Source organism: Mesocricetus auratus, unplaced genomic scaffold (assembly GCF_017639785.1).
Source record: "Mesocricetus auratus isolate SY011 unplaced genomic scaffold, BCM_Maur_2.0 Super-Scaffold_100004, whole genome shotgun sequence".
Taxonomy (NCBI): Eukaryota; Metazoa; Chordata; class Mammalia; order Rodentia; family Cricetidae; genus Mesocricetus; species Mesocricetus auratus.
In genome coordinates, this window is record NW_024429189.1 from 62,596,617 (window position 1) to 62,668,705 (window position 72,089).

Sequence of the window (72,089 nt, forward strand, 5' to 3'; positions counted from 1 at the left end):
TATGAACAATAGGCTTGTTGCACTATCCACAGAGCACCAATTTGTTCCTGTGGTGATGCAGTTTGTTGATTTAACATCAGCTGATTATGCAACTTGAGTCAAAGTCTCCTTTTTGTCGCATTAGGACAAGTTGCATCTCTCTAGAAAAATACACTGGCCTAGTCGTGATTCCAGAAACAGGAACCATCAAGTCTGATATTTCAAGTGACCATATCCTGTTCAATTACTTAAAAGAGGCTTTTGCCCCTCATCACAGTCCATACCATGTCCAAATGTTTTAAATGGGTCCTTTTTTCTCTGTTGGCTTCACGATGAAAACTCATCGGTCCGGAAGGTTGATGCAGCAGGTCTGTTGAGAAACTGGAAATCTCGAACCGACTGTTTTCTTTCTTTCTTGGGCTCTAGATTCGATGACATCAAGGGTCAGGAACACTGATTTAGGAGATCTCACTCAAACTAGCTTAGGTAGGCTCCCATGGTCTCAGGTCCAGTTTTTCTCTGCTCCATGCCGAAGCTTTTATTCTTTTCCTACAAGAAAACACAAACATGCCCTCGACCCCAAATTAGGGTCTTCTCCACTGTTTAGTGCATGGATGTCTCCATTTGACCTGAGCAATGGTTGCTCAAGTTCCATCATGCCAGAATCTGTCTGAAGCTCACTGGCATTCACATTATAAAATTTTTGAATGAGGAGTGTATTATTTGATGAGTCATGTGGGGACTGGGGACATTATTCCCCTTTTTTTATTTTCTAAAAAAAATTTCTTTTTTGAACTGTTGAAGCTGGACCATAATAGTAGAAGGATTTGTCTACCCTCCTTGGTTGACTATCTAGGTAAATTGGGATTACTACTTAGATTATTTGTAGATGTCCATTAAAAAGGACATATCCATTAAATATTTCCCAAAAACTTCTGAAAATCACTCAAAGATTGTAAACTATAATGTGTCCAAATAACTTGTGAAAATTATTTGAAGTCTGTGAGCAGTCTTTCCCAATCTAACCTGTAGAGTTCTCACTAGCTGACAAGGCCTCATTTGCATCTTAAATTTTTCTGTAAAACATTAACAGACTGGCTGGATGTTCCTTTTGTCTATATTTAAAGCAATCTAGGTAGCTTCTTAACTATTTTTGAAGGGATTTAAGTATCCTTTTAATCATATAAGCAGTTCACACTCATGCATTCACAATCACACTTCATACATACTGGTGTGGCCACACCATACATTCAGAACATACATGCATTTTTCAGTCATCCTTTTTCCCTAGGTCATGATTAGTCTGTTGCAATGAAGCTTCCTTAATTGAAATCTATATAAAAGAACAACTCCAGCCAATCCTTGAACTAAAGGGGTTAAAAAGTATTGTATGTTCTTTATCATTCCTCCATTTGAGCTACAGTCATGGGGTACAGCTGTACCTACTCCTTGTAACTCTGTAGATGCAAGGTGGATAGGCCAGGATTTTGGCCAAAGTTTTTAGAGATGACTCACAAAATAGAACTTAAATGTAAACAAAAATTTCCATTCTATATACCTTTTTCTTTTTCTTTTTCTTTACTTAATACCAGTACATTTTTACTGTTACAAATTTTTTGTTTCACCCATTTTTTTTAAAATCAGGGTTTCTCTGTATTGTTTGAGGCTGTCAGTCCAGCCTGGCCTCGAACTCACAGAGATACGCCTGCCTCTGCCTCCCCAAGTGCTGGGATTAAAGGCGTGTGCCACCACCGCCCAGCTTGTTACCAATTTTTTTTTCTGTATTATTTGGAGGCTGTCTTGGAACTTGCTCTGTAAACCAGGCTGGCCTTGAACTCAAGAGATCTGCCTGCCTGTGTCTCCCGAGTACTGGGATTAAAGGCGTGTGCTGCCAACGCCCGGCTATTCACCCATTTTTAATCTATTCTTCAACCCAGGATATTCCCTCATGCAAAAAGCCTTAAGATTTACACAATCCACCCTCCAATTGAGGGCAATCTCTGGGTTCCCCTTTTTCCCCCGACCTTAGTGTCAGGCTAAGGCCTAGAGATTTAATCCAATCCCCCCTCCAACTGAGGGCAATCTCTCAGGGTCCCCTTACTTTCCTGACCTTTGTCAGGCGAAGGCCTGGAGATTTAATCCAATCCACCCCCCATCTGAGGGCAATCTCTCAGGGTCCCCTTACTTTCCTGACCTTTTTCAGGCGAAGGCCTGGAGATTTAGTCCGGTACCCCTAGCTTGGTACCCCTTTTTAACACATCCACATAGCCTTACTGGCTAGCCTTTTAGATCTCTCAGTTCCCCTTTACTTTCCTGACCTCAGTGGATCAGGCAAAAGACTGGAGATTTTTTATTTTATTTCTTATTTTACCCTTTTTTTTTTTTTCGAGACTGGGTTTCTCTCTATCCTTTTGGAGGCTGTCCTGGAACTTGCTCTATAGACCAGGATGGGCCTCATTCCTTCCTATCTCTGCCTCCCGAGTGTTGGAATTAAAGGCGTATGCCACTAACACCCGGCTCTCTGAATATTATAGCAAACATTTTCTAACAATGTACACCAGACAACTCTCCCTCCCCTATGAACACCTTATCTCTCCTATAATAGGAATCTCAAGAGGTCAGCTAGGGGTGCACGCTCAAATTCTACATAGGGAGACATAGCTGGCTGGCTAATCCTAGGATAGACTCCTAAATATAGTTTGCTTTAATTGGAAAATTGTGGATTTGGTGGAAAAGACCTTGTGATTCTCAGGTTTAGCATTTGGAGTTCCCCAAGAGATTGGACTATCCCTCCAAATTCTGAAGCTAGATTCTTGATGCCAGAACTTCCCAGAGGCTGAGCTGCCCCAGGGTGTGTGCACTTTGGAATGTTAATCCATGCCTTTGGTTCTATAGTAAAATGGCTGTGCTTGAAAAAGGGGGATAGCTAGCATTTTTAAAAGCTTTTTGTGACATCTGCCTGTCTTGTTTCTGGTTCTGGTTCTCACGATCTCCATCTGGGAATGTAGGGGACCTGATGAGGCTTGATATCCCTATGTGCAGGGCAAAGTGAGATGTTGCATGACCCTCTGGTTAATTCTAGAAAATTTGAGAGTTCAAACAGCCACAAGTTCTTTTTCTGACCTGCCTGAGATCCTGGGGGTTCATTAGTGAAGACTGGGAACTGAAAAACGTGAAGAGTCACACCAGGGGCCAAGCTGAGGATTTGGAGAGACACAGCGTGAGATGTTAGAAATTCTGGGCGCTAAGGAGAACTCAGTAATGCCCAGGCTCTGCTGGGTTCCTGGAATTTGGGTTGTATGGGAGACTATCGGCAGGGTGGGGGAGGGGGGTGCTCCTATTTGTTAAGAAATTTTCTTTGGTCAAACTGGTGAACATCTGAATGACTCTCTGGAAAGAAAATGGGGCCCTACTTATTTGATTCCACCTGATCCAACTTGATGCATCTGAACTGACAATTAGCATCCTGAAACTGGTTTGGAACTATGTCGTTTTAGACAACTCCAGACTAGCCAGCTGATATGATGCATCTTCTTTTTACACTCTGGCCAGAACTTCAGATAAGAACTTCAGTCAAGTATCTCCTGCCAAACAGAGACTGGATACAATGTTGTAGCTAATCTACTAGACTTTCACTACTCAAAAATTTTCTTCCTATAGGATCCCATGAGATCATCATTGTCCCATTTCAGCAGGAAGTATTTCTAAGAATACTACACCCCCTTTCCCTACTATTGACACTAAGGGATAATTTACACCTGTTCAGGGTTAGTTTTCAATTGTTTAAGGTTGGGATTGGAAGGAGGTGTTCAGACTTGGGCATCTCTTTCAGATAAGTCTAGGTTTTAGATGGGATAGATATACTTAGGATGGTATATAGGTTTGTTATTATAACTTCTTGTGATTTACCTCAATAATTATTAGCTATAGACAACTTACAGTGTTATAGTTTCTCTTGTATGATGTAACTTTTGTACAATCAAGTTGTATTCCTTTCTTGGATAATTTGTATATTGCAATTTGTCATACTTTTAAGGTCTTCTTTCTATTCATGAAGTTTGATGCATAAATATCCTTATCATCTTCTATGTATGTATGTTCATATATAATCTTCTTTATATATGTTTAAGACATTTTGTACAATGACACAATTTAGTTTGTTTCAATTCTAAATCTTTTCTTTAGACTAAAAGGGGAATAGTAGGGAGAAATCTAGGTATGTTATCCTGACCACGCCCATTACGGGCATGGCTACGAGTGTGTACAGGTGTGTGGAATAAAGGGCTGAGGAGATACTCACTAGCTCTCTTTCAGAGACCTGGTTGGGTCTCAAAAGGCTGCAGAGACTAACCTGGGTTTTCATTGTCTTCTGTAATTTCTCACAATAAATAACAAACAATATCCTTATCCTGTGTACTATTACCTTTTCTCCAGCAGGGTTCCATTGCCTTCCCTTTCACCTGTGATGCAGGCAGGTGGACACTGGATTCAGCAGCAGGAGTTACTAAGGTGGCCTTGGAATTAAAATTCAGTGATTTCCATCAGGCTCTGACAGATGGAAAAGTTTCATCTATTTTGTGTGTGTGTGGATGTGTCTGTGTTTTCTGATGTATCTAGAAGTTTTGCTACAAACATGGAGCTGAGGCAGAGATGGGTCAGGCTCAGCTGAATGTATGAATGGTAGCATGTTTTGTTTCTGACTGGTCTCTTTTGAGTGTGTGAGCTTCCATCACTGCCATGGCCACTTTGATGACTGGGGCTCAGAATTTATCTCTGAGTTTTCTGACTACTGGGTCCAGTTTAGTAGGGATTGAAATGTCATTTGGGTGTGGATAATATGAAAGCTGTTTTGTGATGTTCTGCTTTACTGAAAAGCTGGCTCTGGAATTGGGTTATGGTGCTTCCCTTGTCATTCCCGGACATGGTTTTAACGTCTCTCTGTTTGGGGTCAGGAAAGCTACCTGATACTGTGACAGGGAGAAAGGAACAAAGCAAAACAGCTAAAAAAAAAAAAAAAAAACAGATTGGTTTCATTTAATTGCCTAAGACTTTTGCTAAGGTATAAACCTCATTTCATTGTAAGTTTATTTGGTGTGGTTAAAAATAGGAAAAAATCTGTGAAAAAAGTTGACTTAAAACATAAGACATGGGATTGATAGCTAAAATTTGTGCATATGTAATCTTAAAGGAACCACGTAGCATGACACCATCTTGGGATATAAGCAACAAATGACTTAACTACCATCTTTAGTAAGCTACATGGCTGGCAACTATCTATGACTGGGCTGGATGAATGTCATGTGACTTCACTGCCATCTTGCTTAAAGGTGATCACATGATGTGGGACAACCAAGGAGGCAACAATAGGTTTCTAAGATATGTGGGATTAGGATGGATTTTTGGGTGATAATTCCTGTCCTGAAAACAAGGTTTATGAAGACAGCATTTAAAAACAATGCTTGTTTAATAAGGTATGAAAACTGTACCACCATGCACTCATATAAAGGAATGCATCTCATGCTGGCAGCCAGACTTTACAGTGTAAAAGGCACCCAGGTGGTTATTGGTTTTAAAGGCGTGAAGGGGTCATGAGGAACAGCTGAGACTTGGCACTGTGTGGCAGGGCTAGAGTTCCTAAAGAAAGCCCCATTGCAATGGGGACCCAAGCAGTTTTGGAGACGCTAGTGCCATGTGATAGCCACCAGAAACCACAGCTGCAATGAAATTAAGCTGGTTAGGGCTTAGAAGACAGGCTGTATATGCTGCCGAGGGTAGGACCAGAGAGGTGATCCAAGCTCCTTGGGAAGGCTCTTAGAATTGCAAATGAATCTCAAATATTGAATTGTTTGCACTGTTGGAATTTGGCTTTGCTTTGTGCAGATTGTTGTTGTGTCCTGTATCTTCTCTCTTGAAAAGAGAAAGTACTCTCTTCTCTCTAGATGTTGAAGAAGTAGACAGTTGAGAGATTTTTAACTTCTTTAAGAGGAATCTTTGGAGTTTAAATTTTGGAAATTTAAATGAAAAGGGATTTTTTAAAGCAATAGCTTTTAAATATATTTAAATTTATAAGGCTTTGGGACATTTTAAGTTATAAGGCATTTTATGTTGTGATGTATTTGTTAATATTTAATTTTTAAAAATACACAAATAAAAGGCTAAAGAGTTAGGAGCACAGCTATGAGCATCAAACACAAATACCAGAAACTGAGATGATTCTATCTTTTGATGTATCAAGACAATAACCTAAGCAGTATGGCAAAGGGTCTCTCCTTGCCAAGGGTCTATTCAGACTAACAGACTGATTGAAGAATGAATATCTAACCTCCTTGTCCCTGCTAGACTTGTTAAAATTTTTCTATTTTGATAAACTGAGTCATATAAGAAACTGTGATATTGTGTAATGGTGCTTTATGTAAGGACCAGAGAAGTAAAGTTGCCAGTCTCCTTATCGATTATTTTCATGATTTAAAATTTTATTTTGATGCTAAGAGGAGCTTCAGTCCAGAAATTACTTTTTTTTTCTAAGACAGGTTTTCTCTATAGCTTTGTAGACCAGACTGGCCTCGAACTCACAGAGATCAGCCTGCCTCTGCCTCATGAGTGCTGGGATTAAAGGTGTGCACCACCACTTCCCAGCTCAGAAACTGTTATTTTTTAAGGTCCAAACTTAACAGATATAAAACTGTAAATACTAAGTTTATAAAATCTACTAACTTATTGTAAACTGTTAAAGATAACTAAGACATGTAAGGTAATGATCAGTCACCTTATAAAAGGTCAAATTCTTTAATGTGTTCAAAACTGTACTTGTAGTCATGCTAAGTACTAATGCAACTAATTTCAGAACTAAGCCTTATTTAGCCTCCTGTATGTGTTTTCTTTTTTCTGTCCTCTCTTTTTTTCTTTTTCTTTAAATTAGAAACAGGCTTGCTTCACTTGTCAATCCCAGCACCCTCTCCCTCCCCTCCTCCCACCTCAAGCTCCCTCAACCCCCCACCCAATGCCCACTCTTCTCCCCAGGGAGGGTGAGGCCCTCTATGGAGGATATCCAAAGTCTGTCATATCATCCTGTGCAGGGCCTAGGCTCTCCCCCATGTGTCCAGGCTGAGAGAGCATCCCTCCAAGGAAATGAGCTCACAAAGTCCATTTATATGCCAGGGACAAATACTGATCTATTGTATGAGACCCCATAGATTGCCAAGACTTCAGTGATACCTAAATTTAGGGAACTTGGATCAGTGTCTTGCTGGCCTCTCAGCCATCAGTCTGGGGACCATGAGCTCCCACTTGTTCAGGTCAGCATTTTCTTTGGGTTTCACCAGCCTGGTCCTAACCCCTTTGTTCATCACACCTTAATCTCTGTCACTGTGTTCCAGAAGTTCAGTTCAGTGATTAGTTGTGGGTGTCTGCCTCTGCTTCCATCAGCCACTGGATGAAGGCTCTAGAATGGCATCTAAGATAATTGTCAATCTCATTATGAGGGAGGGCATTTAAGGTAGCCTCTGCACTATTGCTTAGATTGGCAGTTGGTGTCAACATTGTAGATCTCTGGAAATCTGACTAACGTCAGATCTCTCCTCAAACCTATAATGACTCCCTCTATCATGATATCTCTCATCCTGTTCTCCTCTATTCTTCCCCTTACTCAAACTTCCTGCTCCCCCATGTCCTCCTCTCCCCTCCTCTTCTTCCACTTGTCTTTCCCTCAGCAACCTCTCCCCTCCCCACATGCTCCCAATTCACTCAGGAGATCCTATCACATTGTTCTTCAGGGTACCATGCATGTCTCTCTTAGGGTTCTCCCTGTTTCCCAGACTCTCTGGCAGTGGGATTGTATGCTGGCATTCTCCTGATCCATGTCTAAAATCCATATATGAGTGAGTACATACCATGTTTGTTTTTTGTGACTGGGTTACCTCACACAGGATGGTTTCTTTTAGTGTCATCCATTTGCCTGCAAATTTCAAGATTCCATTTTTTCCCCACTGAGTAGTACTCCATTGTGTGAATGTACCACCTTTTGTCTATTTACTCTTCAGTAGACAGGAATCTAGGTTGCTTCCAAGTTCTCACTATTACAAATAATGCTGCTATAAACATAGTTCAAAAGATTTCCTTGCTGGATGAATGCTCATCCTTTAGGTATATGCCTAAGAGTGGAATTGCTGGATCTTGTTGTAGATTGATTCCCATTTTCCTGAGGAATCTCCATACTGATTTCCAAAGTGGGTGTATGAGTTGGCACTCCCACCAGTAGTGTAGGAATGTTCCCCTTTCTCCATATCCTCTGCAGCATAAACCCTCATTGGTGTTTTTTATTTTAGCCATTCTGCCAGGAGTAAGATGATATCTCAGAGTTGTTTTGATTTGCATTTCCCTAATGGTTAAGGATTCTGAGCACTTTCTTAAGTGTCTCTTGGCCATTGTAGACTCCTCTTTTGAGAATTCTCTATTTAGTTCTGTAGCCCACTTTTTAATTGGACCCTTTAGTGTTTTGGAGACTTGCTTCTTGAGTTCTTTGTAAATTTTGGAGATCAGCCCTCTGTCACATGTGGGGTTAGTGAATATCTTTTCCCATTCTGTGGTCTTCCTTTTCATCTTGTTGACTGTGTCTTTTGCCTTACAGAAGCTTCTCAGTTTCAGGAGGTCCCATTTATTAACTGTCAATCTCATTGTCTGTTTTACTGGTGTTATGTTCTGGAAGTAGTCTCCTGTACCAATTCATTCAAGGGTACCTCTATTTTCTCTAATAAGAGTTTCATTGTGGCTTGATTTATGTTAAGGTCTTTGATCCATTTGGACTTAAGTTTTGTGCAACATGGAACTATCTGCAGTCTTCTACATGCCAATATCCAGTTAAAGATACTTTCTTTTTTTCCATTGTATAATTTTAGCTTCTTTGTCAAAGATCAGTTGTTTATATGTGTATGGGTTAATATCAGGGTTTTCATTTCCATTCCATTGGTCTACCTATCTATTTTTGTGCCAATACCAAGCTGTTTTCAGGACTATAGCTCTATAATGGAGCTTGAAGTCAGGGATGGTGATGCCTCTGAAGTTCCTTTGTTGTACAGGGTTGTTTTACAATCCTGGGTCTTTTTGTATAAAGTTTATTATTGTTCTCTCAAGATCTGTGAATAATTGTGTTGGTGTTTTGGTGGGAATTGCATTGAATCTGTAGATTGCTTTTAGCAAGATTGCCATTTTTACTATGTTGATCCTACCTATCCAAGAGCATGGGATCCTTCCATTTTCTGGTATCTTCTTTAATTTCTTTCTTTAAAGATTCAAATTTCTTTCTATACAGGTCTTTCACTTGTTTGGTTAGCATTACCCCAAGAGATTTTGTGTTGTTTGTGGCTATTGTAAAGGGTGAAGTTTCTCTGATTTCTTTCTCAGCCCATTTATTGCATGTATATAGCAGGGCTACTGATTTTTTTGAGTTAATCTTGTATTCTGCCACTTTCCTGAAAGTATTTATCAGCTGTAGGCGTTCCCGTGTAGAGTTTTTGGGTCACTTATATATACTATCATATCATCTGCAAACAGTGAAAATTTGACTTCTTCCTTTCCAGTTTGTGTTCCTTTAATCTCCTTTTGTTGTCTTGTTGCTCTAGCTAGAACTTCAAGTACAATATTGAAGAGATATGGAGACAATTGACAGCCTTGTCTTATTCCTGATTTTAGAGGAATTGCATTGAATTTCTCTCCACTTAGTTTGATGTTGGCTGTTGGTTTAGACAAAGTAAGGCCAGTCTCCCAAGTTTCTTCTCTACAGGAAAATCTTAGAAAAACCTCTGAGATTTGGGCCTGACTGCCAAAAAGACTGGAACTGCCCTGGAACCTCTGCCCCCAGTGAAGCCATTAGCACCATAGGAGCCTGGGTTGACCATCTAGGTGATGGATAGATCTGTCATTTTAGTTGATAGTCCATTTGGATTATACTCCCTGCTATAATTTATTCTCAGATTTCCAAAGGCATTTATGGCTCTACCAATGGCAACTTTGTCAGCTTGGCCACACCAAGCAACCAGCTCCTTCCACCAAGACTGCAGCCACCTTGTTAATTCATTTCATATGTGCAAATCAAACCATACTTTTTGTAGAGCTACTGGGCCTTCTGCTGAGAAAGGCATACAGGCTTGCCTTGCTAACAGGTTTCATATTAAAGAACAAATGGGTTTCAGCTTTAATTTTTACTGATCCTTTGTTTAAAGGAACTTGAAATGGCTGTTCTCGGTGATAACTGTTCATGCTTCTGATGAATGATTAGATAAAAAGAAAAAAGTTTAAGGTCTGTGCATGTTCTGAGGGTCTAGAAAGTGTTCTAATATGGATAAAGATCTGAGGATGTGAAAGCTTAAGTGAGTTTTGAGGGTGTAAGAAAATGATTTATGATATTTGAAAAATGGGAAATGTTTTTGATTTCTTCCCTCTTTCTTTGCTATTTCTGAGATTTCTTTTTTCTTTCTTTCTTGAGACAGGGTTTCTCTGTTTAGCTTTGGAGCCTGTTCTGGCACTTGCTTTGTAGACTGGGCAGGCCTTGAACTCACAGAGATCTGCCTGTCTCTGCTTCCCAAGTGCTGGGATTAAAGGTATGTTCCACCACTGCCTGGCCTACTTTTGAAATTTCTTGCAGACACCTCTTAGCTGCTTGTTCTACAATGTGGGTTTTATAGCACAGGTTACAAACAGTAGTAGTGCTAATATATTGAAAATCTTTATCTATTTTTCTAAACTACAAAACTTCATGTAAATTTCAGAGAATCAAGGAGTCATACGACTTGGAACCATTTCTCACAGGTCAGTTGGACTCCAGATAAGTACAGCCTAAGTTTCCCCACTTGTTTATTTCTGAGGATGAGGTTGCTCTCTCTCCCCCCCAGTCTTGGAACTCCTTCCCTCCCTCAACTACCAGGACTATAGGCCTGAAAGTTCAAAATGTAAGGTTTTCCTTTAAGTTCCTAAACTTTAACTTCTGTCCTTAGTCTATGTCTGTCTTAGCAGATTCTGACTTGGCTGATAGACACCATCCAGGAATCAGCTGCAGACTACAAACTGCTCCAGATGACTGTGTGAGCTTTGGACTTGCTGAAAGCTGATGTGAACCAGTCCACCAGATGTGAATGCCCCGTCTCTTCAACTGGGTCAGCTAACCAGATGTTTCTGATGAATGTCTCATTGCCTGAATCCTCTCCCAGGCTTTGACTAGCATTCTAGCATTCCAGCCTTCCTGGCCTATGACAGCAGTGTCCTGGTTTCTGAGGAAGTAGGTACAGAAGAGAATACATTGCCCATTGTCCTCAACAGGCTGGACTTTTAGGTCAAAAGGAAACTCCCTGGCATAGGGGATTGATTCTGTAACGATAAATGGCACACTTACTGAAAGTAAAACTAAGTATTTATTGTAGAAATTACTCACAAGATACCAAACAAGTAACCCAGATGAGACCAGTAGTTTTCCGCTGCCGAACTGGAAGCCGAAATCCGGTAAAAGAGACCAAGACTTCCATTCTTTGGTCTTTTATGCCTTCCCCCGTAACACCCCCTAGCCATGCCCAAAAGTGGGCCTGGCTAGTGACGTAGTTCACCGCCTACGTACGTATAGGTCTTTACGTCTGTCCGTATACATCTTTAGTCATGCCTAAAGTGGGTGTGGTTAGTGGTGTGGTAAACTGCTCTTTTATTACCTCATCTGTATGTGCCTCTAGTAAGTCACATGGTTAATGGCGGCATACAGGCTTCCTCCTACAGGGGATAAAATTGCTATATATAGTGCTAACTGACATACCAGGAAAGGTACCTGCTAAAACCAAATAGTTCCAGATCTATCAGCAGATAGATTTATAAGCTGAAGTAATTCTACCATATGATAGGGCACTGAACTTTATGTAGAATGAGAAGATATATGGCTTTAAGAGAAAACTGTTGTTTCTATATAAACCACTGGGGAAACATTAGAGTTAGTGCGAATGTACTCAAGAAACATTGCAAAACAGGGTACCTGATATGAAATAAATGACTGATACCCTTTCTCATTTTGGGGCTCCTCCTAGACAGTAACTGATGTCAGTCATCACAGGGCCTTTGACCCTTCTGTTTCAGCTAATTGTTGTTGGCCCTTGAATCATTAATGCCTTAATTAGATACATAAATTCCCATCTGGGCACCATTACGTTGATGGTTATTAGTTCCCAATATAACCAGATGCCAATTATAGGGTCAAGGATTTGACTTGGGATACAACTCAAAGGGGGGATATGAGACCAAAACAGGAATATTAGACTTTGCAAATTAATGGAAGACCAAAACAGGAAAAAATGCTTTGTAGGTAAAGGAACTGTTTGCAGTTAAGACAGTTAAGAACAAGTTCATGCTCATCCTATGCAGGTTAAGGTTTCTGCTTATAGTTAAAGAATATGTTTCTGTTTGTCTTGTGTTAAGTTCATGCAAGTTAAAGTTTCTTTTTGTAATTAAGAATAAGTTCCTATTTCTTAGATCTGATGTAAACTGCAAGACGTATTTTTCAACCTACACTGAACTTGCAACCCCATTTACATGATGTATATCCTTACTCTTCTTCCTTTCCTTTCATTGTATTTTCCTAACAATGTATAACAGCCAACTTTTTCTCCCCTGTGAATACCTCATCTCTCCTATTAGAGAACCTCAAGAGGCCAGTAGGGTGGTTGTCTCAAGTCCTGACTTAGAGTAAGACAGTCAGTCGGCCAGTCCTGAGTGCACCCAAAAATACAGCTTCCTTTAATTGGATTTGGTATTTTTCCCCCTCACAATTTTCAGGTTAACTCACCACAGAGTGCAGTAATCAGAAGTTGGTCTTGATTGCCTTTCATCAAAACCAGCTCCACATTTCCCATAGTTCCTTAAGCTTCTCTTCGTCTTAAGGTTGCAACATAATGTGCAAGACGTTATAGTTTAAAAATCAAGAAAGAAGTACTCTTGCAAGTGATAAGTGCAAGGCTTTTGTATTCTTCCTTAATTTTTCTTTTGATGCATGTAATTCTGGTTTTACATTAACTATAAGAACACTTGTTTTGTGGGATTATGGAAATTTCAGTTTGCCTTTGACTGTTTATACCTGATTTTGCATTTTCTTTCTATTGCAATGGTGGAAATGCAGCACAATAGCAATCTAAATGTTACCTCTTTGTCTACCAGATCCTCCTGAGGATTTACTGATGGGTGAGAAAGGGCAGGCAGGAAGAGGGGTTCTGTGCCACTCACACTGCCTTTATCTTGTGCATACCAGTTGTCTCAGACTGCTGTCACAAAATACCAGACTCAGATGCTTAACCAGACTTAACCTGGTCTGGAGTTAAGTCTGTGATCACGGTATAAGCCTGCTTTCTTTCTGGTGAGGGCCCTCTTTGCACCTCCAACATGGCTGCCTATGCACTTCCTTGTGAGAAGAGAGACTAGGACTAGAAGAGCTCCTCCCCCTTGCCTCCGTCCCTCTCGCTCTCTCCCTCTCTCTGTCCATCAGTTTATAAATCCCCAGTCTTCAATTTCAATTTCTGTATTCCCTCATGACCACAGTTAATTTCTTTCCCCAAGTAGGATTTTACTGTGTATCTATGCTGGCCTCAAACTCCCTATATCCCTCAGGCTTCTTTAAGGTTGTGGAGATTCCTGGATCAGCCTCTTGGGTTATATCACCACTCCTAGCCCTAAGTTAAACTTAATTGTCTCCTAAAACATTGTCTTCAGACTGAGCCATTCTGGGGATTATGACTTCAGTGTATGAATTTTGAGGGTACGTGTTTAGTTTCATAGCATATTGTGGCACTATTTCCCTCATAAGTCGTTAGCCATTACTAGAAAGTAAGGTGATTAGATAAAGGATGTGATATGGTTTCTTTATTAATCCCCCCCACATGGATTGGGTGTGTCTGTTTTGTGGTTAGTGGAGAACTCTCTGGTCGGTTAGTGCTTCCCATCCTCTTTCAGCTTCTTCAGTCTTAGATACAGCGGGTTTGTCCTGTGTGTCTAATATACTACTGAATTTCCTTAGGGGTCCTTAAATCCTCTGCTTGTGGGCCATTGAGGACATCATATGTGAAGGTGTGTCGGTGAACCACAGATACATATATTGTGCCTATCTCCTCTGCTCTCTCATTATCTCCTTGAAATTTTCTGATGAAATATAAATTCAAACATATTATTTAAAAGTTTAATAAAGGGATAGTAGAACATGAAATCAGACATGGGGACTTTTAGAGGCCCTGTTGCAAGAAAAAAAATTAAATATTAGTTTTTTTCTGTCAGACACTATAAAACTTTTGTTTAGGAAAGGAATTCAAATCTTTTTATCTAACCCACCTTGTAAGACTTTTGCACAAATATTTTTTGTGTCCCTCACCTTGCAAACCTTTGTGCAAATGTTTTACTCCTCTCTAACATACCACTAACCACTTTGTGAAGCTTTTGTGTGTGCAAAACCCTCAACTACACCCCCTTGCATTTCAGGAACTTAAAGTTCTGGAGTGGCTGACATCTTCCCCATTTCCTTCATTTCTTTAGTGCCAGTTCTTGCCAGTTCTAGACCAGCCTGGTCTATAAGAGCTAGTTCTAGGATAGCCCCCAAAGTCACAGAGAAACCCTACCTTGAAACAAACAAACAAAGTAACTAATCAATTGCAAAAGGTTGTGAAGTCCATCCCCAGTCAGTGGGGGCAGGGGGGGCAGAATTAAAATAAAGCCACTAATACTTCTTACCTTAGCTCTTCTGCTTTAGGAGTGGCACACTTCTAATCACAAGAGCATCTTTGGCTTGTCAAGCCCCTTTAATTGGAATATTGCTCTCTTTTTCATAACCCCAAACTTACTTCTAACACCACAAAGCCAGTCCTGCTCAGTCAAACTCAACGAAGCCAAGTTTTAGGTTCTGTGGCTTGCTTTGTCACCTTTGGATACCAGTTATATTTGGCAGAAAAATAACAGATTCATAGACCCAACTCTTCTTTGTCAATCACACAAACTAATTAAAAATTTCTTGGGGCCGGTGAAATGGGTCCGTAGTAAAAAGGTTTGCTGTGCAAATCTGACCGACTGCGTTCTGTCACCAGAACCAGGACTTTTGTAGAGAACTGGCAAGTTTGAAGTGAGCAGTTCAGTCTGGTGTGATGGCCTCACAAGGTGCTCCTGATGTCAGCACATTTTAAAAACTGCTTCACACCAGCCTGTGGCTTTTGATCTCCAGATGGTAGAGGGATTTCTGCATTTCTAGACAGAAATGCTACCTGCTTGGCAGGAAGAATGAGAAGAGACATATGCTCAAAACACCAGCTGTTCCAGGAGAGCTTGACTTGAGGTTCCTTTTTAACTTTGGAAGTTTCAACCAGCAGTATCTGTTTGCTTCTCATTGGTTGGTGATTCTGTTTCTTGGTCTTAGTTCACTCATGAGAGCCTAGGGGGTTTGGTAGTTTCATCAGAGGTAAACACAGTTTGTGTGATTGACAAAGAAGAGTTGGGTCTATGAAGCATAGGACACAAGTTGGACCTATCTGTTAAAACTATCCTCCAAACCAGGCAGCATAATGTTCATAAGTCTGTGGATCAGAAATTCAGACAGGGCACAGTGGCTCTGATGTGTGACGACACAGTCTAGGTCCTCAGATTTCAGGGACTAACTTAAGCAGTTGGAAGACCGATGTCACTTAAGTTCCCATCTTGGATAGAATAACTCAAAGATGGTCTCATTGAGGACTGTCACCTGGATAGAGTGTGCCCTGTCCGTGTGGCTTGGGCTGCTCTCAGCATGGGAGCTGGGCTCTAAGAGAAAATATTCAATAACACATAACCCAAAGCTCCATGGTCTTTTCTGACATGGCCTGTGAGTTCATCACATGCGTTTTCATGGATAGGCACGTCATTAAGACTAGACAGGCTTCAAGGGAAGGGGCTTTCCCCCTTCGATGAGCAGGTGGCAAGGTAGACGGCGTGTTTTAGAAAGATACCTTGAGTAGTGCTGTGCAGCCACTTGCCACAGTTGGCTATGTAGTTCAAGGATCAACTAGAGGCATTTATAAAGGTGCAGTTTTCTTTCTTTTCTGATCTCGTGAGAAGCAGAGCTGGGATGAGGTTTTAAACATCTTTCTTTGTCATTGTCATTTTGTTTTTGCTTTTTAACCAGTCAAGGATCTAACTATTCATTAGATTCTTTCCCCTGTTTGTACGACAATAATAAGGCAATAATCATTGTTTTGATGTGCGCCATCCTATAGAATTTAGTACTTTGTTAGATTCTTGTTATCACTACCACACACACACACACAAAAAAAAAAGGATTTAGAAATATCCTAATACACCTCAAATTCTCCCATGCTTCTCTTCTACTTAGGCCACTGTCCTACTTCTAACCTTTGGCAACCTCCTGCTTCTAGAAAAAGATTGCTTTGTATAGCAATGTTCAAAATATGCCAGCCATATGCCAGGGGGATACTCAAGGTGAGACCAATCGAAAAAACTGAAAGTGACAGAATTGATTTTCCTCATTGTTATTTCATCTGTCTGTATTTATTATTTATTTTTGTTTAAGTGCATATTTGTATTCTAGCATGCACATACAATTTATAAAGTATAAAGTGGGAGGGCTGTTCAAAAATGGGTTACTGGTAAAGATAAATAATCACAAAATTCTTGTAGGTTGCAGACTTAGATTAGCACCCAAAGCAATTTCCTCTGGGGTGAAAGTGGCAGTGTTGTTTAAACTCAGCCTTTCCCTCAGCAGATGGAGTAATGTGAAGGGTGAGGAGGAACAGGGAAAAATGCAGTTTTCGGGGTTGAAATTCTGATTACCAAAGGAGATTGTAAAGATTCTGAAATGACTTTCTTAAAATTTTACCTGCCCAGATAGCTTATGTGCTCCATGGAAACTGGGGCCATTTCTCAAATTCATCCCTGGCACAGTGACAGAGTCTGTGGACATAGGTATGGACAGGGCAATTGGTGTCTTGATTCTGCTGTGGTTTCTGGAGCAAGATATAAATAGCAATCAAATAAACAAATAGCTTTAAAAATGTAGACAGCTGTAAGTTCTATGCAGAAGTAGAAATGGTCATGAGACAAATGGTTGTGATATGACTGGTTGTCTGGGAGGTTTTTATGAGAAGGCCATGTTTGAACTGAAGCCTGAATGGTGTCACAGGCACAGTCACTTGACAATCAGACAGATTTGGGAATTTGGTAGCAGATGGGAGTAATGAAAGGTTTTTTTTTGTTTGTCTGTTTTATTGATTATTTTTGAAAGATTATGTGAGCCTTAGAGTGTTTAGAAATTTTAGTAGGAAGTGATTTTTAGTGGCACCTTCGTTGGAGACTGGAGCATGACTTGTGCCTGAGAAGGTACCAGTTTGAACTATTACATGGGTTTGAACTATTGCATGAGTCATAGTCATCCCAGGGGGCAGTGAGGCAAGTTAATCAGTTCCCTGATAGTCTTCCTAGTTTTCTCTTCATGTGAGAGCTCTGGCTCCTGGGATGGTAGCTTGGGGCCTGTAGGAAAGCCATGCAAAAAGAAAACTAAAAATTCAAATGATTCCTAAGCCCTCCCCCCAATCAGTTTCACAAAGGAGAAAGAAGCAGGTAGAGAAAATCTGCACCCCATGACAAGGATCTGACACCTGGGAATGAAGAAGGGGAAGGAGGGAAGATTGTACTGGAAGACTCCCAGACTTCAGTGCAGCTCCAGAAAGACCTATGAAGCACAAGAGGGAGACACAGATGATTACCTATTAAAGGAGTTACATTCTCAGGGAAAGTTGTCCAGCTTTGGAGGCCCCATTGTGCCTAGGTAACACATGCCCTTGGTTGTAATGCTGCAGCAGCTCACAAAGGCACTGCCAGTTCAACATAGCAGGCTCCTCCGGAAGCAAAGGAAGAACAGTGTGTTTTTTTCTATCCAATACTCATTTGCCTTGACCAGTACCCCATATGCTATCCTACTTTCAGGCCTATGCCCTCTTCAAATTAACTTAATGAGCTATTTAGAAAATGAGCACAGTGCAGTTTTGTTTCTGTTATATGCAAGGAATATCAATCACCTAGATAATATTGAGGCCATTAGCTTATTACTTAACTAAGATGTATGTTTTTGTTTTTTATGTGTGTGTGTGTTGAGTCTACAGGTGGAGAATTTGATATTTGACTTTGAGCTCAGATATGCAAATGCGGACTGACTGATGTGAATGGCTCGCAGACTTTTGGTGGGAACTCAGGGCCAAAGATGGTATAAAACATTACTGGTGATGTGGAAACACAGGGATGAAGGCACTTGGGATCACATGCATGTTTTGCAGAATCATGTACAAAAGAACTTACCTTTACATACCTAGGGGTTAGGTAAGCAGATTGGGAATAAAATTAGGGCTGAGGATAGTGTTCATCTCTTGTGGTGGGACTGAGCTTGTGATCAGGAATGATGGATGGCATGGGCTTCATTCACCTCTTCCTAGAAGCCAACTCCCATCCTGAAATGAAGTGAGTGTGCTGCCCTACATGGGATCCAGGAAATCCTGCAAATACCCCTTAAAGTTGCTGCCTACTTGAGTTACACCTCCAGTTTCTGATGACTCTAGTTTGACTTGCTGTTTATCCCTCCTCACCCCTAAATCAATAACTAAGTTATTATTTATTCTTTTCTCTTTCTCTAGATGCCATTAGTGATTCTTTAAAGCAAGATACTTGACCCAGTGGTGACCACGAGTCTCCAACCAGTTTTCTGACCTTGTTTAGGAAATGTATGGATTTTTCGAATTGTGCGATAAGTCACCAGGTAGCACTGGGAGAAAAAAGAGAAGAGTAGGAAATAAATTGAGTTGAAACTGTTGCAAAACAAATGCCATGTTAACTTAGAAAGTCAATACATAGAAGAAGTTGTCTGATTCTTCGGTAATTAAACTTTAAAGAGAGGCTTGTCTGGTTCCAAGTAAACAAACATAATGATCTTTTGGAGTTTTAGTTTGAATGTATCATTAAGTCCTGAGCTGGAAAATTTGGTTTCCATTTCATTCATTTTCTTGGGTTGGGAAAAATGAGAATGATATAGGGAAAAAGAAATTATTATTTGGAGTAATAAGGGAGGGGTATTTGCCACTTTCTCCATACTTAAACCTTGAACTCCCAGTATTCCCATCTGCTTTTATATTAACTATGATTTGTTATCTACCCCTCTCAGTGACTTCATTTTGAGATGACACTAGGAAGAAAAACGAACCACAGAATTTGAGCTGTGCAACTACAGTGACTCCAGTGTTTATTTCATTTAGCAGATGGTGAGGCAGAGCCTGAAGATGGAGCAGTAAGAACAGAGCCACAAAGGCTCAGTCACGACTTGTGTCAGTAATGATCTCTCCGACTCTGTAAGCAGCTTTGAAGCCAGTATTCTGCCCCAGGAACTGGGCTTTGTAGACTTTCTCAAAGGCTAACCCTGTCTTTTAGACACTTAGGCAATGTGGCTGGTTCTTGTTGGGCTTTTGAGTGAGGCGCAGGTTAAGCTTCTATGCATGTTACTAGCTGCCTTGCAGTCCAGGCTCTCTGCACCTCCTAGCACTGCTCTAGTTAGGGCTAAGCAGAGTAACCTGGTAATTTAATGTTTGTCCCTACTTTGGGAATATTCCTCTGGATGTTCTCACTTGGTCATTCTTGGATGGTGATACTCTTAGGTCAATTAACATCTGCAAGGTTCCATCTGGATTTTTGGCTTTAAAATAATAACATTTTTCTTGTATCTAACACCAACGATAAGGTCTACATGGCATATATACAGGGAAGGACAAAATCAGATTAACTAAGTCTGACACAGTAAAGATCTAAGCAACTGAAATTATATATATGTGTGTGTGTGTGTGTGTGTGTGTGTGTGTGTGTGGCAACAGCTCAATGAGGAGCAGAGAGGGACATCAGGCTAGTACTGGGTGGCCACTGCCCTTTGCCTTGTAAGAAAGAGAAGGACTGTCACCCTAATAATATCACAGCCCTCAGAGTTTAAAATCTCTCTCACATACATAACTTCTCAAATCTGTTCCACTATCATTCACATGGTGAACGCATAAATCCCTGCACTTAACCCATAAAAAGGATCAAATTAAATAGTGACTATTTAAAAGTTAAAAGTATGGGGCTGGGAAGACAGCTTAGTAGATAAAAGTGTACAAGTGTGTGGATCTGAGTTTGAATCCTGGGCACCTATGTAAAAAATTTGACATGATAATGTGTATCTATAACCTCAGCATTGAAGAGCAGAGATAAATGGATCCTGGAGCTTTCTGACTATTCTTTCTAGCAGAAATGGCAAGCTCCCAGAATAGTGAGATTCCCTGTCTTTCAAAAAGGCAGAGAACATAGAAGGATCCTGAAACTATCCTCTGATCTCTGTACTTGCAAATGGGCAAACGTACCACACCCACACCCACCCACCCACACACACACACCACACACATATGCACGCACATATGCATGCACACACACACACACACAGAGCTTGAAAATGCTATTAGCATGTTAGATGTTTACTTTTTAGTAGCTCTGTTTAGATTAAAATGGAGGATTCTGGGGTAATTTTAGTTCCTTTTCACAGCTATTTAGAAAGTTAGGTGTAACAGTAGTTTATAGAGAAGAAAACACACGCTCAAACAAAAAAGGAAGTCAGCACTAGTGCATAACATCCTTCTTGGAAAAACAATATAAATTATGGCATGTAGCATTATTCCTGGTGTATTTTAGGTCTTCTACACCCTGTGAATCTATGCAGTGGCTGGAGGGAAAGAATTGTGGTGTGGCTGGGCTTTGAGAAGGAGTTACCCCCTGAGTTCAAGTACAGAGATATACTTATCCCCCTTTTTTCCCATGAGAGTAGAGAAGAGGTTGCTGTGAGGTATCCTAGATCTCTGGATGTCTTCAGCAATGGGATCTAATCATTCAGTTTTATGGACACATAACAACCATTGTAGTATTGTTTGTGGCCCTCTAAGTCCTTCCTGACCAACTTTTTTTTTTTTTTTTTTTTTTTGAGACAGGGTTTCTCTGTATTGTTTTGGAGGCTGTCCTGGAACTTGCTCTGTAGACCAGGCTGGCCTCGAACTCACAGAGATCCACCTGCCTCTGCCTCCAGAGTGATGGGATTAAAGGTTTGTGCCACCACTGCCTGGCCCAACTTTTTTTAATTTAAATTAGAAACAAGCTTGCTGCCCATGTCAATCCCAGCTCCCTCTCCCTCCCCTCCTCCCCTGACCCCCACCAACATCCCCACACCTTCCAAACTCCCACCCTATTCCCTTCCCCCTCCCCAGGGGATCTCTAGAGTCTGTCATATTATCCCAGGCAGGGCCTAGGCCCTCTACCATGTGTCCAGGCTGAGAGATCATCTCTCCATGTGGAATGGGCTCCCCAATATCCTTGTATGCCAGGGATAAATACTGATCTGCTACCTGAGGCCTCATAGATTGCTGAGTCCTCCTCACTGACACCCACTTTCAGGGGGTCTGGATCAGTCCCATGCTAGTCTTTTAGCCATCAGTCTGGTGTCCATGTGCTCCCCCTTGTTCAGGTCAGTTGTTTTATGAGTTTCACCAATGGGGTCTTAACCCCTTTGTTCATCACTCCTCCTTCTCTGCAACTGGGTTCCAGGAATTCAGGTCAGTGTTTAGCTATGGGTGTCTGCCTCTGCTTCTATCAGCCACTGGATGAAGGCTCTTGGATGGCATATAAGGTAGTCTTCAATCTCATTGTTGGGGAAGGACTTTTAAGGTAATTTCTCCACCATCACTTAGTTTGCCAGTTGGTGTCATTCTTGTAGATCTCTGGAAATCTCCCTGGTGTCAGCTCTCTCCTCAAACCAATAATGACTGGATCTATTATGGTATCTCATCCTACTCTCCTGTATTGTTATCCATACCTGGCACTGGGCTTTTGTTTACTAACCCATAGCTTCAAGGAGGATCTTTTACCCTCCTTTCAGGGTATCTTTTAGATTGTAGGCTTCAACATGGTTTTTTTCCATATCTTTTGTCTTGCTTAGTCCTCTTCTATTTGTCTCTTTATCTTCCCACTCCCTCCCCACTTAAAGCTTTCTACCCCACATGTTCCCCTCCCTTCTTTCATATTACCCAAGATCTACTATCCACCTAGACTTCTGTCCTCAACAGGAACTTTTGGGTAGACTTGAGGAAAGGGACAATTTTGTGCCCACTGTGGTCACACCAAACTCCAGTGGGTAGTCTCAATCAAGTGATCATGCATGAAGGTGGGGCAATAATGAGTTCACTGGACCCAAGGTAAATGATAAATGGGTGTTTTATTGGGGGAACAATGTACACAGATAACAATAAAGGACCACGGGGCATTTCTGCTCCAGAAGACGTGGTCTCTGCCCTTTTGATCCAAGAGAGAGAGAGAGAGAGAGAGAGAGAGAGAGCTAATGAGCCTGCCCCAGCTTCCCCACCTTCAGGTCACATGCACAGTTGAAGCCATGCCCAAAGGGGTGTGGCCACATACACAAATTCACTGGAAAGGAGATGCTACTACACATTCAAAGGACCATGATTAAATCAAGCAGCTCATGCAACAAAGCCAGAAGTCCTAGATGCTGTGAGAGGGACAGGTAGGGAATAGGGCAGCTACTTGAGGTGGGAAGAGATGAGAGAGGGGTGGAAGGAGAGAGGAACCAGGATGTGTTATATATATGTATGAACTTGTCAAAGAACTAACAGAAAGAAGAAAAGAAATGTCTGGGGATGTTCAGCATGAATTCTCATAAATACAGCTCAAAGATTTCCTGAAATTATGGGCAATAGGAACCTTCAGGGGAAATAACTTTAGGTTATTTGTTCCTTTCTTTTTAAAACTTTTTAATGATTTTTAAAAAGTTTATGTGCTTTAGTGTTTTGCCTGAATGTGTGTTTGTATGAGGGTGTTGGATCCCTGGAACTTGAGCTACAGACAGGTGTGATTTACCATTCGGGTGCTAGGAATTGGGCCCAGGTCCTCTGGAAGAGCAGCCAGTATTCTTAAGGGCTAAGCCATCCCTCTGCTCCCATTTGACCCTTTTGTAGTAATACTTTTGTCCCAGGGTCTGCTTCTCCAACCTTTGTTCCTTTTTTTATTACACTTTTTAATTACATATTTAAATTAGAAACAAGCTTGCTTCCCATGTCAGTCCCAGCTCCCTCTCCTTCCCCTCCAAGCCCACTACCCCTGCCAGCCCCCCCAATGCCCCAACAAGTCCCCACTCCATTCCCCAGGGAGGATAAGGCCCTCCATGGAGGGTCTCTAGAGTCTGTCATTTCGTTCTGGGGAGGGCCCAGGCTCCCCCCAACGTGTCCAGATTGAGAAAAAAATTCCTTTTTGTGGGATGGGTCCCCAAAGACCATTTGTGTGCTAGGGATAAATACTGATCTACTACCCCAAAACCATATAGATTACCTGAGTCTCCTCACTGACACCCACATTCAGGGGGTCTGGATCAGTCCCATGTTGGCCTCTCAACCATCAGTCTGTGGTCCAAGATCTCAATCTACTCAGGAGATCTTGCCTCATTCCACCTTCTCTGGGCTACGATGTATGTGTCTCTTAGGGTACTTCTGTCTCCCTGCCTCTTTGGCAGTGGGATTGTAGACTGGCACTCCCCTGATTCATGTCTAAAATCCATATATGAGTGAGTACATATGATGTTTGTCTTTTTGTGAATGGGTTACCTCACTCAGGATGGTTTCTTCTAGTGCCATCCATTTGCCTGCAAATTTCAAGATGCCATTGATTTTTTCTGCTGAATAGTACTCCACTGTGTAAATGTACCACATTTTCTCTATGCACTCTTCAGTTGAGGGGCATCTAGGTTGCTTCCAGGTTCTGGTTATTACAAATAGTGCTGCTATAAACATAGTGGAACAGATGTCCTTGTTTTATGAATGTGCATCTTTTGGCTATATGCCTAACAGTGGAACTGCTGGACCTTGTGGTAAACTGATTCCCATTTTCCTGAGGAATCTCCATACTGACTTCCATAGTTCCTGTACGAGCAGTGGAGGAGTGTTCCCCTATCTTCACATCCTCTCCAGCATAAACTGTCAGTGATGTTTTTTATTTTAACCATTCTACCAGGAGTGAGATGGTATCTTAGAGTTATTTTGATTTGGATTTCTCTAATTGCAAGGGATGTTGAACACTTTCTTAAGTGCCTCTCAGCCATTTTAGTCTCCCCTATTGAGAATTCTCTATTTAGTCTGTACCCTCCTTTTAATTGGATCCTTTAGTACTTTGGAGACTTGCTTCCTGAGCTCTTTGCAGAGTTTGGAGATTAGCCCTCTGTCAGATGTGGGATTAGTGAATATCTTTTCTCATTCTGTGGGCTGCATTTTTGTCTTGTTGAGTGTCTCCTTTGCTTTGTAGAAGCTTCTTAGCTTCAGGAGGTCCCATTTGTTAATTGTCAATCTCAGTGTCTGTTTTACTGGTGTTATGCTCAGGAAGATGTCTCCTGTACCAATTTGTTCAAGGGTACCTCCCACTTTCTCTTCTACCAGGTTCAATGTGACTGGGTTTATGTTGAGGTCTTTAAACCATTTAATCCATTTGGATCTATCTGCAGTCTTCTACATGCCAACATCCAGTTATGCCAGCACCATTTTTGGAATATACATTCTTTTTTTTCATTGTATAATTTTAGCTTCTTTGTCAAAAACCAAGTGTGTGTGAGTTAATATCAGGGTTTTCTATTAGATTCCATTGGTCTACCTGTCTATTTTTGTGCCAATACCAAACTGTTTTCAGGACTATAGGTTTATAATGGAGCTTGAAGTCAGGGGTAGTGATGCCTCTAGACGTTGCCTTGTTGAACAGGGTGGTTTTGGCTATCCTGGTTATTTTGATTTTCCATAAGGTTAATTGTGCTTTCAAGATCTGTGAAGAATTGTGCTTGGATTTCAATGGGGATAGCATTGAATATGTAGATTGCTTTTGTCAAGATTGCCATTTTTACTATGTTGATCCTAGCTATCCAAGAGCATGGGAAATGGCTCCATTTTCTGGTGTCTTCTTTAATTTCTTTCTTTAAAGACTCAAAGTTCTTGTGATGCAGGTTTTTCACTTGTTTGGTTAGGATCACCCCAAGGTATTTTGTGTTGTTTGTGGCAATTGTAAAGGGTGATGTTTCTCTGATTTTTTGTTCAGCCCTTTTATCATCTGTATATAGCAGAGGTACTGATTTTCTTGAGTTGATCTTGTATCCTGCCAGTTTGCTGAACGTATTTATCAGCTGTAGGAGTTCCCTGGTAGAGCTTTTTGGGTCAGTTATATAAACTATCATATAATCTGCAAATAGTGAAAGTTTGACCTCTTCCTCTCCAATTTGTATTCCCTTGATCTCATTTTGTTGTCTTATTGCTCTGGCTAGAATTTCAAGTACAATATTGAAGAGGTATGGAGAGAGTGGGCAGCCTTGTCTTGTTCCTGATTTTAGAGAAATTGCTGTTTCTCTCCATTTAGTTTGATGTTGGCTGTTGATTTACTGTATATAGTTTTTATTATGTTTAAGTATGTTCCTGTTATTCCTGATCTCTCCAAGACCTTTATCATGAAGGGGTGCTAGATTTTGTCAAAGGCCTATTCAGCATCTAGTGAGATGATCATGTGATTTTAGTTTCTCAGCTTGTTTATATGGTGGATTACACTGATGGATTTTTCTATGTTGAACCATCCCTGCATCCCTCAGTTGAAACCTACTTGATCATGGTGGATGAGTTTACTGATGTATTCTTGGATCTGCTTTGCCAGTTTTTGTTGAGTATTTTTGCATCAATGTTCATGAGGGATAATGGTCTGAAGTTCTCTTTCTCAGTTTTGTCTTTATGTGGCTTGGATATAAAGGTTATTGAAGCCTCGTAGAAAGAGTTTAGCAAAGACCCTTCTGCTTCTATTACATTGAATACTTTGAGGAGAATTGGTATAAGCTGACCTTTGAATTTCTGGTAGAATTCTGCACTGAGGCCATCTGCCCCTGGGCTTTTTTTGGTTGGGAGACTTTTGATGACTGTTTCTATTTCCATAGGGGTTATACGTTTATTTAAATTGCTTATCTGTTCTTGATTTAATTTTGGCAGTGATATCTATCCAGAAAATTGTCCATTTCCTTTACATTTTTGAATTTTCTAGAGTATAGGTTTTCAAAGTATGACCTGATGATTCTCTGGATTTCCTCAGTGTCCGTTGTTATGTCCCCCTTTTCATTTCTGATTTTGTTAATTTGCATATTCACATTCTGCTGTTTGGTGAGTTTGGATTAAGGTTTGTCTATCTTGTTGATTTTCTCAAAGAACCAACTCTTAGTTACATCGATTCTTTGTATCGTTTTCCTAGTTTCTAGTTTTGATTATTTCCTGGCATCTACTCCTCCTGGGTGAGTTTGCTTCTTTGTGTTTTAGAGCTTTCATTTGTGCTAATACTTCTCTGGTGTAACTATTCTCCAGTTTCTTCATGTGGGCACTTAGTGCTATGAACTTTCCTCTTAGCACTGCTCTCAAAGTGTCCCATAAAGTTAGGTATGTTGTGTCTTCATTCTCACTAAATTGGGTCATAACTTCTATTAGTTCCTTTGTTTCTTTGTTAAGTTTCTCTCTGGTAGTCCTGTCTCGTGGTGACAGTGGGGTGTTGAAGTCTCCCCCTGTAAATGTGTGAGGTTTTATGTGTCGTTTGAGTTTTAGCAATGTCTCTTTTATGAATGTGGATGCCTTTGTTTTGGGGGCATAGATGTTCATAACTGAGACTTCATCTTGGTGGATTTCTCCTGTGATAAATATGAAATGACCTTTTTCATCTCTTTTGATTGATTTCAGATTAAAATATAGTTTGTTAGATATTAGGATTGTTACCCCTGCTTGTTTCTTGGGTTCATTTGATTGGAAAATCTTTTACCAACCCTTAACTTAAAATAACACGTGTCTTTGAAGCTGAGTTGTGTTTCTTGTATGTAGAAGAAGGATGGATTCTGTCTTTGAATCCATTCTGTTAGCCTGTGCCTTTTTATGGGTGAGTTAAGACCATTAATATTGAGGGATATTAGTGACCTTTGACTGCTCATTCTTATTTGTTTTGGAATCGTTGATTGTCATGGAATTTTGTGTGGATTTCCACCCCTTTTCTCTTTTGGCTGTTGGTAAAGTGAGATTATCTATTGCCTATGTTTGTCTGGTTGTAGCTAACTACCTTGGATTGGAATTTTCCTTCTAGAACTTTCTGTAGGGCTGGGTTAGTGGATATGAATTGTTTAAATCTGGTTTTGTCATAGAATATATTGTTTTCTCCGTCTATATTGATTGAAAGCTTTGCTGGGTATAGCAGCCTGGGCTGGCATCCATTGTCTCTTAGTGACCTTCTGGCTTTCAGAGTTTCCATGGAGAAGTCAGGTGTAATTCTTATAGGTTTGCCTTTATATGTTATTTGCCCTTTTGCCTTAGCTGCTCTAAGTAGTCTTTCTTTATTCTGTATGCTTGGGTCTTGATTATTATGTGGTGAGGGAACTTTTTTTTTGTGTTCCACTCTATTTGATGTTCTGTAAGCTTCTTGTACCTTCATTGGCATGTCTTTCTTTAGGTTGGGAAAGTTTTCTTCCATGATTTTGTTGAATATGTTTTCTGCCCCTTTGAGTTGGGTTTCTTCACCTTCTTCTTTACCTATTATTCTTAGGTTTGGTCTTTTCACGGTGTCCCATATTTCCTGGATGTCTTGTGTTAGGGATTTGTTGGACTTAAGATTTTCTTTGGTCGATGAATCTATTTCTCCTAGTGTGTCTTCAATACCTGAGATTCTCTCTTCCATGTCTTGTATTCTGTTGGTTATGCTTGCATCTGTAGTATCTGGCCATTTTCCCAGTTTTTCTATTTCCAGTATTCCTTCAGATGGTGGTTTTTTTTTTATTGTCTACATGTCAGCTCTCAAACCCTGTCCTGTTTGAATTGTTTCTTGTAATTTTTGCTTCGTGTTTTCCTCCCTTTCTTGCATTTGTTGGATTTTTTTGGCTTGCCTTTTCTTCCATTTCTTAAAGAGATTTTCTTATATCCTCTTTGAGGGCCTCTATAATTTTCATGAAGGTGCTTTTAAGGTCATTCCCTTCTGATTCATCTGTACAGGGGTGTTCAGGTCTTGCTGGTGTAGAATCTCCAGACTCTGGTGGTGTCATATTTATTTTTAGGTTGCTGAGTGTATTCTTATATTGCCTCTTTCACATCACTTCTTCCAGTGGGTATAGAAAGAGCGTCTTTCTCTCCTGGTGCGTAGGCAACTAGGGTTCCCTTTTGGTGTGTGCAAGTAAATCCAATACTCTCTGGCCTCTGGTCTCTGTTCTCTGTCCTCTGTCCTGAGTGCAGGCAGTAGTGGACCCACTCTCTCTGCAGGCTTCTGGTCACTTAGTCATCTGTCCTGGGGGGGTGAGTCCACCTGGCTGTGCTCCCCAGATCTCGTGGGATCCAAGAGAGGGCAAGTGGTAGGAATTCGGGTTTAAGATGGGGACCCAGAGCTCACCTCTGCCCTCTGCCCTGAGTGTGGATTTAAGTGGCACAACCTTTGTTCTTATGGTATCATATTTCTCTTTCCTGCCCCATCTTCTAATTCTTTAAGGAGGGCTTATAAATTCACTAACCTTGTGAACTTGCTTTTCATCATTGTTATCACTGGACATAAAGAAATCTATCAATTTTACTATTTCCTGTTGCCTGAGTAATAACCCAGGCTGTGTCTTGGACATTTACTTCAAAGGACAATATAGTGATATCATTGTGATCACATCTATCCTGATCACTCCAAAACCAGCAGTGTTTGGTTAAGTTTTAGTAGACCAAATCCTATTAACATATTTTTCCTGAAACCAGTTATTATTAGGAGAGACCTAGGGATCTATTTCTTATTTATGGGTCTAAAGTTTCAGTTTGTTTCTGGGAAATGATTCAAGATTTTTCAATGATATCTTTCCTTATAAACCTTTAAGAATGCATTCCTAGCTACTTAACAATGATGCAAAGCATATTAATTGTCAGTATTTTCCACATTTTCTTATTTGGGAAGAAGGAGGCAGGAAAGCTTTTATACCTCATAGTCCTGAACTTTCATCTCTGGACATTCTTTCAACCCACACTTGGTGAGTCTGAGCACCTTCTGTATGCAAACTGTCAAGTCAAGGGCTAAGAGTTCAAGAGAAGATTGTCTTGGAACTTGGCATGTCTAATAGGTGAATGCTGGCTCTCTTATTCTCTTCAGAAAGTGCCCTGAATTTCTATGGATGGTACTATGATTCTCAAAGGACTGGTGTTAAAATTCAATGGTTTCATCAATGCCTTTATGTGCTGTGTCCTGACAGAATAGTGTTGGATGTCTCACCATGTAGTTACTAAATCCAGAGGCCTGCTATGAGCAATCCAAACTACTTATACAATGTGGTGAGTATTATTAGACAGGTGTATGCACTGACCATTGAAAACACAGAACAAAGGGTTTGATAATAGAGAAAGTAATACTGGAGCTTGGCTTTAAAAGGCGAGAGAGTTCTCCAGGTAAAGGAGTTCAGAGAATAAGCCTTCTTAATCTCTTCCCCATACCATAGAAACCTTCCCTTGATCTAGTCACATACTAGTCAGAGTCATTTTCATTACTGGTGTACACTGCTTTTGTCAGGAATCACATTTCTACTTAAAGGACTTATCCCACGAACTGAAGTTAGAGCAGAGGGGAAAAAACTGACAAACCCGCCAAGCCAATCTGATGCACGACTTTCTCAGAGTCATGATTACTGTTGAGAGAAAGGTGGTTAAAATGTTGATTACAGTGGGAGAAAGCAGGCTGAGAAGTGGAGGCACTTGTCAGCCAGTAGTGCCAGCTGGCTTCCAAATGAGTGTGTTACACCTCTGCTATGGCTTCCAAATGAGTGTGTTACACCTCTGCTATGGCTGCAGTGTTTTCAGGTAAGTGTGTTTGTCCTTTCACGGATGTCTATTTACTGCTTGCTAAGCATGTCAGTGATTTGAAAGGGTGAAATATGTATTTGACAGTGCTTATTTCTCCTTATGTGTAAATGAAGCATGTTTAAGACATGCATGACATGTGTAGGTTTATTTCATGCGTGTATATAAGGCTTACATTGCGATTTAATAGTGAAGAGACAACTTAGGCTACAGCTTTATGTGACCTGTCTACTGCTGAAGTGAGACTTGCATATTTTAGGTCACAGCTGGACTTCTTAATATAGTTTAACATATTATGTAATATATAATGGTAATGTGTAATATTTGCTATGTGGTCTGTGGTATTTGATTGCTGGTATCTCATTTCATTAAATTATGCATTTTATTTTACAATGCCATTATAAAAACATTTTTCTTTCTTTTCAATTCAGTATTGTATTGTTGATCTGGGAATCCACAGAGTTTGAGGTTACATGCTTGACTATGTTTAACACTGTCTAATTTTAATTTTACAAAGGACTAGAAATGAGTTTCACTTCCTATTTTTATGCCTTGCCCCAATTTACAACAATCTAAATGCGGCCTTGTGTTTGGTCCCTGTGTCTATACATAACGTTGTTATGAACTTCATATTCTGTCACTTTCTGAATATATTTAAGTGAATTAGTGGAATAAAGACAAAACATTTAAAAACGAGTAACAAAAACAAATTTAGGGTAGATTAATCAATTTCTGTTAAATGCAGATAATCATATATCTATCTTAGAGGAATCATGTACAAATTGAGACAATTTTTATAATATACTTAGTACATGGTACATCATGGATGATCAATACATTTCAACTGTTTTGATGTTTAGTATATTACTGTTGTCCCATTTTCTGGCATCAACAGTTAGATCATGAATCATAAAACATTACAAAACAGAAGTGCTGAATATAGTACTGGTGATCATTGAGGATGGTTATGAAAAAGAGGTAGTTGGTCTTATTCTATGAACATCTCTGAGTTCGGGAACATACCATTTCTAAATTCATTGGCTTGAATCCTTGTAGTTGCTGTGTTATATTATTGTTGGCTTGAGTTTGTAAAGCTAACCCTTACATGGCTCTTAAATTAATTATAAGTCAGTCAGTCACATTGACAGTGACATCAGCCCTTAACTTTAAGGACAGCTAGATGTCAGTAAACTGTCTTAGGGACATGCTGAACCTAAACTTTTAAATTATGATATATATATATATATGTATATATACATATATATTTATTTTACAGATTCTTATTTCTTAACATCACCATAACAACCTGCTTGAGGGGGACCAGCAGCTTTACATGAACAATGAAAAGGGCTGGGGTCATGACCTAGTGAGTAAAGGCATTTTTGCTGAGCCTGACAACCTGAGTTCAATTCAGAGGACCCTCATGTGGAAGGACAGAACTGACTTCCTCAGTTGTAGGTTATACTGTCCTATGACCTCCATATAAATGCTATGGTATGCATGACAACATCACACACACACACGTATACTACATGCATGCACATGCACACACACACATACACACACATGCATGCACATGATAAATAAAATATAATAAAACATGATTGCAGTTATTGGAATAATTTGTGTATTTGTGGAACATTTTTCCTACTGGAAAACATGTGTAGCAAATGCTCACAGAATTGATATCAAAGAGGTTAAAACATAAAACAACACAATATCAATATACAACGTAAGATCTATCAGTTTTACCTTCCATAGTGTTTTCTATGTGATCACATGGTCAGAGAAGCTCTATTTTATAGTGAGCAGTGGTTAATGCAGAAGTTCCCAACTGGTCAAAGTCCTGAGAATGAGTGACTGTGAGTGCTCAGCCGTTGCAGAGACATCTATATCAACTGCTTCCCTAAGGCTCAGGAAACACTGCAGAAGAGGAGGAAGGAAGAATTTAAGAGGCAGAGGATGGAGAGGAAAGCTGTGAAATGATGACTAATGGACAGGATCTGGCTGATGTACTCATAAACTCACAGCAACTATGACTGCCTACACAGAACAAAGCCAGCCAAAAGCCAAGCATAGATGGGAGATGGGCTCATGAGTTCCTAGCTGAGGAGGGATTGGCAGTTGATGGTTGTTAGGAAAGGTAAATTTACTTTCCCTTAGGCATGTGGTAGGTTGTCCATGAGTGGACACACCCTCATCCTTGTGCATATGGGAAGAACTAATTGTACCTAGTAGGATGTTTTTAAAAAGACAGATAAAAGGGCATTAAGTTGGGAGGGGGAATTTGAGAGAGAGACTGGGAGAATTGGAATGGAGAAGAGGAGTGGATATGATCAACATACAATGCATGTATGTTTGACATTCTTCAAGAATAAATAAAAATGTCAAAGTAAATAAGTACATGAAAGAAAAAAAGAGAAAATTTCCCTAAAATTAAACTTTTCTTTCAGTTTTAAAAATGTTGTGTTAGCACATTTAGGATGTAACATTTCTTACTTTTTCCCTGGCTTTTTTTTCAGTGTGATTGGTGTTAGAATGTTTTCCTTAATATCAGATGAATTCTTAACTTGTCCTTTTGAGGGCTTTTTCTCTGGAAAGGTAAAGAAAACACAAATCTTAGATTCCCTTTTTTCCCTGGCCAAGGTACTGAAGTGACAGGTGACTTGAGAATATTAACCATGTTGTATTCATCACAGGGATGAAAGAAAATGATATTCTGAGGCATTTCTCCAAGAATGTGTTGCCCATATTCTAGACACAAGGTGATTCTTTACAGTAATAGGGAAGCCTACAGAAGCAAACACATTGGCACTGGAGTCATATATTAATTAATCCATTGATAAAGAAATCATGGGGGCTGGGACGATGGTTCAGTGGTTAAAGTGAATGCCACCCAAGTATGAGGACCAGAGTTTGGATTCCCAGCACCCACATAATACTGGATTGGTGTGATAGTCCTCCTTTAATCCTAGAATTCTGTAGATAGACACAGGGCATCCAGAAAGAAGCTAGCTGGCTAGACTAGCTGATACAGCAAACTAGTTTCCATTGAAAGACTGAATGAGAGTAGTGTCTCCACTGCTAAAACCAACAAAGTTCCAGGCAAACCAGGATGGTTGATCTCTCTCTAGCACAAGCACAGATGGATGAAGGTGTATATTCCTTAATATCCTTTCACAAATACTCTCTAAAGAGCCTCTGAGTTCTCTGGGGAGGGGGAGTAAGTGTTTATTTGACCTTGCTGATAGGAAATGACTGGAATCTTCCAGCTCTTCTTTGGTCTTTGAATTAATGAGAGTGACTAGACAAAAGATTTGAAGGGGAACTTCTTCTATGTAAAAAGGAAATATTCTTCATTCATACTAACCAATGAACTATAGGACTGAAATGAAGGGGTTCAAGGCAGTGAGTATCACATAATGACTGTGGCAGAGAGCTGCTTCTGAGCCTTTTCACTCTCCCCAACCTTCCTTATCCAGCTATGTTTGTCCATTAGTACCCAGCTCAGACCATGCCCGTGTAGTGCATGCTACATGTGCTTCACTTGGTGAAAATAGTGTTTCCTTCTCATACCACTATTGCTGTCAGGACTATAGTGAAACTCTTCATTTATCCACAGTCTTGAGACATAACCTCCAAACTGGGATTGAAGAAGGAGAAAATGAACAAACACCATACCCTTGAGAGTTCATGAATATTTCTGCTCAAACCCTGGTTCTCTTTCTTGAGCTTGTGTTGGATTGCACGTATACTTGCATTGTGGAATGCATCATAGGAAACTGTCATTTACTGTGTGTCTTTTTGTGGCTGTGAGTCTCTTGAAGATAGGGTACAGGCTCTAGTAGATTGATTGGCAACAGCAGAGAGTAGTAAATGTTTAATTGTTTGAATGCTGGAGATATTGAAATGCATTCTTACCTGGGTTCCTAAGTAACTAAACATATACTTAAAGAATATTGGCAGATACATTAGTATCAGCTTTGTACTCTCTCTAAGTAATAGTTCTAACTGTGCTTTCCTTTTGTTAATGGCCAGAATGAGGATAGAACTCATTTTTTACATTTTGGCGTGACAGTAGGCCAGAAGAGAAAAACCAATGCACTGAGCAAGAATCTGAATCTATGGAGAGATGAGGAAGAAGAAATGATGAACCAAGGGCAGGATAATTTAATTTGGAGAAAATACAAATTACTAGAGTTACACTTAAAATCATCATCCACATTATGGACTAGGTAGAGATGTGGTTTTAAAATAAAATATTTGTTAAGGATCTAGTGGGAGCTTTAGTCAATAAGCCTAATGTGAAGTAAAGTACATTGTAGCTTTTACTCAATTTCACACATCATTTGTAGAAGTGAAAAGAATGGGAAATCTGCATTGTATGTCTCACTTAAGAGTCATGACTGAATATTGGTTACATTTCCATACATAAATTTTCAAAAGGATCACAATAGAGAATTTGGGACCATAGTTTAAAGTGAGAATTGAGAGGAGAGTGGGTATAGGTCAAAAGAGAGATGTCTTTATGTGGGAGTCATTGCATACTGACTATACTAACAGATACTTCATGTTTTGCGGCTCCAATGGTGGTTGTCTTAAATGACTAGGGGAGAGGTTGATACTCATTAAAATATAGAAATTAGGAACCTCTATCAAGGAGGTGGAAGCTTTTCAATGAGCTCTGGTTTACTTCCCTGAATTTGTTATTTGCATTGAGGATGAGATTCAGGTGAGTCTTGAAGCAGCTTCCAATTCAAAGATCAGAGCAGACCACCTTACCATGTTACACTTGATCCCTGGCTTAGTTGGAGAGTACTTAATGACACAAATGAACAGGAACAGCCTTTAGCCCAAGTGGAGATGATGGAGAGAAGTGCTTTGCTCAGAAAGGAGTTGAGAAGGCTTCCTTTGTCCCTCACTTTGTATTCGGGGAGCATAAAAGGAAAAGATCTGGGCTGATGGATGACAAGTCATCTGAAAAGGAAGGCGAGGGACAGAGATGATGCTTCTCTATGTCCTGGATTCTGCACTGGGAGAAACAACAGAGCTCAATCAATGAAAGTGTTGGGGGTGGAGGATGAATGATGAAGAGGTATGAGTTCCATCTGAGAGAATAATGATGGTTTAGCCTCACCGACTGTGACTCTGAGCCTAGCAGGTGAATCTGGGACAATTGATGGCTTCTGATATCCAGCAGTTGCAGTGGTTTTGATCTAGTACTGGAGCCAAGCAGCACTCAAAGCTGCAAACAGCTTCATTCATGTGGGCCCATCCTTCTTGTTACAGCAAACCACTTTCTATCAGAAAAAGATGAATGAGGAAACCATTTGGCTTCACATGTTTGCAGCATTATATTCTGTCTTCTCTTCACACCAGCTTTGGTTTACATATTCTGCCTCTTCCCATCTGAGCTATGGTGCAGAAGGTACTTGACATTACTGTATCTCAGGTGATATGTGAAATAAGGATAACAGGACCTCCGTCATGAGCTCTGTAGTGTGAGAATCTCTGCAGCAACCAGAGAAAATTGTTCCCTGTCTTGTCTAGGAATGGGCAGGGGTTCACGGCTGTTTTAGTTTATCAAGAACAATTCCTTTCTCAATTATGGACAAACAGAACTTCTTCCAAGAATTAGAGAGAGCAACTAGTAAAGTTCAATTGAGTGTCACAAGTAGATAGAATGTGTCCTGGTGTTAGACTTAACATGAAGTTGTACACTCAAAGCAGTGAAATCAATGTCCTATGTCTTCAAATTGCAGAGGTACAGTCTGAACATTTATGGAGTTAAAATATATTGCTTTCCTCTTATTGAATTAAAAGGGTAAAGGAAGTTAATAAATGCATTAAGTATGAATGCTGTGTACTTTTTTTCTGAAGGTGCCAAGTATCCCCTGCAGCTGGAAATCTGAGTAGAATCCTAGTACCTTGTTTGCTAAAGGGACTTGTGAATGGGAAGCCACAAGCACAGCCCAGAACCATGGGTTTGACAAAAACGAGAATGAGTTGTGTCTTAGAATTTATATGAAGCAGTTTCTCCATATTTTATTCAGTTTTGCCTCAGGGCATTTGGATATAACAGTTCCTGAGGTTACCTTCAGAGGGTCTCAGGTGTGAGAGGGAGGGCACAGCTGAGGGATACCTCGGTAGCCAATAAGTTTAGCAATGGGATGTTTGAGTCACACAAAGGGACATGGGTTTGTATAGTCATCTAATAGCCAAGAATTGTGGGGAAAGTCACATATATTTTGAATAGGCTACTGGAAAGAACCAAACACACACGCACGTACACACACACACACACACACACACACACACACACACACACACACACGATCCAGTGCGAAGGCAGAAATTCACCCACATATGTTGCATAAGCACAGTCATTAAAGCAGTGTCTACAGCCCACTTTGTCCTCCCAACCTCAATCTCAGAGAGTCTCCCCTGGAGGAGGGATACAGCCATGGCCATGTTTTCCTTCCCTCGTGTATGTTTCTCCTAGTAGGTTTCACAGGAGCCAGCAGGAGCCTGCTGAAACTGGCTTTGTTGTTCTTCCAGACTCCTGTCATTCTTCTCACCTGATCAGCCTGACTATCTCACACCCAGTGACAAGCCCTTGTGACCTTGCCATAAGCCTAGATTTCCCTTCAACTGTAGCATTTGTCTTCACTGTTAACACTAGGTAAGGATAGCTATAAATAGTGAAGTTTTAAGTTGGACCAAACAATATTTTAACAGTTAAAATAATCACAAAGTTATAGAGTTCTACTGGTAAGGACTGTGAAAAAAGTTCCAGCAAGTGGAAAACCAATGACTTAGAATGCATAACCACTTCCACAAGCAATGGAAAGAAGGACCATGGAAGCAGGTGTCCTCTCTGCCTGTATTGAAATGTACAGAGCACACTTCTAAAGTCTCAACCCAACTAAACATGAGGTCCTTCCTTCTGGGCTTCTGATAATAAGATTTGTTGTGCGTGTGTGTACATGCACATATATGCCCATGGTCACATACCACAGCACGTGGGGAGAGATCAGAGGAAAACGTGTAGGAGTTGGTTCTCTCTTTCATGTGAGTGTGGTATACCGTTCAGGTTTTTAGGCTTGGGGACAAATGCCTCTGTCCACTGAGCCATCTTGGCAGCCCTGGAGCTTGTATTCGCAGATATTTTGTTGCAGTTAGGGACAGATAATCAATATATGTCACCTTGAACAGTAGTTTTGAAGTCCTGTTCACCATTGCCCAACAAAGATAAAAATAGGAAAGCATTGTATTTTTGTTGTTTTATTTTTTAGTTTTTTGAGACCATAATCTAATCACATCATTTCTTCTTTTTCATATATATATATGTATATATGTGTATATCTAAATACATGAATACAACCTGCTCAATCTGTATAATGCTACTTCTATGTATGTGTTTGCAGGACTGACCATTTGGTATTGGATTACCAATGAATGAGATCATTTATCTTGTTCTCAGCATTCTGTAGATACCTGTAGTTCTTTGTTTAGGGTTGAAGCCTCATGAGCTTTTCCACTTCCATATTTTCATGTGTATTGACATGAAAGTAAACATGTTGGTGAGACTTCCTGGTTATAGCTCCTCGGACCCTTCTTGAAGACGCAATTGCACAGCAAACTCTGTTCCTTTGAGTCTTAAAATCTTTCTGTCCACTAATTCAAAATGATCACTGAACCTTGGGTGTAGGGTTGTGTTGTAGATGTATTAGTTGGAACTAGGACATGTAACTCTGCATTTTAATAGGCTGTGGGTTTTTTGTTGGGGGTGGGGAAACCTGTGACATGATAGACACCGTTTGGCAGTTATCACTCAGTTTATTGAAACAAACCAGCAATGTCTGTTGCAGGTTGGGACAAAGAGACAATGCTCCCATTTGTCCGGTATTCAAATCTATATTAAATCATGGCAACCCTGTGAGGTGGATGCTGTGTCCGTCATTTTCTAGAGACACAGGCTGTGGATTGATTAGTAATACCTTGCTCTTTCCCACTTCAGCATTCCCACTATTTATTTTCTTAAAATCAATAGCTTTTAATGATTTCTTTATAGTTTTTTGTGTTTTTGTATGTGTGTTCATGTGTGGGGAAGTGGGTGGGTTGTATATGTGTGTCTAAATGTGTATGTGGAGATCAGAGGACAGCCTTAGATGTGGTTCCTCCTCAGGTGCTGTCTCCTTTGTTTTATGAGACAGGATCTCTCATTTGTGCACAGGGCTCTCCAATTAGGCTAGGTCAGCAATCACAGGAATTCACCTGTCTCCACCTCCTCAGAACTCGGCTTACAAACATCTACCACCACATCTGACTTTTTATTTGGGTTCTAGGAATTGAGTTCAGATCCATACCCTTGTATAGCAAGCACTCTGCTGAGTAAGCTATCCCTGGAGCCTTCACTTTGTGAAGGGTGTTGGGTTTATTGTCACTGTTGTTGGTATTATTATTACTTTGATGAGGGAGGTGTGTGTGTGTGTGTGTGTGTACGTGTGCACATACACAAACACACACACACAGCACACGCTGGTGAGTGAGAGAGAGAGAGAGAAAGAGAGAAGGAGAGAGAGAGAGAGAGAGAGAGAGAGAGAGAGAGAGAGAGAGAGAGAGAGAGAGAGAGAGAGAGAGAGAGAGAGAGAGTTGAACAATTGTTGGAGAATCTCTGTATGGCATGTCCTCACTGTGCCAAGGTTCAGCCCCTAGACTTGAGTTTATTTTTCCATCTGGCTAATATCATCCTGTTTATATGAGATCCTGGTGAGTATGATTCATTATTTTTTTTGTAGGAGGTTCCTCTTTAAATTGTTATTATGATGTGTTCAACCGACTTCACTGTGTTGGACAATCTCCTTAATTTGACTATGATGTTTGTGAATATCTAGTGTTTATGAGTTCATGCAATTTTGATTTTTGACTCATAAATTGTAGCAGAAGGGCTCTAGTCTCAATAATTCAGTGACTGCTGATTAGCATTTTATCTTTGTTTATTTATTAGTGCTACAATTGATGGTGAATCTGTAGTTTATTTTTGTTCCCTGAAACAATTGTTTGATAATAATAAAATATTAATTATTTTAGTTCTTAGATTATCCTTTCCAGGTTTCATGTCAACTCAGTAAAAACACTTTCTGCTTCTTTTTAGATCTATTTTATTTATAACTTAAAAATTACTTCATATTTAGTGAGAAATAATGGGTTTTATTAATATTTTCATGTATGCATATTATGTATTTTGCTCACATCCACTCACCTTTTACTTTTCATTGTTCTCCTCTATCTCCCTTCCGTTAGTGTTTTTTTCCCAAACTAGTCCCCTTCTGTGTCTATGTCTCTGATAGCAGTGATAGCCAACTATGAGTTACCTAGTAGACAAATCCCCTGCATACCAGGGAGGCATTATTTTGGCTCATTTGATTGATATAGGAAGACTCACCCTAAAGGAAAGATTCAGAATTCCTTGGGCATGGGTTTTGAAGTACGTTTAAGAAGAAAGGTAGCTGAGCATGGGCATCCATGTCCTTCTGTTTCCTGGATGTGATGGAGCATTGACTACCCAGCCCAGTGCTTTCTCTGCCACGATGATACAGGATCTATCTTTAACTGGTAGCAAAATAAAACTTTTCACCCTGTAAGTTTGTTATTTCAGGTATTTGGTTACAGAAAAGTACCTCACATAGTGTGTGTGTGTGTGTGTTGTGTTGTGTTGTGTTGTGTGTGTGTGCATGTTCCTAAAATGGTGTAATTTCCTTCTTTATGACTGAATAAAATTCCAGTGTGCATGTATTGTATTTCTTTTATCCATTCACTTACCAGGGAACAGCCAGGCTGACTTTTTAACTATTATGGATTGTGTGATAACTAAAACTGCAATGTTCGTGTTTCTCTGAATATGTTGATTTAGATAACCAGGATAGGTAGAGAAGAATAGAATTCTATTTTTAGATTTGAGCAATGTTCATGGCAATTTTTGTAGTGGCTGCACTAATTTACGTTCTGATGAATGGTGTATAAATCTTTCCACATTCATGTGAGTCCTGTTGTTTGTTTTCTTAAAGATAGCTGTTCTGACAGGGGTGGGATAGAATCTCAATGTATATTCTTGATAGAATGCATATGGAACATTTTTATACATTTATTGACATTGGTACTTCATTTGAAAACTGTCTATGCAATTCATTTGACTATTTTCTCCATTCTGTAGACTGTCTCTTTCCTCCGTTTGAAAAATAATTTCCTTAAAATAATCAATTTGGTTTTACTAAATGAATGCCATGGCATAATATGTTGGGCATGTAAGAATCCAAAATCTCACCTCTTTCTGATATGTTTAAGTCACTATAACTCATGAAATATCTTGCTACTAAGTTTTGGTTTTTCAGTTGGTGAAGTCATGAAAAGTAGCCTAAAGGTGAGACTTACTGTGGTACTCTATTGAACCTAGGTCATTAGCAAAGGCTGTTTAGTCTTTCTCTTGCTTTTCCTAAAAGATGGTTCATTCGCAAAATCCTTACAAAGTCAGATATTCAACAGACATACATCACTGACTTGTGGCCTTTGTTTCAGTCCTGTGATCAAGTATAACTATCTGAACATTATGAACTGTCCTCAGCTTCACTGTTGCAGAGGGTATGAAGATACACACATAAATGCACACAAAATGCATGCACATAATGATTGTGTATACATATGCTCTGACTTATATGTAGTATAAAATACATTTTTATTCCTTGTTTTCTTTTTCCTTTCTTTTTTCTTTTCTTATTTATTCTTTGTGGTAATCACAATATAACATATCATATATACAGTTACGCTACAAAGAGGAGAGATAAATTAAATAAAAAATTAGTTATCAAATGTAGTTTTAAATACTGTTTTATCTCAGAGAAATGTTTATGCAAACACTCTTCCTTTTGAGATTATTTTCCTATTGCCCCACTCTGATATGTAGCTAAGGTTTGTATTTTCTCTTAGAGTTTCTGTTGCTGTGAGGAGACGCCGTGACCATGCCTACTCTTATAAGGTGACTTACAGTCAGAGAGTCAGTCCATTATTATCACAGTGCGACATGGTGTGCAGGCAGATATGGTGCTGGATAGAAAGCTGAAAGTTCTATATCTTATGTAGGCAACAGGAAGTGAACTGAGACACTGGGCAGTAACATACTTCCTCCAACAAAGCCACACCTACCTCAACAAGGCCTAATAGTGCCCTATGAGTTCCTGGTGACCAATTACATTCAAACTACCCCACAGGATCACAGAGCTTGTGATTTTTCTCAGTGGTAAAAAGGAAATTAGATGACCTTTATGGAGCCTTCTGTCATTTTTTAGTATATTAATGGGGAAAAAAATAGCCAAAGGTAGAATAGTTCTTAGGGAAGCAGCTTGCAGACTGATGACAATAGCTGGCTGGAGGGAAGAAAGGGAGCTGGAGATGAGGTTTAGGCTTGACTCTAGTTCATTTTATATCACTGCCCCATCATTAAAATCTCAAAGATTTACCAAGTTTCTTCCAACTTTTATGCTTTCTGTTATGATCTGTAATTCACTCCACAAGAACTTGATGAAAATCTATTAGTCAGGCAGTGGATTCTTTTAATAGTATTTGCTTCAGAGAGATCATCAGTGTTTGAGAAGCCTAACCTGTCTTGGCCTTCTTTTGTTCATTGTTTGTTTTTTCCTTCCTTTAGTTACTAGCCATAGGTACAGGATACCTGCTTTCCCACATAGAGAACCTTGTAGTGGCTGCATATAGACTAATGGATGTCCAGGAATAGGAAACAGATGCCTCCTCAGGGCAATCTGCCATTTCAAGGGTTCTTATTGTTATGTGTCTTTTGTAACCCTTATAACAAGTGGGATGCTTAATTTTGAATTAATTTTTTAATATCATAATTAGGATACTTAAAAAATTAGATGTTAATATTCCCCAACCATAAATTTGGTATCTAATGACACAGGATAATTATAATGGCAGGAAGAAAGGGGCTGGAGAAAAGAAAAGGAAGACATAAAATATAATTAAGGAAAAGCAGGCAGCTTATTGCAACTGTAAAGAAAAGGAAAACTTTTGGGAGGCTTGATTTATAGGATAATTATTATTGGCTGATTCAGAAAACTGGGGAAGAGAGATGAATTTTCTGAAGTGAATGTTTTACAAACTGCTTTGAAGAATCCTTCTCCTTGTCTCTGTAACATAATTCTTGGTGACTATGTCCTGCTACACAAAGAAAGGGTTTGCAAGAAATGGAAAAAATATGATGTGAATGAAATTACAGTGTGTATGAAGTGTATTCAGACCTGTGTTATAAATGCAAAAGCAAAACCCAGTAGCAGCTAAGAGATTTATCAAAAGCTGCCTAAGGGGCCAGGGCAACAGGATATACACAACCTCCGCAACACACACCTTCTCATTTCTTAAATTCAGAGGCAGTCACTTCCAACAACAAAATTTTAAATTGTAATTAGAGAAACAGCCTTTATCATAGCTTTTAATGTCAGTGAGTATACGACTCAACCAATAATTCAATTATTCACTCATCCATCAGGCACTTATCAGAAACCCACTGTGTGCTAGGTATAGGATTCTGTGCTAAGCATACAAGGATGAACAAGGCATGATCCTGTCATCAGATAGGTCATTTCTATTATCTAGACATGAATACCCCATCTCTATCACCCCAAGAGGTGAGTTCAAAGGAACACGATAAGCTAAGATGCATTTTATTACTGAGATATGATTGATATACAAAGGCACTGCATACTTAGCGACTTGGTCAGTCTGGCAATGAGCACACATATGGTGCTCCATCTCAGTAACTGGGGCCATAACTTGTCCCACATTTCCCAATTTTTCCCCATCATAATCACCATCATCATTGTTATTTTATCATAAGTCTTTCTTCTTGACTGATCTCTCCTTATGGCATGCTCTTGGGGCATTCACAATTCCCATACCTATATTAGCTTTCTCTTTGCTGAGTATTTGGTAGACATATTGTCTTTACTTCTCTATACATTAATGTTACCACAACTCACTTTTAGCTTATCTTTGCTTTTTAACTGATGAATGTAGACATTTTATAAAATGATTTATTTTTAGGTTAATTTTCATATTTTATTCTGTGTTCTGTAGTCTATTTATTAAGCTTATGTAATGAGAATATAAAGGCTTCTTTATTCTGAGTAATCTCCCAGATAACAGAAAGAAACAAACAAACAGCTTTATTGAAATTAATTGGCATACAACAAACTGTGCCTACTTAAATTTGGTAAGTCTTGTTGACATATGTGTGCACTCATGATTCCATTACTACAATCAAAATAATGAACATTACTGTTGTAGCAGAAACAAAATGAAACCACACCAAAAAACAAACAAACAAAAAACACTCCTGATAAACCCTACCTGCTTTTCTATGCTTCCTTGCATAAGGAGTATGAACCATAGATTTTTTTTTTTTGGTGAGTAGTTGGGAGTTGATTGGCTCCATCATCAGACAAATGCATGCCCAGCATCTTAGGAAATTGTCTGTATGCTTTTCAGAGTGCTTTTACCATTTTTTCATCCTCTCAAGCAGTGAGTGGCTTGAAGTTTCTCCATATCCTCATTGACATTTTCTATGGAGAGTTTCAGTTTGTTTTTAAGAGTTGGGCAGTGCTATAGTACAACAGTGGACTGAGTTACAAGTACTGAATAACTACCATCCTCCATGACTGCATTCCTGGAGTGAATGTTGATTTGATCATAATGCATTCTCATTTTTCTCAGTTTTGTGTATTACTAGATTTTATTATTTAATAGCTTGCCTAGGATTTTTGTTGTTGTTTGTTTTGGTTTTTGGTTTTTCAAGACAGGGTTTCTCTATGTAGCTTTGCAGCCTGTCCTGGCACTTAGCTCTGCATATCAGGCTGGTCTCAAACTCATGGAGATCGTCCTGTCTCTGCCTCCCAAGTGCTAGGATAGAAGGCGTGTGTGCCACCACTGACCAGCTTCTTGCCTAGAATTTTGTATTTCTGTTGAAAAGGGATCTTTGTATTTGAGGGTTTTACTTTAATATTAATTTTGTCATGTTTAATTGTGAGGTTAGTTTGGAAGTATCCGATTCTTAACATTGTGCTGAATTATATACAATTGTTTCTGTGTATATATCTACATACATATATTCACACACACAATATATATATATGTATATGAAAGAGTATAATTCCTCTAGTGAGGAAATATTCAAATGCATACAAACTAATTTCTTTTAAAAATGAAAGATTTAGTCTACTAAATCTTCAGTTCTTTGTAGTTCAACATTATCTCTGTCTTCTATGAAAATGCAATCATCTTTAAAGGAACTGAGTAGGGAACTAAGCCTTAACATATGAAATATTTATACACAGGTTAAAATGCTATTCTTGGGAATATTTTTAAAAAGTAAGTGCAATTTGGTACTTTTCAGACCAATCTTCTGTTCTATCAGCAGTGTTTCTCCTTTATATATTGAGTGGTGATTCTTTCTTTATCCACAGTGTAAGTCTCTAGCCCTTGGGCTTTCTATAAATTGAGGTTCCTGGAATTAAAATGTAATTTTTTTTAGTGAAGGTTTTAACTGCCCTAGTTAAGAAACCTTCCTGGAATTACAGCTTCTTAATAAACTGACTCTCAAAAGGCATGCTGTCTCTGACTGGCTGTGTGCTCTGCTGCAAGCATTATCTTCCCTAGGTTTCAGAAATGAAGTGTAATGAGCGAGCACCCACCCACTGCACTTCTCAGAGTGTCTGCATTTCTGTTGTTGCCCTCAGCGACCAGCTGAATTATTTCACTTTTTTATACATCTAAGATACTTTTCCTGCCAAGCTTCCAACCACTGATAGTCAGATTTGCCAAATATGGGTACTTCCAAATACTTCTGTATTATTCAGGAAAGCATATAGTTTTGGCTCATATAATGCCATGTTGAGTCATGATGTGTGAATTTATAATAAAAATATAGAACATATTGTATAGTGTTGTAAGCGTATTCAAGTCATGTGAGTATACATAGATCTATATGTAAATTAGAAAATTTGTATGCACTTACTGTTAATAGTAACAATCATTCGGTGTCCTCTGATAAGGTCATGATACAATTGCTCAGTGTATTTTTGACACCACAAAAATGTTGGCTGTGTTTTCTGTCTGCTGTTTTAGGAGATCGATTTTCTGTATGACTCTAGAGTCCATGAAAAAAAAACTGTTGCAAGACATTTCTGTCTGTACAGAATATTCCAAGCATTTTTTTAAAATTTAATGTTTCCCAAAATGAAACTACAAAGAATAAAGTCAAGGTAAAAATTAAGATCCTCTTGTGATCTTTGATTTGGCTTAAAAAAAAAAAAACTCACTTCAATCTACAAAAGTTAAATTTTAGCTAGTCAAACAGAGAGAGCCTGATTGTTTTGATGATAACAGGTTTAACTAATCATTCCATTAATGAAAATAGAGACGGGGAATGCTGGGAACAGAAGGGTTCCAGCAGGCAAGAGAGTGATGAAGGGCCAGGGGTAGGCTTACCCAAAATGAAGTCTGCATGAAAAAGTTTCTTTGGAGCTGCTGATATTGTAACTCAAGTTTAAAATATGTAGTAAGAGGTGGTAGTAGGATATATATGACATGAATGAACAGGGAGAGAGTTCTTGGAGCTAAAATTTAAGGAAGTTTAGGGACAATGGGTTGGGAAAATGGTTAGGGGATGTTAGCAAAACCTGAGGATTATGAAAATGTCTTATGAAACCCCACTAATTTGTAATCTAATTAAAAATATAATTTTTAAACAAAGCTCTGAATAAAAATAGCCCACATTCATAAGGCTCCTCCCCCCAAAAACATAGATTATTAAATGAAGATATCACTTTCAGGCACAGGTTATCTCCCTATGAGTTTCTGGCCAGAGAGGCCCCAGGGGCATCCAAACCAATGCAGGTTGTTGCCATTGTTCTTCCCACCATAACAAGGTAAGCTTATATTGCTGAAGACACCATAGACTTTGGTTGAAGGACACAGAGAAATTAACCTTGAACTGACTGAGGAATGCCCCCTACTGGCTTGATTTCATAGTGCTGGGTGGTACAATGAAAGCTGATGTTGGAGAAAAGATATCAATGATTTTGTCTAGTGCTGGGCCCATCATGCTATAATACTGACCTGCCAGGAAAGAAGTTCCCTGTAGTGCAACAGTGGCAATATTGTTTACTGGTCTAACTACCTTCCCTATGGATTTGAAGTCGGCTTCACAGGAGGGAATTTACACCCAGTACTGTAAACATGTAAAAACCCATGGTTAGGGAAATCACATGCTCTAGAGGAAAACATATTGATATTCTTCTTCTAAACGGTCATGTTGCTGAACTGCTTTCTAAGTGTGTATATTTATATTCACAGATCTGAGATGTTCCAAGCCTTGATCAGAAAAGCTGTTTTCTTGTACTGCGTAGTAACTAATGCTGAGCTACCTTACCATATAAAGTACTGGAAAAAGTGACTGAGTGTTCAGCTGTAGGTGGACCATCTATATCTGTTCTGCCTCCCCAAGACCCTGGAAAGATCTCAGAATCGGGTACAAACAGATAAGAAGTGGAGGATGGTGTTCAGAGTTTTGCTGTGAAATGATGTCCTCTGAACATGACATGGCTGCCACACACATAAACTCATAACAACTACGGCTACTTAAACAAGACCTGGACATGATCAAGCCAGTTAAAAGTCCAGAATGACGTGGGAAGGGAATCCCATGACCCTGTCCTGGCTGAGAAGCTGTTAGTAATCAATGGCTACTGGGAGAATGAGAATTATGTTTCTTTATGAGTGCAGCCCTTGGTAAGTTTCCTTTGCCCCAACAGATGACTCCATACTCATGTGTGTATGAGTATCACTTGTGGGGCCCATGTATAACATTTCAGAAAGATGGTCTGCCCAGCCACAAATACTAGGAGCTCTGAACTTCTATTGTCTTTTAGATGTTGGCTAGTTACCTCCAACTGGCCTTGGTAGGGAATGGCTCCTATTTCGTATAACAAAAGACCTAGGCCTGGGCAAGTCAACACCCACCCTGAAGGCTAGTGATATGGAGTGCCTGAGGACTTGAGTATGTGCTGCTTAGGAGTGTCTGCAGGGCTAGAGAAAATACTTCCTATTCAGTCCTATGTACATGATACTAGATGTCTATTGCCATTGCCCACAAATTTGGATAGTTACTTAAGAGGATGCCTCAGTAAACCATGGTCTCCAGTATTGACTGGGGGCCCTCCTTATGACCAGATGTCTGTCTCATGCTTAGCTTCCTTGGGTAGCTAGGCCATCCCTCATTCATACTCCCCTTCTTAGGGTTGGACCTGGGGCTGTTCGGCTGGTTCCCATCATAGCCCCAAAAACAACAGTCTGGAATAGATGGACCTTGTAGTGTGGGATTGATACAGGATGGACCTTAGCAATCACTGATTGGACTCAGTGGGTTAAAGTAAATTTTAAAAGGAGAACCAGAAGTTGGGAGGGAGCTGTATGGTGAGGTTCACAAGGGAGGTGCAAGGGCAGGGAGAGAGGTATGGACATGATCAAGACACTTTGTCAATATGTATGAAATTTTCAATGAATAAATTAAATTAAAAAATAAGATGTCTGCCTGCATAGTATACTGGTACAGTATTGGCATAAAAGGTGTGGGAGTGACCAACCATTATCTTGCAGTATTTAAAGCCCACTCCATAAGATAGAACTCTTAGATGCTTGAAACTTCTTAGATGGCCAAGAACTTGAAACTACATAGATGTGGACACACAGAAAAAGAAAATACTCCTGTTCTGATAAAGAAACATAGCTATAAAATGACTCCTAATTATATTCTGAGATACTCATATACTCATAAGTGTCTTGCTCAGCCTTCATCAGAGAAGCTTCCTTCTGCAGTAGATGGGAACACATACAGAAACCAACTGAGTGATGTAAAGAGAGTGAGAGGCCTTGGAACACTCAGTCCTAAATGGGATATCTTCATCAAATCTCTCTCCTCAGGGACCATGGAAATTTGTGGAAGAGGAGGCAGAAAAATTGAAGTACTAGAGGGGATTGAAGACACCAAGGAAACAAGAGGGCTGATCCACAGATGAAATCACAAAGACTGGCAGCATGCACAGAGCCTGCACAGGTCTAAGCCAGATGGGGTCCCAGTACTGAGACAGGACAGGGACGTGGACACCAACTCCCATCTCCAAGCCAGAAGGCATCTCCAATAAATAACAGCTTGCAAAAGAAAAATTAGTTTTCTTCAACAGAGTCTCATTAGATATGCAAACCACACTAAATGCAGGCCCCATGCCCAGCAACAGATTGCCACCACAAAATGAACTCAGTGATGCTTTTGAAGGATTTTTAATTTCATGATGCTTTATCTGGGCAATGTGTGAGTGTGTGTGTGTGTGTGTGTGTGTGTGTGTGTGTGTGTGTGTGTGTACATATACATACACACATACTACTTATTATGGCCTTTTGCTTATATTTTATGGTTTCTGTGTGGTTAAGTGTGTGTGTAACTTTGTGTCTGTATGTATTCTTTGTGATTTTCCTTTGACTATTTTTTCCTATTGTTTATTATTTTCATGTTCTCTCTCTCTTCCTTTTTCCTTTTTTATTTGCCTGTTTGATTGCTAATGAGAAAGAAGAAAGTGTGTGGAATTCAGTAGGTTGGGAGTTGGGAGAGAAACTGGGAGGACTTGGGGATGGAGAAACAATGATAAGAATATATTGTATGGAAAATCTATTTTCCAAAAAATTAAAATGATAAAAAAATAGGATTCCACATAGAGATGGCTTTGGACCATGTGTGCAGTCTTTTAACTACAAAGATCATCAGGAACTCTGAATTTCATACAGTTCTATTCCCAGAGAAGTGTTGTGAAAATGAATATCTCTCTAGCTCATGGAGTGATATACTTGTTCATCTGCTGTTTTTGTGAACATTGTTTAACATAATGTAATTTTCTAATCAATTAAATAGAGGACTTGAAGACACACTTGCTAGGGTGTTGCTGTTTCCTTTATTCCTTCACTACAGAGTTTCATCCACGTACTGTGAGTGACACTTCATCCGCATTTTGTCTTATGCTGAGCACCACTGAGAGTCTCCAAAAGGAACTCAGTCCCTACTCCCAGGGAGTCTGCAGTCCTGTGTACACTGACTTACCCTTGAAGTTTGTCATAGAGATCTCTTTTTAAGTGTCTAAGTGATATTTCTATATATAATCAAAATGTTTTTAGAAACATCTACTTTATACGTCTAAGTTCAAAATTCTTCAGACAAGTCATTGCAGTTTGGAAGTCAAAAGATAATGATTAAGCAAAGATGTAACCATGCGGTATAGAACTATTGTAATTGAGTATAATAGGTACAGATTTGTACTATTATTGCTCACAAATAGTGTCTTGCGGGAGCAGGGACTTGTTCATGCAACACCATCATTCTAAGTAGGTTTTACATAACCAGTGGCAGTTGATGGGATAGTCTTACTTTTTTCATCTCTAGAAACACATTCTCTTGGTTGTGCATGAACCCTTCTGCATCCCAGGAAGTAGAAGATAGAAGGATTTCATGGTTTGAATGAGGATACCCCCAAGAGGCTCATCTGTTTGAATACTTGATCCACACTTGGAGGCACTTTTTGAATAATGAGTAAGAGGTGTGGCCTTGCTGGGGGAAGTATGTCAAGAGGTGTGGGTTCTGCAGTTTCAAAGTCATGTGCTACTCAGATGAGTCTCTCTGCTTGTATTTGTCATTTAGAATGTGAGCCCTTAGCTGCTGCTCCACACCATGCCGTGATGATGAAGGACTGTTATTCATCTGTAACTCTAAGTCCAAATAAATACTTCCTTTAAGTTGTCTTGGTCATGGTGTTTTATAACAGCGTTAGAAAAGTAACCAAGATGAATTGGGAAGGTTCCTTTTCCTCAGCAGTAACTCTTCATGGCTTTGCATTGACTGTTGAATTTGGGGATTTTTATTGGTACTAATGTTTCTTTCTTAGCTTACAGGAAAGATCGAAAGCAATATGAATAAGTGAATGTAAGCATGGAATTATTGTTTTTGAAATCCATTTTCTTAGGAATTTGAAGTGTACAATTCTTTATTTCCAACTATATTCATCATTTTATAATAGATTTCTTATAATATGAAATAATTTCTTTTCAAAAATATTCCTCTCTTTCCCTCCCCCTTTTTTCTCCCTTCCTCCTTCTGTCTGTTTGTCCCTGCTCCTCTCTATATGTGTGTACTACATATGTGTATTCATGGGTATGTATGTGCCTATGTGCATGTGGAGGTCTGTGAAGGCGAATAGGTATCCTGCTAATATGTCATTAAACCTAATGTTCTATTATAAGCCTATGAAGTTGTTTCTATAATTAACCCTGTTTAATAAGTAAGAAAAGAAACATTAAAGATATACTTTATATACTTCATTTGGGACAGAACTAGGATTTGAGGCAAACTTGTGTTGTGGTTTTGATAAATGTACCACAAAGACTCATATTTTGAAAGCTTGGTCTTCAGCCCTTTATGTTCTTAGGAGGAAATAGAACATTAAAGTGGTGTGGCCTATTGGGAGGTGTTCTTGTTGCTAAGAATCTTGCCCCTAAGGGCATATTGCACTCCAATCTCTAGGTCCTAGATGGGGTAGATGCGAGGGTGGGTCAACTTAAGGCCCAGTTGTGGGTATGGGTGTTAACCAGGCAGGTCTAATACAGTGCTGGTTCCACAGGCCTTGGGGTGTGGAGGCGGAGTCAGCTCCTCTACGTGCATGCCCTCAGGGTAGGTTCATCCTCACCTATGGTAAATGGTAGATGTCCTTTCTCCTGAGTGCAGGGGCCAGCTCTCTTGCTATAGTGGCCAGTGAAAGACAAAGCCTGCTTTCTTAGGGCAGTGAAGGGCAGGACTGGCTGAGTATCACCCTCTGATTCCATCTTGCATGGTTCCTAAGGCCTACTGAGGTGACACTGGCCGTAGACATCAACACAGACCCAGCTAGGGTCTGGATTGACATACATAGCTCTGATTGCTACTGAGCACCTTGAAGGAACCCGGGGTCAAACCAGCTACCTGAGTTCTGGGTTGGTGCCTGAGAATTAGGAGACATCCATATCTGAGTGACCTGCGCTGCTACTCAGTGACATGCCATGTTTGGGCCTGAGCTGCAGCTGAGGGCAGTGTCAGGGTCTGTGGCTTCACTGAAGCCAGGGTCTGTGCTGTTGTCACATGCTCCTGTTAAATACTGAAGGTGGTGCAGACCCAACATCAACCAACATCAAGACTCAGGTTAAGGTCTCAGGACCATACTGTCGTTGGGGTCAGTAGTGACATCCAGATCCAGCTGCTGCTAAGGATCATGTGAGGGTGAGAGATCCCAACTCAACATTTTTAGACCCCTAGAGACTAGCCCATCACAGAGTAACTTGTCCTTCTGCCCTCTCTTGAGAAACTGGAGACCTCAAGATAAACTTAAAAGATAACACTCCCTGATCCAGGAACTAGCTCACCACATTCCTGCTCAATGATTAACTATACAATGCCCAAAGAATGCTTGCTTGAGATAACCTATAACCTTCCTGTTAAGACATAAGCTATCATTTAACTTCCTCATCCTTTATGTTTATGATGTTTACCTAACTCCCCCATTCTTTATGGTTTTTCCCTTTTAAAAACCCCTGACTACAGCTACTGGGGGTCGAACTCCTCTGCCCCTGCCAGGGTTATGAGCTCAGCCCCAGTGCACTGGTTCCCCGAATAAACCTCATGTGCTTGCATCAAGAACGGTCTCTCTTGAATTATTGGGGCATTGGCTTATTCCGAGACTTGAGTGAGGGTCTCCCCACTCCAGGGGTCTTTCAAGGGCAAAATAGTCCTACCATGGCTGGGAGCCTGACCTGAAGTCTGGGTCCTGCATTACTACTAATGGTTACATAGAGGCCCTAGGCAACCTGAGGCCTTGGTGGTGTCCAGTGACCACATGGCTTCCAGAACCATCCCGCCTAAGTGGCCCTTCTATCTACCCAGTGTCAGGCTGCTGTCCTGGACTAAGCTACTGACAAGGACCCTACCAGGATGCCAGCTCTTAATCTTGGACAATGATGGAAAATTTTGGTGGTAGTTAGGTCATAGGAAGAATTGGGAGCTAGTACAAGATACTGGTCACACGGAGAGGAACCACAAGTCTAGGTCTCTAGACCACATCACTTCACTAAGGACCTAAACAATTGCAATGGACCTAGAAGGTCAGAATGTGGAATGAACCACAAAGGTATAAAGAAATGATCATGATGCCTAGTGGGCAGATACAGTTTTCACAGGAAGAGATATCAGCTTGTGACATAATATTATAGTTTTGGAGATACTAGTGAAGGCACACACATGGAAATATTTAGAGGCCATTTGGAAAGTTTGGCTATGGACCATTAACTTCACATCTGTTTAGAAGGAGAGGAATGCTTTTGTATGTGTTATTAGTGAATCAAAGAATGCAGAAATAAAACTAACTTCCCCCCACTTCAGAGCATTCATTGTTCTTAGTGTTTTAATTCTATCAAAAAATTAATATTGACTCCATTTCAATTGTAATGAAATAGGTGAAAAGAAGTAGTGATTTGGGCCCAAGGAGGTAACCCCACTGGTAAACTGAAAGTCATTAAAGCATGAGGTCTTGAGTGTGATGCCCAGAACATATGTAAAAAGCTGGGTGCCATGGTGCACATTTGTAATCTTAGTGGTAGTGCAAGGGAGGGGGAGGAAGAGCCAGCCTTAGCACTTGCTCTCAATGAACTCCAGATCAGTAAGGGATCATACATACATACATACATACATACATACATACACACACACGTGTATGTGATGTGTTATATGTATTATATATACATATATACGTACTCACACATATATAAATGATTGAAATATGGCCTACATATGCAGATGACACAAACACACTTGCATGCAGATACACACCTGCGCAGACAAAATCATGTACACGTGCATACACACACATTCACTCACAAGAAGCACTGATTTACCTTAAGTTAAAAGGTTAGCTCTACTTAGGAGCCTAACATTACTAATCTTTGAAATCATCATTCGCACACACTTATTCATTAACCTGTTTTGTACAAGGTAATATTCAACCTCTAGGAAAAACTGTAGATAACTCAAGTCCATTGTGATTTTTTATACTTTTATAGTGCTATCTACATTCTATAACTCTTATACATAAAATAATGGTGTATAATGTATATAAATATGTATAAAGAAAGCCTAGAAAGAAATATACTAAATTAACAATAGTTCCTATATCAGAAGAACTCAAAATGGGCAATAAAATTAAATAACCTTTTATGTTTGATCTTTTAATCATTTATATGGAGAATATATCCATGTATTATATGTGTAATTAAAATTTAATTTTAAATGAATACTTATGCCTACAAACTATCTTCAAATGCAGACATGAGAATGACACCAGGAATTTGAATTAAGCAAGTAATTAAACAGAATAAGTTTATGGACATAATTTAGAAAACTTGTTTTTATTTTCCCACAAAGCACAAGCAGTTGGGCAAATCTGAGTTATGTGAGTATATGTAGCACGGGGTGAGTACGTCCCAATAGGAATTTAAATACAACTTGTTATTCTCATGGATAGAGTTTCTTTAATCACTTCACTACTAAATCTAGTTTGGAATTTTAACTGACTGGAATGGGAGGGAGCACCTGGGATTATCTTGTCTCTAACTCGAATACTGGGATTCCAGATCTGCACCCCCACACCCAGATTTTATGTGGGCCTGGGCTTCTGAGTTCAGATTCTTTCACTTGTGTGGCAAGTGCTTTGCCCATTTCCACAGACTTGCTTTTTTTTCATGTGATTTCTCTTAGCTACTTAACTCTCTTTATTCACAAGTCTCATTTTAAATTGAACACTTGCCATAAACTGGAACAGGTGTCCCTTCATGCGTCCCTCCAGCCCTTTACTTCTTGGATTGTTCTATTCTCTCCTCTGAGTCTCACCATTGGCTGGACACCAGAAGCACCACTGAAGCTTTCAAAACACACAAACGCCAGACCTCACAAAGACCTATTGTATTTGAGTCCTCGGGATGTGCTTGGTTATTTTTATATTTGTTATTCGGTACATGATGGCAAAGTCACTCCTTAACAAAGTGAGCTGCAGTGTGTGCCATGATTACTCACACCTGTTACTTTTACTGCTCCTGAGAACTCTTTTCACCCTCCTCTGTAGTTCTTACTTAGATGTGCTTGCTAGGGTATTCTCATCAAGACAGACATCAACTTGACTTCTCCCATTTTTATGATGTTATAAATGATATTTTCCAGGTCCTAGAAGTAGACAATGGGACGTCTCAAATGGGCCTTTACAAAGTCAGCGTTCACAAATACTCAAGGCAGTCTTTCAATGAAACTTTTCCCACTGTCCATCTTAGTTCATCCTCATTGTATCATCATGCCAACCAATATCCGATAACAGCATTAGAATTGAGACAGAGATGTAAAACAGTCAATTTTATCCTCAGACTCACAGTTTCAAAGCACCTCATTGGCTCCTACATGAAGTGCCAGACAATCAGTATTTGAGGAGATGCTTTTGTACTCAGATACTCCAGATGACTTGGTGCTCAGGCTACTTATCAAGTGCTTTTCCTCAGCATCCATGAATGGACAAGAAGCAGAACACTGTAATGTCAAGAGGAGATGGAGTCTGGTTCTATGTTCATTGGCTGGTTCTACTATTTGGATAGGTTATGTGATTCTCTGTATTGCAGTGTTTTTTGTCTACAAATGTAGAATATGTAATATAACATCTACTTCATAGAATGCTAGCAATATTCAGTGAGTTAATACACATAAAGTGCTTAGGAGAGTGCCAAGCACATTGCTCTAGGAATATTAGCTATTTTATTCTCAAAGATTAGGCATTCAACCAAATTATGCAGATGCTACAGAAAAAGCAGGCATAAGATGAAGAACCAACTAATTACAGCAAAACAGTCACTTACAGTAAAGTGGACTACATGAAGTGATTGTGTATACTCTGTACAATTAAAGAGATGTAATTTTCTTATGAGGTTATCAATGAGAATGAGTTTTTTTTTTCATTCGCCATTTCAATAGGTCCTGGGGAAGTCTTGGGACTTTGGACTTGTAATGTTGTACATTTTCTTAAAGAATTTACCTTAAATTGTATAGACTGGCATTATAGAACCAATTTCTTCTAAATGAATATAAAAATCACTATTAATAAAAACAAAACAGAAGAATAGTCTAGGTCAAATTAATGAAATAGGCTAAATGTAAAGTGACTGCCAATGTTTGCCTTTTAACTTGCGGACTCAGAATAATTTACCAAAATCTAATTTTAAATTTTTGAGGAGGGTCTTCAAACAACTTCCTAAAATTGTCACATTGCCCTACCTGTGGACATGTTAATTTTTTATTTTTACCTCATAATGACTTTAATCTTAAAATATAACGAAGAATTGATTAACTCTCCTGATGGGGGAAGAAAGTCTTAATAGCTGTTTTAATGAGTGTAACCTTAGCAGGATTGTAATGACCCCCCCTCCGCAATGATGACGAAGTCACTTATTCTTTCTTTTGGTTCTCTCACATCCTGTTAATAACTGTAAGTCCTGATTGCAAGTGATTAATTACCCCATCTCTAACTCATCTTTTTAGCCTAAAACCAACTGCAGCCTGGAAAATTGAGTGTGAACTCTAAATGTGAAAAGATAATGGTATCCTGGACTTTTCTCCCTTATATAGTTGGAGGACAGATTTTAAAGAATGTTCAGCTAGAACTTTTACACAAGTATCAAGAACAGAAAGTGGGTTGCACTGAGCTGGCCTTCAGTGTTGCTTCTAGTGGGACAGAGAATGGGCTTATTTGGCCATAATGAGATATAATCAGATACAAGGTGATGGGCTATTTTTGGCAACACTATCAGTGAAGATGATCTCACAGAGAACTGAGTGGTGTCTGTGAGTTGAGGATTTAGCATTTGGAGTTAATGTTAGTTAGAATTTGGGGATGAAAAAGTAGTGAGTACAATAGATTATCATGGGGAATAGCGTCAGAAGTCTGTGCAGGGGAAAACTTAATTCCCAGGCAAATGTTGACTGGTGAGTGTGGGCTTCTGGGTGGCCCAGTAAAGAGTAAATATCAGACAAAGGAACAATACTCGAGAGTTGCCAGTTTGCACTGTGCTAGGTGATATTTCAGTTCTTAGCAGTTACTGTGCAATGGTCCTCGGTATTCAGTAGAGAACTTAGAAAGGTCTCATCCTGGCTAGTTTTATGTCATCTGAGACAAGCTATAGTAATTTTGGAAGGGAGACTCTTATTTGACTGAATGTCACTGTAAGATTTGCCCACAGGCAAATCTGTACTGAATTTTCTTAATTACTGATTTATATATGAAGTCCCAATGTGGTGGTTTGAGTGAGATTGGCCCCCATAGGCTCATATATTTGAATACTTGGTCCATAGTTGGTAGGAATGTTTGGGAGAATTAGGGTGTATGGCATGATGGCACATTGGAGGAGGTGTATCACTGGGAGTGGGCTTTGAGGTTTCAGAAGTGTCCTGTGATGCTTACTGTGTCTCTGCCTTGTGGTTGTGTGTGCCTTGTGTGAGCTCTGAACTGTTCCTTTGCTCTCCCATCATGGACTCTAACCCTCTAAAATTGTAAGCCAAATTAAATGATTTCTTTTATAATTGCCTTGGTCATGGCAATTGAAAAGTAATTAAGATATCCAACTCATTGTGAGTGATGCCAACCCTGAGTTCCTGATCTTGAAGTGTATAAGTAGTGGTGTATAAGTATAAGGGTGGTGGCACACGCCTTTAATCCATCCCAACATTCAGGAGGAAGAGGCAGGCAGATCTCTGTGAATTTGAGGTAAGCCTGGTATACAGAGTAAGTTCCAGGACAGGCCCCAAAGCTACACAGAGAAACCCAGTCTCAGAAAACAAAACAAAACAAAACAAAATTTAAAAAGGAGGCTGGACTTGCTGTGAGGAGCAAGCCAGTAAGCAGGCCCTGTACATGGCCTCTGTATCAGCCCTGAACTGTTTCTCAGTGATGGACTGTTTCGTGGAAGCATAAGTGAAACAAACACTTTCCTCCTAAATTTGCTTTTGACTTGGTGTTTTATCACAGCAATAAAAAACCTAATTAACACAGGCCTTTCTCCAGAAGTAGGACACATTAGCCCCAGAGTGAAATGAGACTCTTGAACCACCAGACATATCACAAAATCAAGACTGAAAGGATCAAGCAATTGCTATGCTGCATAGAATGAAGCTCAATATTCAATTCAGGGAGATAATAAAATTCAGGCACACAAAACATGCAGCACCCATTACATTTTGAGCAAAACCAATCTATATGGAAGAGATAAAAAGTAGAGAAATCTGTCCTGTAACTGACCCCTACATTATAGACGTGATAGAGTTCTTAGATAAGGGATTTAAAACAGTTATAATTATGTTCAAGGGTTGTGGTGGCTACTTTTGTGTTGACTTGACACAGCTAGAGTTATCTGAAAGGAGTGACCCTCAACTGAGAAAATGCCTTCAAAAGATCTGGCTGTAAGGCATTTTCTTAATTAGCAATTAATGGGAGAGAGTGCAGCCCATTGTAGGCGGTGTTATCCCTGGGCTGGCAGTCTTTTGTTCTAGAAGGAAGCAGGCTGATCTAGCTATAGGGAGAAAGCCAGTAAGCAGCACCCCCTCCATGGCCTCTGCATCAGCCCCAACCTTCAGGTTCCTGCAGTGTTGAGTTCCTGTCCCCACTGCTTTTCATGATGAACTGTTTGAGTGAAATGAACTCTTCCTCAAGCTTGCTTTTGAACTTGGCATTACATGACACCAATAGTAACCTAAGACAGGAGTATAAGATAAAATAAAAAACACATTCCTACAATTAGTAAAAAGAATTTCAATAGACAATTGGAAGGTGTAAAAGGTCCAAAAGTCTGGCAGATTTAAAACAGGAAGCATATAAAGGATTATGTGGTGGTTTGAATGAAAATGTCCTGCATAGGCTCAGATGTTCAAATATTTTGTCTCCAGTTGGTGATGCTATTTGCGTAGGGAAGTATGTTCCCAGAGACAGGATTTGAGAGTTTAAAGACTCCTACCACTTCTTGTTTGCTCTCTCTTCTTTGTGTTTGCAGTTCAAGATGTGAGCTCTCAGCATCCAGTTCCAATTGCCATGACAGCAGGTTGCTGGAATACTTCCAGCTATGACAGACTCTTTTGCTCCTGGAACTATAAGCCAAATAAAATGTTTCCTTTTGTCAGTTCCCTTGGTCATGCTGTTTTATCCCACCAATAGGAAAGTAACTAATACATATCCTAGTGTTATACTTAATCCAGAAATGAAGAATAGTTCACCTGAAAATATACTGCATAGGTTTAAAAAGGAGAGATCTCTAGAGAAAAAATAGTAGTGAGTCAGTGGAAAAGGACAGAAGAAACTTTGCAAAAGGAAGCTGAAAACAAATGAAAGGGGTTCCACAAATATCCTAACAGTCAAGTGGTCCTAAGTGTGTATAACATGGAATCACAAAGGGAATCAGAGTGTGGGCATATAGCTCACTGGTAAAGCACTTGAGTATGTATGCAAAGGTTTAGTCCCTAGTACAAATCATTCAACCAACAAACAGAGTCAAGGAGTAGGTGATATTCATTAGAACACAAAATTCTTAACACTATCTGCAAACTTTCAAAGATGATGAGGAAAAAAATGGAGAACTTGCTTACACATCTCAGAATATAGGACCTGAATAAAACCATTTCAGTGTCTACTATGATCAAACTATGATGCTCACAAAAATGATGAAGATATTGCAAGTAGCCAGATAAAAGTCACATGTAATATATACTGACAGGATGTTTCTATGCATTTTGAAGAAAAATTCAAATGGTAAAACAATGAAGTAAGATTTGATACTTAACAAAGGAAAAAACCTACAATTTTTATCAATTACTTTCTGATGCAGAATACATTTTATTTGTGAATTATTTCATACATGTGTATAATGTATACATTTTAGTTATCTTCAGACTGAAGGTAAATAACCAGTTGGTGGAACTATGAGAGAGCTCAGTGGTAGAGCATTTGCTTAGCATACATGAGGCATCACTAGTTGAAACAAAAAAAGTGACAATAAAAAGCAAGTCAAAATGGGGTTCTATATAAAAATAGTAAAGCAACAACAGTAAGTTGGATATGTTATCTTTTTCTGGCTGGGGAGATGGCTCAGTGGGTTAAAAGCTTGCTGCACAAACATGAGGACCTGAGTTCAGATTCCCAGAAATCATGTAAAAGCTGGGTATGATAGTATGTTCATAGAAACATACAGATCCTGGAAGGCCTCCTAGCTAGCTAGACTAGACAATCAGTGGGTTCAGTGCAAGGCCTTATATTCATGTTGCATGTGCTTGTACTAGTAAACTCACACATACCTACATCAGCCTCTCATCTGCACACATGGTTGCACACACAAGTGTAACACAAACTCAAAACATTTTAAACTCCTATCTTTAAATTCATTGGCATGATGTTTGTCTAAGAGAAACAATAAAAATGAATTTATACGTATTTATCTTATCTACAGAAAAATGCATGCTTTTGCAAAAAAATGGAGATTTTGAGTAGACACTTTGGAAGTTATCGTAACTGAAGTTAGAATGTAATATATTAGAGACATTTATTTTAACTTTTTGAGAAACCATTAAAACAAAACAAGTAAGTTATACCTAATAGAATACCCAGAGGGCAAAGTAGATTGTAAAATATTGCTTAACTGATAAAGAGAAAAACAGGAAGGGAGTGGGAGGGATAGGAGTGAGGAACGCTTGCAGAATACAGATTATTTTTGAACCTTATGTGGAACATTCATTAAAAAGATCACATCCTCCACCAAAAAAAAAACCCAACACATTTATATAAGTCATCAGCATGAATTGGACTATGTTATTTGACCACTAGTGGAATGAACATGGAAATTAACATAAGAAAGATATCTGGAAAATCTCCAAATGTTTATTGTTGGAAAACATACTTCTAAGGAGCACAAAAGTAAAATAAGTAAGTACAAGGAAAACAGAAAATGAATCACAGCAAACCAAATTGAATACATTGCAACTAACCCGAGTCCTGTGGATGAGGGGATTTAGCTGCAAATGCTTATAGTAGATGAGAAGAAATGTCAAAAATCAATGATCAGTTCTTTCTTCCAACAAATAAAATCCAAGTAAACACAAAATTGTAAGGAAGCAATACATAATAGATACATAACAAATGATAAGGTAAAATAAACAAAAAGTCAATAAAAAATAAGGATCTGAGTCAATGTCACACTAGTTAAAAAGTATAATTTCAGGTGGGTTATAAAGACACTGAATTTCTAATTGAGTCATATCAGTATGTGATTAGCCTTTCATTTTCAGTGCTCAAATAGTTAAAGGTAGTAAGGGGTTTTCCATGCTGTACTTCCCCATATCACTCTTACTGTGAGGCCCACATATGTGTAAGATATTGGGATTTTTCCATATTAATACATTTTTACTTATTTTCAGACAAGTCTCCAGTTTTTTTGTCATCTTCCCCAGTTTTTGTTGTTATAAGAATTAAAACCTTCATATATGTTGTGGGGTTGGTAAAGATCTTTTCCCTTTCTATAGGCTGCCATTTTGCCTTGTTGACTGTGTCCTTTGCCTTACAGAAGCTTTTCAGTTTCAGGAGGTCTCATTTAACAATTGTGGATCTCAGTGTCTGTGCTACTGTTATTATATTAAGGAAGCAGTCTCCTGTGCCAATGTGTTCAAGGTTTAGTTCCCACTTTCTCTTCTATCAGGTTCAGTGTAACTGAATTTATGTTGGGGTCTTTGGTTCTCTTGGACTTGAGTTTTGTGCAGGGCGATAGATACGGATTAATTACATTCTTCTACACGTCACCATTTCATTACGGCAGCACCACTCCTTGAAGATGCTTTCTTTTTTCCATTTGCACAATTTTGTTTTCCTTGTCAAAAATCAGGCATCATAGGTGTGTGGATTTCTGCCAGGGTCTTTGATTTGATTCCATTGATCCATGTGCCTGTTTTTAATGCCAGTACCAAGATGCTTTTATTACTATAGATCCATAGTACAGCTTGAAATCAGGGATAGCGATAATTCCAGAAATTCCTTTATTGTTCAGGGTCATTTTAGCTGGGCTTTTTGTTTGCCCGTATGGAGATGAGTTTTGTTCTTTCAAGGTCTATGAAGAATTATGTTGGGTTTTTAATGGGAATTAAGTTGAATCTGTAGATTGGTTTTGGTAACATTGCTACTTTTACTATGTTAACCCTTCTTGTCCATGAACATGGGGGATCTTTCCGTTTTCTGATACCTTCTTCAATATCTTTCTTCAAAAACTTAAAGTTCTTGTCCTACAGATCTTTCACTTGTTTTGTTAGAGATACCCTAAGATATTTTATGTTATTTGTGGTTATTATAATGGTTGTTCTTTCTTTAATTTCTTTCTCAGCCCTTTTATTATTTATATATAGGAGGGCTACCTATTCTTTTGGTGTATCCACCCACATTACTAAAGGTGCTTATCGGATGTAGGAGTTCCCTGGTAGAATTTTTGGGGTCATTTATGTATACAGTCATACCATCTTCAAATAGTGAAAGTTTGACTTCTTCCTTTCCAATTTGAATCCACTTGATCTCCATTTGAGGACATTGAGTACTCTATTGAGTACCATATTTAACAGATATGGAGAGAGTGGACAGCCTTGTTTTGTTCCTGATTTAGTGGAATTGTCTTGGGTTTTTCTCCATTTAATTTGATAATAGCTGTTGGCTTGCTGTATGTTCATTTTATTATGTTTATGTGTGTTTCTTGTATCCTTGTTCTCTGCAAGACCTTTATCATGAAGGCGTGTTAGATTTAGTCAAAGGATTTTCAGCATCTTATGAGATGATTATGTGTTTTTTCCAGTTTATGTGGTAGATTATGTTGTCAGATTTTTCTTATATTGAACCATCTCTGCATCTCTGGGACGAAGCCTACTTAATTATTGTGAGTGATTTTTTAATGTGTTCTTAGATTCAGTTTGCCAGTATTTTAGCATCAATGTTCGTGAAGGAGATAAAGAACTCCAAAAACTAGACATCAAAATACCAAATAATCCAATTAAAAATGGGGTACAGATCTAAACAGAGAATTCTCAACAGAAGAATCTCTAATGGCTGAAATACACTTAAAGAATTATTCAACACCCTTAGTCATCAGGGAAATACAAATCAGAATGAATCTGAGATACCATCTTACACCTGTGAGAATGGCTTAAAAAAAACCAAAACTGATGACAACTTATATTGGAGAGGATGTGGGTAAGGGGAACATTCCTCATAGGTTTACAGTGACACCTTTTATTGTAGTGAGGATCTCTATCTGTTTTTGTAACACTGTACTTATTGGTTCCAAAGTAATCACAATACTTCAAGTGTCATTGATAAAAGTATTTTAAATAAAGGGGCTAGTGAGTTGGCTCAGTGGGTAAGGTTGTCTGCTACCAAGCCCGATATTCTATTCTATCTAGTCTGACAACCTGAGTTTTATCTCTGAGTTCCACATGGTAGAACCATTTCCCACAGTTAACTTCTGACATCGACAATACCCTATGACACATGCACATGCACACATACACACACACACGCACGCACACATTAAAGAAATACATTAAATATGAAATTTTAAATAACTAAATAGTATAAACCAAACAGTTATGTGTTTGACAATTGTCTAAGAAACTTCTAGTTCATAGTACCCAGTGGAATAAATTTTCATCTTAACTTCTCTTTCTGTTGTTACTTATCTCCATACTTATGAATGAACTTGCTACTACTTTGACTCTGGAGAACATAGATAACATAGACAACCTTATGGATACAATAGTGGCACTCATAACTTGGTGATAACCAACAATTCTTTAATTAGACATAAGACCTGTTCAACAAGAGAGAGATCATGCCTGGTAGTGGAAACCTAGCTAATTACTCAGTGCTAGTGAAGTCATAGCTATTGCAGAATCTACAACTGCTAATTTACTAAGTCAGCATAATCCTTAGCAATGATCTATAAACATTTGCACTTATACCCAAAGATAAATGTGGTCTTCACCCCTTATCAAGGAGATTATCAATTCTTTAAAAAAGCTAAAACATGTCTGGAATGGTGGTTCATGCATTGCATTTGATCCCAACACTGAGGAGACAGGGGCAGGTGGAGCTCTGTGAGTTCAAGGCTGTCTGGACAGTCAGAGCTATGTAGAAAGATCCTGCCTCAAACTAATCCAATCCAAACCAAACCAAACAAAAGCAAACCAAAATGAAACAAAACTGCCACTAACAGCAAAACAAACAACAACAAATAAATAAAAAGATGAAACTTACAGACAAAATTAGCAAGAATGAGTGTAGTATCCAGGCCTTTCTAACTTCAAAGCTATGTTCTGTCCACTAAACCAGGACTAAAAAACTTTCTCTGTAAAGAGGTAAATAGCACGTACTTTTAGGTTTTGTGGGTCAGCTGATTTCTTTCACATCTCTTCCATTACTGGCTAGTGAAGTTGTAGCTAACAAAGGAAGGTCATGGGCCATAGTTGCATTTCAGGAAGAATTTACTAACAGAAATACACAGCATGATTTGGATTTGGCTCACAGGTAGCATTTTGGTATCTCTTTGGCTCCCTGAATATATGTTTTTTTAACAAAAATATAGACATATGATTAATATATAGCCATGATTTTATTGAGTAGCTGCATTTTCTTTTAATTTTCATACATGTAGTGTATGAAAGTGTATGTAGTGCATCAATTATTTTATGTGTGAGTGTCTTTCCTTTTCCATGTCTATGTACCACATGTATGCCTAGTATCCACTAGGGCCAGAAGAGGGCACCAGACATGGATCTAGAGTTACAGATGGTTGTGAGCTGTCTTGTGAGTGTTGGGAATCAAACCTTGGTCCTCTATAAGAGAAGCAAGTGCTATGACCCGCAGAACAATATATCTGTAGCCCCTATGTAATATACTTTGACCATATTCATCCATTACTTTCTCTTATGCCCCTCTCATATCCATCGATACTCTCCCTTTCTCCACCAGCCTTTCTTGTACTTTGATGACATGAGTGTTGTGTGTAAAAGTAAGTCTACAGGTAATATAATTGCACTGATTATCATAACTGGATTCTTAATTATTCTTTGGGATTTGAATGGAATTGGAGACACTGAACAGAATATTATATTAGGTATTAAAATAGTATTCCAATTTTGGAATATTATCAGTTACTTTTCCAAACTAAGTCTTAACAATTTTCAATTGTTCAAAAATATTTGCATATGTCCCAAAGGAGATCATACTGTTTCTCTCTCTGCTCCCTTGCACATTTCTTTCCTCCCTCCCTCCTTTTCCTTCCTTCCTTTCTTCCTTATGTTTCTATTTTCTCTTAGATTTCCTATATTCAATATAAGAACAAATGAGTTTGATTTAGAAGAATATGAAAGCTATTTTTTCCATGGAGCTCATGCTACTTAAAATAAAACACATACAATTCAAAATATAATTTATTTTTAAAAATATTTTAATTTGCCAATTTCAATTTGCATGAGATCAGTTCACTAGAAAATTAAATACATTATTCTTGAATGTAATAATGAACACCATTGTCTGTACCACTCAAGCAGAACTACAGTTTAATTGTATCTAATAGAATTAAATATATTTTTACTCAAGGTTTACAGTAGAACCCATTGTTACCTCACTTGAAGAGGAGTACTAGGAGATCAGTGCTTGAGCTAAGTGAGTTATAGAAGGAACCAAAGTTGCTATTTCTCTGAAGCTTTTACATTAATTTGTGGAATGGAGATTTTCTTTCTCCTTTCATTTTAGTTTATTTCATTTGAAAATTAGAGGCAATCATAAGGGCTATAGGTAACTCATTTTTTTGGTAATACAGGTTACAATGAACACCTTTTGTAACTTAGTGCTTAATGCCAATTTTGCAGATTCAGTTTTGTATTTCTGCTTTGTATGTTTATTAATAACATTACCCACTTTTAATGAATTGAAAACTGAAGAAAGGCAATATGAAAGTTTGCCAGGGAAATGTGAGCCTTTGTTATTAGGCTGTTGTTTACTACATCTTAGATCTCTTTCCTGACCATGATGGTTTGCATAGGTATGGCCTCCATAGACTTACGTGTTTGAATACTTGGCCCATAGGGAGGGGCAATATTAGGAGGTACGACTTTTTAATGTAGGTATGGCCTTGTTGGCGGAACTGTGTCACTGCTGGGGAAGGCTGTGAAGTCTCATATGCTCAAGCTACACCCAGTGGGAGTCTCTGTCTTCACTTCTGCTGCCTGTGGATAAAGATATAGAACTCACAGCTCTTTCTCCAGTATCATGTCTGCCTGTATGCTGTCATGCTTTCTATCATGATAATGGATTAAGCCTGTGAAACTGTAAGTCAGCTCCAGTTAAATATTTTCCCTTATAAGAGTTGCTGCAGCCATGGCATGTCTTCACAGCAATAAAACCCTAAGACACTGAATCTCAGTTTTCTTTGGTAACCATTTCCTATCTACCCTGCTTAAGAGTGTTTCTCCAGACTTTATCTTGGTGGATTTCTCCTGTGATGAATATGAAATGACCTTCTTCATCTCTTTTGTTGATTTCAGTTTAAAGTTTAGTTTGTTAAATATTAGGATGGCTACCCCTGCCTGTTTCTTGGGTCCATTTGATTGGAAAATCTTTTCCCAACCCTTAACCCTGAGGTAACATCTGTTTAGACAGGACTACCAGACAGAAACTTAACAAAGAAACAAAGGAACTAATAGAAGTTATGACCCAATTGGGTTTGACTGACATCTACAGAACATTCTATCCAAACGCAAAAGAATATACTTTCTTCTCAACGCCTCATGGAACCTTCTCATAAATCAACCATGTACTTGGCAACATATCAAACCTCAACAGGTACAAAAAAATTGGAATATCTCCATGCATCTTATCAGACCACCATGCGTTAAAAGTAGAATTCAACAACAACACAACTTGCAGAAACCCTACAAACTCATGGAATTTGAATAATGCACAATTGCACCATTCCTTGGTCACAGAAGAAATAAAAAGAGAAATTAATGACTTTCTAGAATTCAATGAGAATGAGGACACAACATACCAAGACTTATGGGACACTTTGAAAACAGTGCTAGAAGGGAACTTCATAGTACTAAGTGCCCACATGAAGACTGGAGAATAGTCACACTAGAAAATTAACAGTACAACTGAAAGCTCTAGAACAAAAAGAAGCAAACTCACCCAGGAGGAGTAGATGCCAGGAAATAATCAAATTAAGTGCTGAAATCAATAAAGTAGAAACTAAGGAAACAATACAAAGAATTAATGTAACAGAGTTGGTTCTTTGAGAAAATCAACAAGATGTACAAACCTTTATCCAAACTAACCAAACAGCAGAATGTGAACATGCAAATTAACAAAATCAGAAATGAAATGGGGGACATAACAATGGACACTGAGAAAATCCAGAGAATCATCAGGTCATACTTTGAAAACCTGTACTCCACAAAATTGGAAAATTTAAAGGAAATGGACAACTTTCTGGAGAGATATCACCTGCCAAAATTAAATCAAGAACAGATAAGCAATTTAAATAGACCTATAACCTCTATGGAAATAGAAACAGTCATCAAAAGTCTCCCAACCAACAAAGTCCAGGTCCAGATGGCCTCAGTGCAGAATTCTATCAGAAATTCAAAGAACACCTTATACCAATTCTCCTCAAAGTATTCCATGCAGTAAAAGCAGAAGGGTCTTTGCCAAACTCTTTTTACAAGGCTTGAATAACCTTGATACCCAAGCCACACAAAGACACAACTAAGAAAGAGAATTTCAGACCAACATCCCTCATGAACATTGATGCAAAAATACTCGATAACATACTGGCAAATCAGATCCAAGAACACATCAGTAAACTCATCCACCATGATCAAGTAGGTTTCATCCTAGGATTGCAGGGTTGGTTCAACATATGAAAATCCATCAATGTAATCCACCATATAAACAAGTTTAGAAACAATAATCACATGATTATCTCACTAGATGCTGAAAAAGCCTTTGATAAAATCCAACACTCCTTCAGAATAAAGGTCTTGGAGAGATCAGGGATAACAGGAACATACCTAAACATAATAAAAGCAATATACAGCAAACCAATAGCCAACATCAAACTAAATGGAGAGAAACTCAAAGCAATTCCTGTAAAATCAGGAACAAGACAAGGCTGCCCACTCTCTCCATACCTCTTCAATATTGTACTTGAAGTTGTAGTCAGAGCAATAAGACAACAAAAGGAGATCAAGGGAATACAAATTGGAAAGGAAGAGGTCAAACTTTCATTATTTGCAGATGATATGATAATTTATGTAATTGACTCCTCCAGCTGATAAATACCTTCAGCAAACTGGCAGGATACAATACAAGATCAACTCAAGAAAATCAATAGCACTACTATATACAGATGATAAAATGGCTGAGCAAGAAATCAGAAAAACATCGCCCTTTACAATAGCCACAAACAACATAAAATACCTTATGGTAACGCTAACCAAACAAGTGAAAGACCTGTATCACAAGAACTTTGAGTCTTTAAAGAAAGAAATTAAAGAAGACACCAGAAAATGGAGAGTAGTCCCATGCTTTTGGATAGGTAGGATCAACATAATAAAAATGACAATCTTGCCAAAAGCAATCTTCTGATTCAATGATATCCCCATTGAAGTCCAAGCACAATTCTTCACAGATCTTGAAAGAACAATTCTCAACTTTATATGGAAAATCAAAATACACAGGATAGCCAAAACCACCCTGTTCAACAAGGCAACATCCAGAGGCATCACGATCCCTGACTTCAAGCTCCATTATAGAACTATAGTCCTGAAAACATCTTAGTATTGGCACAAAAATATACAGGTAGACCAATGTAGTTGAATAGAAAACCCTGATATTAATTCACACACATACGAACACTTGGTTTTTGACAAAGAAGCTAAAATTATACAATGTAAAAAAGAAAGCATATTCAACAAATGGTGCTGGCATAACTGGATGCTGGCACCTATAAGACTACAGATAGATCCATGTCTATTGCCATGCACAAAACTTAAATCCAAATGGATTGAAGACCTCAATATAAATCCAGTCACACTGAAACTGTTAGAAGAGAAATTAGGAGGTACCCTTGAACAAATTGGTACAGGAGACTGCTTCCTGAGCTTAACACCAGTAGCACAAACACTGAGATCGACAATTAATAAATGGGACCTGCTGAAGCTGAGAAGCTACTTCAAGGCAAAGGACACAGTCAATAAGACAAAAATGCAGTCCACAGAATGGGAGAAAAGATATTGACCCCACATCTGACAGAAGGCTGATCAACAAAATCTACAAAGATCTCAAGAAACAAGTCTCCAAAGCATCAAAGGATCCAATTAAAAAGTTTGCTATAAAACTAAATAGAGAATTCTCAATAGAGCAGTCTATAATTGCTGTGAGACACTTAAGAAAGTGCTCAACATCCCTAGCCATCAGGAAAATGCAAATCAAAACAACTCTGAGATACCATCTTACTCCTGTTTTCTGAAATAAAAAACATCAATGACAATTTATGCTGGAGAGGATGTGGAGAAAGGGGAACACTCCTCCACTGCTGGTGGGAATACCAACTCGTACAGCCACCATGGAAATCCATATGGAGATTCCTCAGGAAAATGGCAATCAGTCTACCACAAGACCCAGCAGTTCCACTCTTAGGCATATACCCAGAAGATGCTCATTCATACAACAAGGACATCTGTTCCACTATGTTCATAGCAACACTCTTTGTAATAACCAGAACGTGTAAGCAACCTAGATGCCCCTCAACGGAAGAGTGGATAGAGAAAGTGTGGTACATTTACACAATGGAATAGTATTCAGCAGAAAAAAATCAATGGAATCTTGAAATTTGCAGGGGAATGGATGGCACTAGAAGAAATCATCCTGAGTGAGGTAACCCAGCCACAAAAAGACAAACATGGTATGTACTCACTCATATATGGATTATAGACCTGAATCAGGGGAGTGACAGTCTGCAATTCCACTGCCAGAGAGGCAGGGAACCAGGAAGAGAGATATACATGGTACTCCAGAGAAGGTGGAATAAGGCAAGACCTCCTAAGAAGATTGGGAGCACAGGGTCAGGGAGGGGAATGGGAGCCAGGAAAAAGAGAGGGAGAGAAGAGGAGGGCAGAGGAGGATATGGGGTAGCAGGAAGGTTGAGTTGGGGGAAGAATAGAGGAGAGTAGGATTAGAGATACCATAATAGAGGAAGCCATTTTATCTTTTAGGGGAGATCTGGCACTAGTGAGAACTCCAGAGATGTACAAGGATGACACCAACTGGCAAACTAAGCAGTAGTGGAGAGACTACTTTAAATGCCCCCTCCCTAATAATGATTGTAATGACTATCTTACATACCATCATAGAACCTCCATCCAGTTACAGACAGAAGCAGAGGCAGACACCCACAGCTAAACACTAAATTGAACTCCTGGAAGCCAGTGACAGAGGAAGATGTGTGTTGAGCAAAGGGGTCAAGACTGGGCTATTGAATCCCAGAGAAACAGCTGACCTGAACAAGGGGGAGATCTTGGGGACCCCAGACTGATTCCTGAGAGGCCAGCATGGAACTGATGGAGACCCCCTGAATGTGGGTATCAGTGAGGAGACTCAGGCAATCTATGGGGTTTTTGGGTAGTAGATCAGTGTTTATCCCTGGCATACAAATAGACTTTGGGTACCCATCCCACAAAGAGGGATGCTTCCTCAATCTGGACACTTTGGGGAGCCCTACCTGTAACGAAATGACAAACTCTGGAGATCTCCTGTGGAGGGCCTTACCCTCCCTGGGGAATGGATTGGGATTTGGGTGGGGTGCTGGGGGTGCTGTGGAGAAGGAGAGTGGGCATGGAGGGGAGGAAGGGGGGGCTTGGACTCACATGGGAAGCAAGCTTGTTTCTAATTAAATATATAATAAAAAAGTGTGAAAAAACGGTGAAAAAAAGAGTGTTTCTCAAATTAATATATCTTCTAGTAACTATCTCCTGTAACATAGCCTTGTTTAGTCCTCAACCTTCACAAATCCTTATTAATGAGATTAATGAATATGATAAGAGATAAGGAGATAAAACTTTCAGGTTACCTTATGTGTGTTATATAATGTGTTATCTGGTAGATAGATCAATTCTCTTTTACTGAAGCAATTGGTATCAGTAATAGCTCCAATAATTTCCTTATTGCCATACATTTTCTCTATAATTTAAATTATTTGTATTTTTTTGTAGACTGGCTTTGAATTTGCCCAGATGACTTGTTTAAGATCATGAGAGATCAACCAATCTAATACAAGCAGACCCTTAAAAGCAGGCGTGTCTTTCTCTTGCCTTTTTATTTGACTGACTTTACTTCATTATAGACCTCTGCTACTTCATAATGATAAATAGGTTAACCTACCGGGAGATGGAGAGACCTCATGCTCCATGGATCAGAGGTAAGCTATCCGAGTGGACTTAGTCCTAGATCAGCAGTTTTCAAAATGCCTTACTAGAGAACCAAATAGGTCAGAGCATGAGCCCAGTGGGATCTGTCAAGAATGGTTTAGAACAGAAGGGCTAAAATGACCACTGGCAACAATAAATTATTGATTTCAATCTTTAAGTTTTTGTGTGATATATCAGTTACCATCAGCGGATTCAGTTACCTTGCATACCAGTCAACCAGTGTAACATCTACATGTTCTCGTTTCAATCAAACATAGGTGATACACTTGCTTATGCAGTGTCTCTCGTCTTCTCCCATATTTTATGTATGCCTAGATATCTTATATGTAGTCTTTTCTTTTTTATTTTCTTTTTTGATTTTTGAGACAGGGTTTCTCTGTGTAGTTTGGAGCCTCTCCTGGTACTCACTCTGTAGACCAGGCTGGCCTCGAACTCACAGAGATCCTCCTGCCTCTACCTCTGGAATGTTGGGATTAAAGGTGTATGCCACCACTGCCTGGCCTTTATAAGTAGTATTTTCTGCTATCAGTCTGTTGATTCCTTTAATGTTTCTTATAGGTATTGTCTGTTAGTGATAAATTGTTTCAGCTTGAGAACAGCTTCATTTTGTCATTATTGAAGATATATTTATTGCTATTATTTTACCTTGAGTTATTTTTAAAGATATCATTACTTGCTTTTTGGATTGCACTGCTTTATTTATAGAATTTTCATTAGAATATAACTTAAAATAACAGATTTCATTATGATGTTTTCAATAGTGTTTTAAGGTATTTTGTCACATTTCCCCATAATTTCAAACTCCTGATGATCCCCTTCATAAATAAGTCTCCCCCCTAATTTCACATACAAGCATACACACAGACACACATATAGACACTCACACACACACTTATTCTTCATTTGAGTGGAAACCTATGTGCTGTTTGTCTTTCTGAGCCTGACTTACTTTGCCTAACACAATGGATCTATAGTTATTTCCATTCAACACATTTTAGTGCTAATGATTAAGTTAATTCTTCATGCCTGAATAACTGTACTGTATACTCATACTCCATTTTCTTTTTTAATTTAAGTCAGAAACAAACCCACTTCATATGTCAATCCCAGCTCCTCTCTAGTCTTCCCTCTGTTCCCCAGGGAGGGTGAGGCCCTTGATGGGGGATTCCCAAAGTGTATCATACCATCCAGTGCAGGGCCCAGGTCCACACCCATGTGTCCAGGCTGATACTCCATCTTCTTTGACCAGTCGTCTGTTGTTGGTGCCTGAGCTGATTACTTAACTTGGATATTGTGAATGGTATGGTACACAAATATAGGTACATTTCTGTGTATCTATTATGCCCCTTCCCCTGGACTTCTGTTAAGGTTTT